Genomic DNA, 72,089 nt, shown 5'->3' with positions numbered 1-72,089 from the left:
GGGATTTTAAGCAGACATGGGTTAAGTGGTATTGTGTTTCTGTGGCGCCAATTGTAAGTGAATTTGGCCCAGACTGGGGAGTGGTCTGAGGTGCCCAGCGGGAGACAGCGCGGCTCCTTAAAATTGCTTATGTCTGCTGGCTGGGTTACGAGATAGTCTATGTGGGAGATGCTAATGTGGGTGCTCGAAAAATAAGTCAATTGAGACATGTCTGGATGGAAGTGGCGCCATATGTCCGTACTGCCCATAGCATTAAGAAAACCTGACAAGGACGTAGTGGGTCTTGTCTGGAACTGTACTGGCTGTCTGTCTATCTGATCATTCAGTGTCATATTAAAATCTCCCCCTCGAATTAATGTTCCAATTGGCAGGTCTGTAATGATCTTTCCCAGGTCTGTTAGCACGTCTTTACCAAGCACAGGCGGGGCATAGACCGAAATGATGTTGATTGGCCTTTCCTCCTATTTCGCCTCCAGAACCGCGAATTTGCCCTCGGGTCACCCCACATGCGGTGTGAAATTAGTGCTAGATTTCTTTGAATTAGAATGCCTGTTCCCCTGGAGCCAGAGGTGAATCCGGAGTGTACCATTAGCTAATATCCCCACCTAGTCAGAGCTTTGCAGTTATTCCCATGCAAGTGTGTTTCCAGTAGTAGGTCTATATCAGGGGCCTGTTGTTCAAGGTACTGTAGTACTATCCCCCTTTTTCATTTATCTCCCAGCCCATTGACAGTACAAGTTAAGATGGTCAATGACAATTCGATGGGATTTGCAGACATTAAGCAGCCGAGTGCAATATTTGTGAGCACAGGAACATATTATGGATGTCAAATATTTAAGAACGGTCCCACCGGTGGCCCCCTGGACAATTAAGTGATGTATTCTGGATCTAACCCTTGTTAACAGTGTGAATATGTGTATTCTGTAAGTTTTAGTGGGAGAGTTTAATGATTCCCACAGATGTTGTGCACTGACCTGGGCATATAAAAACAAAAGCAACCCCCCTCTCTCAACTGACTATCACTCCCTGCCGCCAACCAGTGGATTTCAAACTACCCAGTACCCCAACAGAGCAGAGTGCCTGTTACCCCCTCCAGACTTAGAAAGGTGTCCGTGGTGTAGTATCTCCCTCCCCCTCCATCCCTGAATGATTCAAAACTGTAAATATGATGGGGCGTGGACCACAGCCCAGATCAACTAGATTCATCATTCATGTGCTAAATTATAATCACCCCCACTTGTTGCAAAAATGAAGCCAAAGTGTTTGTCAGGGTCATATAGAGTGTCTTATCCAGTACGGTAAATCATGGTGCCCCCATTTTTCGGCTTAGCTCGACTTATCTGTGCATTGCTCCACCAATGGCGGGCAAACCTCAGTGTCTGTTTAGCTCCCAGAACTCGGGACTGCAATTCCACCACTTGGTCCGCAGCTCACCTCGCTGGAGGGTTCCGTCCTGTTCCCTCTTGTCCCAGAGTGTCTTTCTTTTCCCTCCAACCAGACACATGCCTCCTCTGGCGAGAGGAAGAACCAGTTTTTGCAGTTGGCTTTGATGCGCAATTTGGCAGGGAAAATCATAGCATATTTGATTTCTCTGTCTCTGAGTGCCCTTTTGACCTCCAGGAAGCTGTGCCTGTATTTCTGAACTTTTATAGTGAAATCTGAGAAAAATTAGACCACACTAATTTCTAGTTTAACTGGTAGAGCTCGAGGCGCTGTCTGTAGTCTGGCATCCCTGTCTCGAAAGTTGAAGACTTTGGCCACTATTGGTCGAGGAGGAGCCCCCGGTTTAGGCCGCCGTCCAGGAACACAGTGAGCCTGCTCATTGAAAAATAGTTTGAGAGGCCCTTTAGCTGCAAATGTTTTGTGGATAACTCCTCAATGAAGAGGTCTGTTACTGGGCCCTCCGCTCACTCTGGCACCCCCAGGATACGCACATTGTTCCGATCTGCTCTGCCTTCGTAATCGTTTAGTTGTGCCTCCATTTTATCCTGCCTTTCAAGTAGCTGTTGCTCTTGTCACTTAAGTTGAGAAGAATTGGTGGAGATCGTGAATGGTGGGGTTTTGAGGCGAAGTTTCAATCTGGAGCGGAGGTTCCTTTGTTGAATGGATTTGGCGTTTTTCGTCCTGATTAATTTTGCCAAGAGGTTCTATATTTATTCTTTATGTTTGCAAGCATGCTTTTTCTCTCCTTTGAAAGAGCTAGGAACCAAGGTTTTAAGCGGTTTGTGTGAAAGGTGATGGTGTGACCATGTATTATGTGTGATAAAGTACCCCCTGGCGTACATGATAAGGATATTCCAAGTCACCTCGGAGTTTCACAACCTTATAAAGGTACTCAGTCTTTGGCCTCATTCCTCTACGTGGTTATGGAACTCTTCAGTGACTTGCAATATCCTTTTAATGTATGGCAGGGGGTGCTTTATCCCTTATATTGCTGCATGCAATAGATCGGGCCGCTTAAGATTGCTCTTTATATGCAGTGAAGAGTGTGTGCGGTGCATTCTAAAGAAGAGGACAAACTCACCAGTGAATTATCAGTTCAAAACATGTAAAGCTATTCAGAATGACTCTAAATTATTTTCACTGTTTATGTTAAATGCAATCTTGTTGTGTGTAAAAAGTAGTGGCCTTTTTAATTATTATAAGGAAAATAAAAAGACAATGGGAGAGTGTTTTGACCATAACACAAAGATGGAACAGTATAGATATAATGGCTTTTTGGGTGTATAACACATCAACAAAATTTGTAGCACGCTCTTGGGTTGTGTATGACATGTAGTGGCATTCCTGATTCACAAGAATTTCTAGAAGACATAATGTTGTGTGCTAATTAATTCTACCCTATAATATTGCAGAAAAGTGTTGCTGACATTTCAGTGTCCTCAATTATTTGAATTAGTATTTGTAAGAAATTGGGTAATTAATTGATGGTGATAAACACCCACCTAAAGTAAGAATCACAATCCTTGTCAGGGTGAACCCTTAATGTAAATAAATTAACTTGAGCTCAACCTCCTGGTAGCTTCGGCACAGAGCAGACAGGCTTAATTTAGAGGCTATGTGTAAAGTATTTATGCAGGACTAAAACAGTAATGAAGTAGAAATGTAAAACAATAAAAATCCAAAATCAAATTAGAAAAATTAAGTACAATTTCATAAACAAACAAAATGTCACCCAAATAAAAAATCTTTTGACCGCGATGGAATGCTGGTCAGATGAACCAACCATGTGTGTTCTGGTCAAAGATTTTACCTTATGACTTTAGTCCTTTAAGTCCCAATCCACCACATGAGTACCCTTCTAATATCTACCAAGATTCACAGGGTAACAAGGAGTCGGCAGCTTGCAATTCTCACGGGTGGGGGGTGTCGCACTGGGGTTATCGCGCAGGGGTTATAGTGCAGGGGCTAGCATGAGGGGGGGGGTAAAATAAAATGTACCTGACCAGGTCCATGCCGCCTCTGCTCCTGGGTTGGGTCCCGCTCCGCTTATGCTCCTGAACAGGAACAGGCATGCTCCTTCCCCTCCTGTAAGTCAATCACAACGCTGCAATGGCAGCTTTGTGATTGATACAGAGTCCTGGACAGCGCCCAGCCGGTACCATTAGGGGCACCATTTCCTTTATGTAGGCTGCATGCAGCCTACATAGAGAAAATTTAGAGTGCACATGACTGCTTTGGTCGGCCCCAGGGCCAACCAAACTGTAAGGGTATTCAAAGTGGTGCAAGCCACTCCTCCCCGACTCGCCCAACCAGGCATATCCACCCGCCCCCAACCAGGAATGCCCCTGCCTTCTGATTTCTCACAGCGCAAGAAGCAGAAAATAAAATGGGATTTAAAATACCATTTTATTTTCTGATTCTCGCACTGCGAGAAAGCAGTGGGGCGGCGCTCCTCCGCCCTAATGGAGGAGCCGCCGCTGGTAACAAGCAGAAGCCAAGAGGAGAGTCCAGTCCCGGTTCAGTTGCCACTGGTCAGCTGGGCGGTTTCAATAAAAGCCCTCTTGTAGCTTTCTGTTTTCCGTGCAGCCTAAACAGAGGTCAGGTTCAGTCCTCTTCTGATCTTCCACAGGTCCAGCAGTGTTCTGAAGTAGGTGCCTAGATGGGTTACCTTTATTCCGGCAGATACTAGTGGGTGGAAATGACCCCTGGGGATACCCTAACCGATGGGATCAAGGTTTCGGGGGCTAACCTTACCCACTTTGGCATTTTCAAAATGACTGAAGTCTTCAGCCGCACTGAACTTGGGCTCTGAGCGCTGTGTGTGTGGGGAGTGCACTTTGGTCACTTCACGCTCACTTCAAACACTAAAATCCAGTTTTATGAAGTCCCTGTACCCCCAACAAACTCATAGACAAACATCTGGTAGAATAAGTTGAGTTTTGAGCAATCAGACAGTGGATACATACAAATTGTTTTGCCATTCTGTTTCCCACTTTTAAAGTGTATCCCAAATGTGATGTGTAAACCCAGCAGACCTGGGAAACAGGCTTCGACACTGTAATGTCAAAAAGACCTGCTGTGGTTTGGGTCTGCCTGGCTGGCAAGACAAAAAAGGTCTCTGCTCAAATGTCAACTATATTTTGCGTATGACAGGGGAGGCCACTCTGAAGTGCACCCCAAATGTCATATGATAAACCCCAGCAGACCTGTCAGGCAGGTCTCGACACTGCAGCAAGATCTGACATTGTCATGCCAACAAGAGGTCCTCTGTGATGGAAGCCGGTCTAGCTTTGGGGAAAAACAGAAAGGTTCAGGCCTGGATGCTGGTTACATCTGCTTGTGATAGGGTGGGCCTCAATGAAGTTAATGAAGTCCTTAGGCCCAACCCAAAAGCAATCCTGTCAAGGGCACAACAACACTTCTTATAGCCAAGCCCTTTCCTTGTCCCGGAAGCAAGTTCAAACCTTATTAACGCTTAATGCTGATTGAAATGCTAATTACTGTCTGGAAGTGATAGAGCAAAAGGCAGATTTTGTTGTAATATCCGAGAGTGTGTAAACCTTGGTTGCACCATAAAAAGTGCGCTTACAAAGGACTGGTGTAATGAGGAGACATATCTTTATTTCTCCTCATTACTTTCACTTTGCATGTATGCTGCACTCCACATTACAGGTAGGACTATGTTTCCATAGGAAAATCAAGTTTTGGGTTGCTAATAACTTTGGAACCATTTGATGAATCTTCACCAAACTCACAGCAAACAAAAATCACCTACCTCATTTTTTCTGGAATGATTCAGGGTGATCTGTCAAGCAGGGGCCAAGAAAAAGGCCAGGGGGTCCCAAATCACACATTCCCCATGCAATTATCCATAGGCAAATTAGACACAGCTACAGGTAAAATGACTGAACGGAACTGCACCACATTTGTCGGAAAGCTAGTTTCTGTTCAGATACATGCTTTTTGTGATTTGGTGTAAATGTCTTCAGTAGTTTTTGAGAAATCAAGTCTCAACATTTATACATGTTATTGTGCTGCAGAGGATCTGCATAGCCAACAAATCTTAAGATAAGATCTTATTGGCTGACAAAAAAGATGTGGTGGCGTTCCTTTTAGGTCTCATCGACGCGGTCTTCTGACCTGAAAATAAATGTACAAACATTTGGAGGGCTTGGTCAGTGTTTTTGGGAGGTGGTTGCCAGAGGGACCCCTCCCCTGGCCAAAAACTGAGTTTTTGTTTATTGGTGCCACTGACCCATGGCTTCCCATATGTTTATATGGACCACCCCGAGTGGGCCTGGAGACACCATCCCCTGGGCCTGTATTTATATAGTGGGGAGGGGTCACCCAACCTTCCCTCCTGAGCCGTACACAGGCCCCAAGTACCCAATCCCCCAGGGCCATTAATTAATTTTAGTACAGAACGATGACCAACCCCTCTGCTGGAGCCGTTGACAGGCCCTTGGGACCCCATCGCGCAGGGATGATAATTACAATAAGGGATGGGGCTCGCGGCCCCACCACCCTGAGCCTTGATCCATCAGCAGGGGGCCCATCCCACAAGGCCCAATATTGTTAGAATCTTCCATTAAATCCATGATCCTAGGGGAACTTACAGTATTTTTAAATACTCCTAGCTGGATTTCTATGCTCTTCAGTTGGAGTGCAGGACCCACTAGTGGTTGTTTTTATGACTGAATGTTGGCTGAAAAAAGGCTAAGAGAAAGATTCAGGGACATGTTTATTTTTTACTTTTGTAAAGTCTCAATTTTTCAGGCCACAAAATGCAACCATAAAAGCTATGCTAAAATAAAGACCCATAGAAATGTTGATATTATTTTTTTAATTAAAACTTTATGAAGCATTTTTATAATAATCACTGTTATTAACCATTGCATTGTGTGAAATGTTTAAATATACATGTGATTACAAATATTGGTTATTGTTGGACAAAGATAATAGATTTTCTTTATGGATATTGATATGCTCACCACTGGATGAAATCAATAGTGTATTATTTTGGTGTTCTGACTCTTTGACAAACCAGCGAGTCTGCCTGAGTGAGGCCAGGACCTGCAAGACCAGCCGCCAGAAAGCTGTGTGCTGAGTGAGGTAGCACGCCTGTAGGGGGGTTGGGTGCAGGGTCAGACCGCAGTCCTGCGCTGTACGTGTATGAAGGCTACGCGCAGTGAGGTAGGGCTCCCATAGGGTGTTGGGCACAAGGCCTGGCCATAGGACGTTAACAGAATAGGATTGCATGCCTGCAAGGGATTGGGTGCAGGGCCTTGCCTCAGATCAGTTGTTCTCAGCATATACGGCAAATTGAAAAGTAGAGGCGGCACTGCAATCTGTGTTGTCCATGATTATTTGATTAAATATTGCATTTACATAAACAAGAAAATATGCAAAAGAATGGCCGATGCGTTTTGGCTATCTGCCTTTTCCTGGGCCATAGAGTCCACTGGGTCAAACAGCCCCTTTAGCAAAAAAAAGCTGGCATTATACAAGCTTCACTCATCAAGTCCATCATTTTCACAGCAGATTTTCAGTAGACTCAAACAATAAAAAATTACTCATGAAATTTCTTGCAGGATTCAGGAAAATACTTTTCACATTCAACTTTCCAACAATAATGTACAATCGTTTTTACATTCACCTTGTGGTCTGAGCCTATCCATTCCTCTTAAAAAGAAAAACAGGCGGCACAACCAATCACAGATCCCTGTTGTTAGGTAAAGTGTAGCTTTGATAGATTGCTTCAAGAAAGTTACTCATATATGACTCTTATCGACTCGTCTAAATAAAACTATTCAGTTGGTCAAAAAACCTGTTTACTCATTACGCAAAATTCAAAATAATTAATAAAGAACCCAATTTAGTCCATCTATATGGTCCCACAATTTTAATTTTGTAATAAATTCTTCCAAAATTAGGAATTTGAACCAATGTGTTTCATTCATCTAAACTGATCTCTAACATCATATTCAAGATAAGATTAATGGACTAAAGAAATACCACTTAAAAGCTGAGTTAAGTGCCTAATCATTTTAACCCTAGTCCATACAGGGTGTCGGATCCATGAATAACATTGTAAACAATCCCCAGAATTAGGAATGGGTTTATAAGAGCAAAAAGGACACAGAGATACCCCAGTAAAGGGCTATTATCAGTGCAGGATGAATGAACAAGTACTAAGGCGGAAGTGCACATTATTGAGTATTTCTAAATGCTGTCAATACAGACTGTCAGGCCAGTAGCTGCGTGGATTGACAGGCAAGGGATTTTAGTAGATTTCCACAACCTTAATACTGAAATGTATACATTTTCTTACAAGTATATATTTTACCACCTGAGTGTGTATAGATCACTGAGACCTGTCAGGCGTTCAGGCACCAGTGGCGTAAATAACAAGGACCCCCTGTTAGAGCAACAGAATATGTTTGACAGGGAAAAAGGACAATGTGAAAAAAGAAAACCATCAAATATAATGTCACCAGGGAGAGAACGATAAGTATAAAGCACACAATAAATTAAAAAGTACAATATGTCTTATTTATTAGGTATATATACTCAAGCTAAAAACATTAAAATTCTAACACATAATACAAATAAAAATGCGACATATGACCAATTCTAAACAATCAATGTAATACAAAAAATGACACCATTAATTCATAAAACAGTGGCGGACAATCTTAGTCCTCTTCACACCATTAATTCATAAAACAGTGGCGGACAATCTTAGTCGTCTTCGACGCGCGTTTCGGCGTTTTCACAAGAACGCCTTCTTCAGGAGCCACACACAAAATCTGAAAGATATACACAGCAAATTAAAACTCATCCTTGTTTAGTCGAGATGTGTTCACCTATCATAAAAAACTTCAATACAGTTACAAATATCAAAAAGGACTGCTTTACATATCGAAAACTCCCTACTCAGGTAGCTTACTGATCAAGCTACACGAGGTACAGACTATCGGATGTTATATTTGAGCAGTGTTTTAGTTACAGAATATATGGGCCTCATGAGGTAAATGGACCCTACATCCAATACTGATTCTGGATCCGGGGGCTTAGAAAGCTAGAGTGATATTAATAGGAGTGGAAAATGAGAAATTTATTAGCAGTTTCTACTAATAGTTATCCTAACTGGGCAGGAATTTGGAATATGCATATCCTGACTGTGGACACAGGTCTCTCTGGGCATAACGTGTAAACATGATGAAATAAAGCACACATGTGTAATATGTTCCAGCAATAGCTCAATAATTGCACATAATGATGTAATAGTCACTGAACTAGCTACTATTAGATATTTACAGTGATAAAATACTCTAATTAGGTAGTCTAGTAATCTAGCTGGATGGTAAAATACGTATGCATTCTCCTTACCGAGTATCTGGATAATCTGTATAATTCCAACCGATAAATGGAACGTGCAAGGGAGATCTGTCCTCAGTCGGGATAGCTGAGTAGGCTCGAATTCTTATAATTGAGCTCAACCGTCAAGTCAGAATACTAAACAAAAATAAGGTTTTTAGTTATTTGGTTACTATACTCAAGTTTCCTAAAGGTGTTCTATTAGGCTGTTGTTACAAAGATTCCTACCTAATGTATTATTCGGTGGTACATCTGGCTTACTATTTGTAGGAACCGTCACTCATTTTCCAGTTTACTATAGATGATAAGAAACATAGGTCAAAACTGGTTCATTTATGTAACTAGAGCTCAGCGGCATGAGCCGCCAGAACATTAATTTCAGAGTCTCTTACCTAGTATGGTTAACAAGGCGGTTGTTGGTACCAAATCGGAATGGCTGCTTTAAAGTCTAGCGCTCGCTACTCTTGATATTTAATTACGCACTGTGGGTATCAACAATAGAAGAAGGTATTAATAACCAGGATATACACTGGACTCAAGAATGGTAGCGGTTATGAATAAAAAACCAACCAGCGACCTATAGAGTGAGACTCAAGTGTCTCTAAAATGTATCTACGCTAGCATTCGTTTAAAGATTTTAAAATGTACGTGGCGGACTTACATGAATAGCGTTCTGTGGAATCGTTAATATTCAAGTCGATGTGTCTGATTCCCTTCGCATGTCTCTAATATTGGTGGACAAATGAAAAAATACAAAGGACCATTAATGGATTGAGCTAAGGTGGATCATAGACTATAGTAACAAAGTAACGTCAAAGACGGATGTTGTTTGCTTACTGATGATTAAAATAGAATTTTCTTAAACCAGCTTCAGTGGAGTCAATAAAGTTCAAGCGGCAAAGGGGCCACGAACGGTGTATATGCTCCCTTCGCTCTGTCTCTGTTACTGGAGAGCAAGAAAAGGGGAGAAATGGGCCATTACTAAAAAGAGCCGAAGTCAGTAAATAAACACAGCAATTTAATTTAAAATCACGGGGCGGGAGGGCGAGAGAAAAGGTAATGATAGAGCTGTTCACTTACCGGTATAGAAGAAAGCATCCGCATGAACTTCAACCTGCGGGCGTCACGACCGATGTGTCTAATGGCGTCCCGCAGCCGTTGGAAAGGATCGTCAACTCGCAAAAGGTAACTCCCTTCTTTTAAAGGGGCATCACCTGGATGTCAATGTGAGGTCATTGATAGGCCGAATTGACTACATGACGTACGGGAGTCTCTAATTCAAGGATATAAAAAACGGACTCCTGTTTGGCCTGATTCCTAGTGATGAATATAGCAGACAGACTGCGTATTACTAGCAACAATGTTGCATTGGTAATTGCGCGCATGATAACGCCGCGTGCGAGAATGAAGGGGAACGAAAGTACAATTGGCATATATTAAAAAGCGTACATAACGCTTAGGTGAAACAATATAGCCCAGATAACACAACCCGTTGCTTCCACTAATTCATACGTACATAGTGTGCGTCACACGCAACAATGTTACAAGCAGAAGTGCGGACCTTAATGAAACATATAATAAGTTTGGACCATTTTATAAATCTGGATGCAATCTGTTCAGAAGGCCAACCGGACACCGAATAAAGTATGAATTTAGAGAACAAATTTGACCTAATAGTATAAATTCCTTACAGTTTTTATAAAAGATTTTTAGGAACAGATGGCAATTAGGGACAGATGGCATTTTCCCAAGGGATTTCATTGTTTAATCCCTTTCTGTGTGTGTCCAAAATAAAAATCCAGTAAACTTCTCGCTTTTTACGGATCGCGCATCCTCCTTTGCTATCTGGAGTCTTGATCTTTTCTAGGATGCGCCAGTGTATGTCCTCTGGTTTGTGATTCGAATCCAGAAAATGCTTTACTAACGGCGCATTCAATTTATGGGTTTTAATGGCTGATCTATGTTCAGTGAGACGCGTTTGGATGGACCTACTTGTCTCACCGACATAGCCCATACCACATGGACAACTGATAAAATAAACCACATTGGAGGTTTTACAATTCCACAGATCGTGTGCCTTATATTTAGCTCCGTTGTGGGTGAAGGTCTCACCACCCAGGATAGTTTTACAGGATTTACAGGAGGAGCATGGAACTGTACCCCGTACTGGTAGATTCGTTACTAATGATCTTTGTGACTGATCGCTATTCTTCTGTTTTGAGTTAAATTTTGAATGAACTATTTTGTCCTTCAGGTTCCTATTTCTCCTGTGTGCAAACAGGGGTTTAGTCAGAATGGAAGTCGAAGAAGGGTTACAATTCAAAATATGCCAATTGGCATTAATAACTTGCCTGATTCGTTCATTCATGGTCGAATGGGTGGTGACACACACAATTCGATCATTCTCTTTATTGTTTTTGGAGGTGAGCAGTGCGTCACGGTCAAAAAATCTAGCACGTTTATAGGAATTCCTTATTAATCTATGCGGGTATCCGCGTTCACAAAATTTCGTGCGCATGATAGCAGCTTGCCTGTCGTAATCCTGCAAATTAGTACAATTCCTACGAACTCTGAGGAATTGTGAGAAAGGGATGCTCTCTCTTTGGCATTTTGGATGGAAGCTACTAAAATGTAATAAGGTATTACGAGCTGTCTTTTTCACGAATAAGTCCACTTCTAATTTATCAACATTGACTCTAATAAGAAGGTCCAAAAATTCAACTTGTTTCTCATCATAGTGAGCAGTGAATTTTAAATTGCTATCTGTTAAATTAATCCACTCTAAAAATTCTACAAGAGTGTCTTTCCCATTGGTCCAGATAAAAAAGATGTCGTCGATGTACCTGGACCAATGGGAAATGGACTCAAAAAAAGGCGCTACGTCATTATCTATAAAACGTTCTTCAAACCTCGACATATATATGTTAGCTATCGATGGGGCAACAGAGGCGCCCATACTTACGCCTCGCAGTTGGCGGTAAATATTCTCACCAAACTCGAAAAAGTTGTCTGTTAGTACAATAAAGAGACAATCTATCAGGAATTTCTTGGGGCATGCGATATTGTGTTTCTCAATAAACCAATCTGTGGCCCTAATAGCTTCATCAATGGGGATATTACTGTAAAGGGATTCTATGTCGAGGGTTACAAGAATATCCCTCCCTGGGGTGATGCTCAGATTTTCCACAGTATTAATCATATGACAGGTATCCTTAACATAGGATCTGATCTTTGGAATGTGGAGAGAGGTTCTGTAGGGGTACCTATGGTAGACACTATGGGTCTATACGGGGGATTTGTTAAGTTCTTATGAATCTTGGGTAGACCATAAATACAGGCAGTTTTAAATTTATTCGTATTTAAGAATTCATGGTCTTGAACACTAATTTCACCATCACAAAATAGTTCATTCAAAATTTAACTCAAAACAGAAGAATAGCGATCAGTCACAAAGATCATTATTAACGAATCTACCATTATGGGGTACAGTTCCATGCTCCTCCTGTAAATCCTGTAAAACTTTCCTGGGTGGTGAGACCTTCACCCACAACGGAGCTACATATAAGGCACTCGATCTGTGGAATTGTAAAACCTCCAATGTGGTTTATTTTATCAGTTGTCCGTGTGGTATGGGCTATGTCGGTGAGACGTGTAGGTCCATCCAAACGCGTCTCACTGAACATAGATCAGCCATTAAAACCATAAATTGAATGCGCCGTTAGTAAAGCATTTTCTGGATTCGAATCACAAACCAGAGGACATACACTGGCGCATCCTAGAAAAGATCAAGACTCCAGATAGCAAAGGAGGATGGGCGATCCGTAAAAAGCGAGAAGTTTACTGGATTTTTATTTTGGACACACACAGAAAGGGATTAAACAATGAAATCCCTTGGGAAATGCCATCTGTCCCTAATTGCCATCTGTTCCTAAAAATCTTTTATAAAAACTGTAAGGAATTTATACTATTAGGTCAAATTTGTTCTCTAAATTCATACTTTATTCGGTGTCCAGATTTATAAAATGGTCCAAACTTATTATATGTTTCATTAAGGTCCGCACTTCTGCTTGTAACATTGTTGCGTGTGACGCACACTATGTACGTATGAATTAGTGGAAGCAACGGGTTGTGTTATCTGGGCTATATTGTTTCACCTAAGCGTTATGTACGCTTTTTAATATATGCCAATTGTACTTTCGTTCCCCTTCATTCTCGCACGCGTTATCATACGCGCAATTACCAATGCAACATTGTTGCTAGTAATACGCAGTCTGTCTGCTATATTCATCACTAGGAATCACGCCAAACAGGAGTCCGTTTTTTATATCCTTGAATTAGAGACTCCCGTACGTCATGTAGTCAATTCGGCCTATCAATGACCTCACATTGACATCCAGGTGATGCCCCTTTAAAAGAAGGGAGTTACCTTTTGCGAGTTGACGATCCTTTCCAACGGCTGCGGGACGCCATTAGACACATCGGTCGTGACGCCCGCAGGTTGAAGTTCATGCGGATGCTTTCTTCTATACCGGTAAGCGAACGGCTCTATCATTACCTTTTCTCTCGCCCTCCCGCCCCGTGATTTTAAATTAAATTGCTGTGTTTATTTACTGACTTCGGCTCTTTTTAGTAATGGCCCATTTCTCTCCTTTTCTTGCTCTCCAGTAACAGAGACAGAGCGAAGGGAGCATATACACCGTTCGTGGCCCCTTTGCCGCTTGAACTTTATTGACTCCACCGAAGCTGGTTTAAGAAAATTCTATTTTAATCATCAGTAAGCAAACGACATCCGTCTTTGACGTTACTTTGTTACTATAGTCTATGATCCACCTTAGCTCAATCCATTAATGGTCCTTTGTATTTTTTCATTTGTCCACCAATATTAGAGACATGCGAAGGGAATGGTACACAGACAAAATATCGATTTTTAAATATCGATATGCAAAAATATCGAAGTTTAAATATCGAAATACAAAAATATCGAAGGTAAGTAATATCGACAGTCTAAATATCGATATTGGTATGATATCAGTAATATCGAAGTTGTAAATATCGATGTTAATAATATCGAAATTAATAACTTTGATGTTACTAATATCAATTTTTAAATAAATTTAGTGTATATTATATTGTATTTATTATGTTTTATTATTTGTTTTTAATGTTATTTTATTAAATATTGTCTTTTACTACTGTAGCGGGTTGTGGGTTTATAGGGGAATAGGGTGGGAAGTAATTTAATTATGTTAAATTAATTATTAATTAGTAGGAATTATTAATTAATTAATTGAGAATTAATTTTTAATTAATTTATTAATTGATAAATATGTTCTGTAGCGGGTTATGGGTTTATAGGGGAATAGGGTGGGAAGTAATTTAATAATAATTAATTAATTGATATATGTTTGTACATATTTTAATTAATAATTATTTGGTAATTAATTTCTGTTAATTAATTATTAATTTTTTACATATTTATAATTATTAATTAGGTGGTAATTAATTATTATTAATTATTTAATTACATTAATTATAGTAATTTTTTTATATATATAATTTATTGTTATTCTTAATTAATTAATTGTGCAAAATAATATTAATTATTAAATTAAATTAATTACAGCAAATGTGCTAATATATTTACTTTATTGTTATTGTTAATTAATAATTAATTGGTAATTAAATAATATTAATTAATTTTGGGTACAGGGGTATTTTTAGGGTTCAGGGTCAGTTTTCAGTTCATGGGTACAGGGGTATTTTTAGGGTTCAGGGTCAGTTTTCAGTTTTTGGGTAAAGGGGTATTTTTAGGGTTCAGGGTCAGTTTTCAGTTCATGGGTACAGGGGTATTTTTAGGGTTCAGGGTCAGTTTTCAGTTTTTGGGTAAAGGGATATTTTTAGGGTTCAGGGTCAGTTTTCAGTTCATGGGTACAGGGGTATTTTTAGGGTTCAGGGTCAGTTTTCAGTTCATGGGTAAAGGGGTATTTTTAGGGTTCAGGGTCAGTTTTCAGTTTTTGGGTAAAGGGGTATTTTTAGGGTTCAGGGTCAGTTTTCAGTTCATGGGTAAAGGGGTATTTTTAGGGTTCAGGGTCAGTTTTCAGTTTTTGGGTAAAGGGGTATTTTTAGGGTTCAGGGTCAGTTTTCAGTTTTTGGGTAAAGGGGTATTTTTAGGGTTTAGGGTCAGTTTTGGGTTTTTGGGGTACAGGGATATTTTTAGGGTTCAGGGTCAGTTTTGGGTTTTTGGGTAAAGGGGTATTTTTAGGGTTCAGGGTCAGTTTTGGGTTTTTGGGGTACAGTCGTACAGGGTAAAAATAAAATTAATTTAAATTAAATCAATTAAATGAAATAAAAAAATATAAAATTACATTAAATTATTAAGTTTTTAATTTATTTTAAATGTATATGTATTAGTTTTAATTTTTTAATTATGTTTTAATATTTTTATGTAATATTTGTAACATTATATGTATTTTATGATTATTTTTACATTATTATTAATACATTTAAAAAAACGATATTTTTAATTTCGATATTTTTGTACTACGATATTATTTTTTCGATATTTTTGTACTTACCTTGTTAGGGATAGGATTCCTATATTTTTGACTTCGATATTTTTGTTCCGATATTTTTGTATTTCGATATTTTTGATTTCGATATTTTGTCAGACATTCGAAGGGAATCAGACACATCGACTTGAATATTAACGATTCCACAGAACGCTATTCATGTAAGTCCGCCACGTACATTTTAAAATCTTTAAACGAATGCTAGCGTAGATACATTTTAGAGACACTTGAGTCTCACTCTATAGGTCGCTGGTTGTTTTTTTATTCATAACCGCTACCATTCTTTAGTCCAGTGTATATCCTGGTTATTAATACCTTCTTCTATTATTGATACCCACAGTGCGTAATTAAATATCAAGAGTAGCGAGCGCTAGACTTTAAAGCAGCCATTCCGATTTGGTACCAACAACCGCCTTGTTAACCATACTAGGTAAGAGACTCTGAAATTAATGTTCTGGCGGCTCATGCCGCTGAGCTCTAGTTACATAAATGAACCAGTTTTGACCTATGTTTCTTATCATCTATAGTAAACTGGAAAATGAGTGACGGTTCCTACAAATAGTAAGCCAGATGTACCACCGAATAATACATTAGGTAGGAATCTTTGTAACCACAGCCTAATAGAACACCTTTAGGAAACTTGAGTATAGTAACCAAATAACTAAAAACCTTATTTTTGTTTAGTATTCTGACTTGACGGTTGAGCTCAATTATAAGAATTCGAGCCTACTCAGCTATCCCGACTGAGGACAGATCTCCCTTGCACGTTCCATTTATCGGTTGGAATTATACAGATTATCCAGATACTCGGTAAGGAGAATGCATACGTATTTTACCATCCAGCTAGATTACTAGACTACCTAATTAGAGTATTTTATCACTGTAAATATCTAATAGTAGCTAGTTCAGTGACTATTACATCATTATGTGCAATTATTGAGCTATTGCTGGATTATATTACACATGTGTGCTTTATTTCATCATGTTTACACGTTATGCCCAGAGAGACCTGTGTCCACAGTCAGGATATGCATATTCCAAATTCCTGCCCAGTTAGGATAACTATTAGTAGAAACTGCTAATAAATTTCCCATTTTCCACTCCTATTAATATCACTCTAGCTTTCTAAGCCCCCGGATCCAGAATCAGTATTGGATGTAGGGTCCATTTACCTCATGAGGCCCATATATTCTGTAACTAAAACACTGCTCAAATATAACATCCGATAGTCTGTACCTCGTGTAGCTTGATCAGTAAGCTACCTGAGTAGGGAGTTTTCGATATGTAAAGCAGTCCTTTTTGATATTTGTAACTGTATTGAAGTTTTTTATGATAGGTGAACACATCTCGACTAAACAAGGATGAGTTTTAATTTGCTGTGTATATCTTTCAGATTTTGTGTGTGGCTCCTGAAGAAGGCGTTCTTGTGAAAACGCCGAAACGCGTGTCGAAGAGGACTAAGATTGTCCGCCACTGTTTTATGAATTAATGGTGTGAAGAGGACTAAGATTGTCCGCCACTGTTTTATGAATTAATGGTGTCATTTTTTGTATTACATTGATTGTTTAGAATTGGTCATATGTCGCATTTTTATTTGTATTATGTGTTAGAATTTTAATGTTTTTAGCTTGAGTATATATACCTAATAAATAAGACATATTGTACTTTTTAATTTATTGTGTGCTTTATACTTATCGTTCTCTCCCTGGTGACATTATATTTGATGGCTTTCTTTTTTCACATTGTTCAGGCACCAGTGCACATTAACTAGTTAAATACATGTAGAAATATACACATTTCAGCTTCATTTTTTCACAAAATATAAAATAAATATGGATAAATACAGGTAAAGTTGTTAAAAAATAAATATGGATAAATACAAACGGAAATGACAGAAATATAAATACCATAAAACCGGGAGCCCTATTTACAATCTAAACTGAATTTAAAAAAAGCAAACTAAATAGAGTGCAAACATTCAACATTAACTACCTCGTTATTTTAGTAATCGTAATTTTGAAATTTGATGTCATTTTGAAAAAAATATATTTACTTAATGTTACCTTCCTGGATATTTCTGTAGCCATGATATTTTGACTTCAATATTATGGTCAAATAATATTATGGAGTCGATATTGGGGCTTTGTGGGGGAGCGGCCGACCATCGGGAGGCCTGCGGCCCCCGGGGGATTTTGGGGCCCCAGGAGGTGGGGGGGGGCGGAGTGGTGCCAGCACCGTACTTTGGCTGGTGGGCTTTTGGGCTGGCGGTCGGTTTGGGCTCTGTTTGGGCTGTCATTGGACTGGCTTGGGCTGTGGGGTAGTTATAAGCGGCCATTTTTTGTCACCGGTCACCATTTGGTGATGGTGACACAGCAGCCGGCAAGGTTCTGTGACCGAGCGTTTTTTTTTCGCCCACCCGAGCGTTTTTTTTTCCTGGTTCAAGTTTTTGCAAGAGAGGGGGGGGAGAGGGGAGTGTCTTTTGGTGCAAGGTTAGGCCAGGTTTTTTTCTGGTGTGTGGTTTTGACAGGTTTGTTGTTGGGAGCCGGTGCATCGGGATGGTTTTATTGTAGGGGTTTCTCGTGTCGCTGGAACAGGTGCTGGTGTGAGTGTACGATGTGGCGTTTTCTTCCTAGTATATGAGGTACAGGGTAGGAGGCCTATGGTGTATCTGGAAAGGGGGTGTGATTATATATGACAAGTCATTCTAGTTAGGTAGTGAGGCATTGTACAGTTGGAAAATGGTGTTTCTGTTGTTCTTTGGGGGAACCATGTTAGGGGTGGGGGATTGTTAGGCAGTTCATATTTAGTGAGGTTTAGTTTTGTACGGCGCAGGCCAAGGATTTTGTTTTGTAGGGTGCACCTGCTTCCATTAAAGCGGCCTTTGTGACACCAAATTTTATGCCTGTGGTGGGTGCTGTCTCCCCCGCTCTCCCGATGGGCCCCAATCAGCGTTACTGTGGAAGATTTTAGGTCCCTGCTGAGCAGTCGGTGGCTTCTTGCTTCTACGACTCTAAATTAACATTCTGTACCTCTAAGTAAACCTTCCTCCAAGGCCATGACTTGCTTCCAGCACCTCCATGTAAAATAGGCAATGACTTGCTTCCAGCACCTATAAGTAAATCTACCTTTCTGGCATTCAGTCACTTCCAGTTCCCTGCTGGATGGTCAATCCTTTCTTGCATCTCTAAGGAAACTTCCTTGCCAGTCAATCAGTTGCTTCCAATGTGTGTGTATCTGTCTGTCTGTCTGTCTGTCTGTGTGTATGTGTGCGTGTGTGCACAGGCACCTTGCATACACCGAAGTCCTCTTCCTGAATCCTGGTTCAAGCAAACAATGTTGCGCCTTCTTCCTCTGTGTAACTGACGCCTTCCTTCCCCCACATTCCTGCCCCCTGGTTCAAGCAAACAATGTTGCGCCTTCTTCCTCTGTGTAACTGACGCCTTCCTTCCCCCACATTCCTGCCCCCTGGTTCAAGCAAACAATGTTGCATCTTCTTCCTCTGTGTAACTGACGCCTTCCTTCCCCCACATTCCTGCCCCCTGGTTCAAGCAAACAATGTTGCATCTTCTTCCTCTGTGTAACTGACACCTTCCTTCCCCCACATTCCTGCCCCCTGGTTCAAGCAAACAATGTTGCGCCTTCTTCCTCTGTGTAACTGACACCTTCCTTCCCCCACATTCCTGCCCCCTGGTTCAAGCAAACAATGTTGCATCTTCTTCCTCTGTGTAACTGACGCCTTCCTTCCCCCACATTCCTGCCCCCTGGTTCAAGCAAACAATGTTGCGCCTTCTTCCTCTGTGTAACTGACGCCTTCCTTCCCCCACATTCCTGCCCCCTGGTTCAAGCAAACAATGTTGCATCTTCTTCCTCTGTGTAACTGACGCCTTCCTTCCCCCACATTCCTGCCCCCTGGTTCAAGCAAACAATGTTGCATCTTCTTCCTCTGTGTAACTGACACCTTCCTTCCCCCACATTCCTGCCCCCTGGTTCAAGCAAACAATGTTGCATCTTCTTCCTCTGTGTAACTGACACCTTCCTTCCCCCACATTCCTGCCCCCTGGTTCAAGCAAACAATGTTGCATCTTCTTCCTCTGTGTAACTGACGCCTTCCTTCCCCCACATTCCTGCCCCCTGGTTCAAGCAAACAATGTTGCGCCTTCTTCCTCTGTGTAACTGACGCCTTCCTTCCCCCACATTCCTGCCCCCTGGTTCAAGCAAACAATGTTGCATCTTCTTCCTCTGTGTAACTGACGCCTTCCTTCCCCCACATTCCTGCCCCCTGGTTCAAGCAAACAATGTTGCATCTTCTTCCTCTGTGTAACTGACACCTTCCTTCCCCCACATTCCTGCCCCCTGGTTCAAGCAAACAATGTTGCATCTTCTTCCTCTGTGTAACTGACACCTTCCTTCCCCCACATTCCTGCCCCCTGGTTCAAGCAAACAATGTTGCATCTTCTTCCTCTGTGTAACTGACACCTTCCTTCCCCCACATTCCTGCCCCCTGGTTCAAGCAAACAATGTTGCGCCTTCTTCCTCTGTGTAACTGACACCTTCCTTCCCCCACATTCCTGCCTCTGGTTCAAGCAAACAATGTTGCGCCTTCTTCCTCTGTGTAACTGACGCCTTCCTTCCCCCACACAGGGCTCTCCTCCTTCCTTCTGGTCCAAGCAGATGATGCTTGGCGGAACCACCTCCTCATGAGACAGATGGGCTTCTACATCAGCTCTCTTTCCAGAGCGCCGTGCACCAAGGGCCAGGTCCGGCACTACCAGGTCGCCCCGAGTTACAACTACAAGTGGACCGACATCCACTATGAAGCCAGTCGCGGCAACGTAGAGAAGCTCAGTGTCCTGCTAGCCACATCAGGTGAGTGCTTCTACCACCCTCGCAACAACATGGCGGGTGACCTTCCAAGAGATAACCCCACTCAAACATTGCCTGTGCAAATGCTCTGTTTTTTTAAAAGTTTGAGTTTATTGAAAACCAGAAGAAAAAAGAACAGTATTATAATAAGCAAAATAAATCTTACTTAACACAGAGATTATAAAAGAATAAAGAAATACAACGGTTATAGTAAACATGATGTATGCAAAGGGGATTAAATTCAAAACAGAAAGGAAGAAGGAGGTAGAAGCGGAAAAGGGGAACAGTATATTATGACTCTGTTTTAATATTGAGCAATGTGTGCTTTATGTGGTGTGTGGTTTGGCCTTAGAAGTTGACATTTTATGTTTTTGTTTGTTTGTTTCTAAAGCATACACTGCAAACTGAATTGCTTTTGGGAGATTTTAGAGAGATGCACATGGGAAGTAACAGGGTGCTCTATGTTTCTGTATTAGCCTTCATATAGTGCTTGTTCCCCTATGTTGGTGCAGCTAGCACTTACCCTGAGAGGGGGCATGCTACACCATGTGGGGTGATCTTGGAAGAGTGTTGTCTTTGTTCTGAGCTTATGCCGGAAGTGTTTTTGCGTTGTGCATGATGGAGGCGCTCTTCTGTTGTCTTGGGGCACAGAGTTTAATGGTATGATGGAAGATGAGTGTAAGAGACAGACATGCACGTTACAATTTTTACAGCTAGTGGCACCAATTATTCCCGCCTATCCCTAAAAGTTGTGACTTTACATCTGATCAGTTTCTATGTTGGTTGCATCAGAAGGGTGCACACTGGAGTCATGGGAGAGCAGCAGGTAAGCAAGGTGTAGGACGGAGATAGGTTGGCAGTCCACTTGGGAGACTCAAATTATGGATGCATGAGCGTGTCTGTGTATGATTATGCATAGGGAAAGAGGTTCAGAAAGGGTCCCGATCTGCAGGAATGGAGTCTCCCATTTCAACAGTCGGGAAGAGGATCTCAGATGCTATTAGAAACCCCCACCTAGATCTTGAGGGCCATATTTGTCAACGAGTTGCGTCACCCTTGTGCCCCGCAACTGGTGCAAGACCAACACAACTCATAATTTAGATTCATCAAACCGCACAATGCCCCCGTGCATGGTCCTGAGTGGCTGATAAAACTAAAGTAACGAAACACCGTGCAAGACGCTGTGTCGCGTTTCTCTGCCCCAGGGAGCCTTTCCGTGCGTGGCGCGTGGGCGTTCCCACACAACGCCCATGGATTTTGGCCATTCACAGATTTAAAATTACTGGTAGACCTGGGAAGGAGTCGAAACTGCTATGTATCCAAAGGTGGAGGCATAACGAGGAGAAATATCTTTATTTTCCATGTTTCTTCCTCTTTCTATGTGCGCTGCATTCTGCAGCACAAATAGAAAGAAGTAAATGCCTCAGGGGATTGTTCTTGTGCAGGAAGCTCCCCCTTTCTGCACAAAAACAATCCTGCTTACACCACAGGCACCCGTGCACCATTGTGGGAGGGCGCCTACTTTGGCACAGGCAGCACATTGTGAGCCAGTGCTGGGAAAAGACAAGAATGCGTTGTATTATGTTAAATATGGTGCACTCCTGCCCTTTCCCTGTCGCGCAGCACAGCAAATAGGCTTGCTGTGCTGCATGACGTTTTGATCAATATGCCCCCGAGTGTTTACTAACATGGACTCTTAGTAGGAGAAAATAATGGAGAAGTGGGAATCTCAGAGAAGTTGGTGTTGAGTGATTACGAGGAGCGGTAATCCCATTGAAGCTGGTGGTACCACCTAGAAGAGGTAAAACCTGGAAGTGCAGGATGGCTGTTACCCAGTGGAGCTGGTAATGAGCTCACCCCAGAGTAAGAGAACCAAGAAGCTGCTACTGGGTATGTTATCCCTGATGAGGCAGGTAATGGCTTCGGGGCAGGTAGCGTGCTATTTCGTAGAAGCCAAGAGTTAATGGTGTAGTCAAATATAAAGTTTATCAAACGTCTTGCTGTTTCTATTCGTAAACATCCAGCTCTGATAATATGCTCATACCTTTTATTGCAACATTTTAATGATTTCTCATGTTATGTTACTTTTGTGGGCTCGAGTTCATGGGATTACATCGCTGCAGGGTTTGCTTTTCATTCGAACTGTATTTGGTGCTCTTCAGTGGCTACTGATATTAGTGGAAAGGGTCATATTTCCACAGCTGTTGTATTTGATATGCATGGTTTAAGTTAAATGTCAGAGTCTAGCCTTGAAACTTGGGTTACTTTGGTCTCTTTGTTGGTGGCGGTCTAGAACGCTTCTTTTGTTCTTGACATTGTATTGTCTTTTGTTGATGGTAGTCAAGAGGGCTTTCTTCATTCTCACTATCAGATATCTTTTGTTGTTGGTTTTCATAGAGAGTCACTTTGTTCTCAACATTGAAGGTCTTTTGTTGATGGTGGTCAAGAGGGCTTTCTTTGTTCTCAACATTGGAGGCCCATTTGCGATGATGGGTAAAGGGCTGCAGACTTTCCTTAATATCAGAGGTGGTGTTCGAGGGGGCCTTCCTATGATCTCAACCTTGGAGGTCTTTTGTTATTGTGTTGAAGAAGGCTTTCTGCATTCTGGACAGGGGATGTCTTTTGTTGATAGTCGTCAAGAGGGTTTTCTTCATTCTCACTATCAGATATATGTTGATGGTTTTCATAGAGGCTCACTTGGTCTCAACATTGAAGGTGGTCCCATGGACTTCTTCATTCTCAGTAAGCATGGGTGAAATTTGTGAATTTGTGATCCACGAATTTGCGGATTTGCGAATTTGCGATCCGCAAAATTCACGAATTTGCGGTTTTTAAAATTTTTGCGTGTTTGCGGGGCGATTTGCGTGTTCGCGGGGCGCTTTGCGCGTTCGCTGGGTTTTTTTTGTGCGAGACCGCGATGCGCCCTCTGGTTCATCACTGCCACCCTCTCGTTTTTTGTGCCCTTCTGCCATCTGTACCTCTCTTTTTTGTGCCTTTCTGCCCTCTGCCCCACTCGTGTTTGTGCCCTTTTGCCTTCTGCCCCACTCGTTTTTGTGCTCTTCTGCCCTCTGCCCAACTCGTTTTTGTGGTCTTCTTCCCTCTGCCCCACTCGTTTTTGTGCCATTCTGCCCTCTGCCCCACTCGTTTTTGTGCCATTCTGCCCTCTGCCCCACTCGTTGCTGTGCCCTTCTGCCCTCTGCCCCACTCATTTTTGTGCCATTCTGCCCTCTGCCCCACTCGTTGTTGTGCCCTTTCTGCCCTTTGCCCCACTCGTTTTTGTGCCATTCGGCCCTCTGCCCCACTCTTTTTTGTGCCCTTCTGCCCTCTGCCCCACTCGTTTTTGTGCCATTCTGCCCTCTGCCCCACTCTTTTTTGAGCCATTCTGCCATCTGCCCCACTCGTTGTTGTGCCCTTCTGCCCTCTGCCCCACTCGTTGTTGTGCCATTCTGCCCTCTGCCCCACTCGTTGTTGTACCCTTCTGCCCTCTGCCCCACTCGTTGTTGTGCCATTCTGCCCTCTGCCCCACTCTTTTTTGTGCCATTCTGCCATCTGCCCCACTTGTTGTTGTGCCATTCTGCCCTCTGCCCCACTCGTTGTTGTACCCTTCTGCCCTCTGCCCCACTCGTTGTTGTGCCCTTCTGCCCTCTGCCCCACTCGTTGTTGTGCCATTCTGCCCTCTGCCCCACTCTTTTTTGTGCCATTCTGCCATCTGCCCCACTTGTTGTTGTGCCATTCTGCCCTCTGCCCCACTCGTTGTTGTACCCTTCTGCCCTCTGCCCCACTCGTTGTTGTGCCCTTCTGCCCTCTGCCCCACTCGTTGTTGTGCCATTCTGCCCTCTGCCCCACTCTTTTTTGTGCCATTCTGCCCTCTGCCCCACTCTTTTTTGTGCCATTCTGCCATCTGCCCCACTCGTTGTTGTGCCCTTCTGCCCTCTGCCACACTCGTTGTTGTGCCCTTCTGCCCTCTGCCCTACTCATTGTCTTTTATTTTAGAATGGTGCCGGCAAGCTGCCAGCGCCATTCTAAAATAGTTACTAAATTAGCTTCATCAGGAAGCACTAATATGTTGAAGCTAACTTAGTAACTATTTTAGAATGGCGCTGGCAGCTTGCCGGCGCCATTCTAAAATAGTTACAAACATTGAGCTTGAACTTTTGCCCTCCGGATCCGTTCCGCTCTCGGATTTGCGAATTTTCTGCAAATTCGCGGGAATTCGTGGATCGCGAATTTGCCGAAAATCCGCAAAATCCACAAGCGGAACGGATTTAGCGCCCGCCCATGCTTAATTCTCAGCATAAGAGTTGTTTTGTTGGTGGTGGCCTAGGGGGTTCCTTTTCTTACCATTGGAGGTGTTTTGTAGTTGGTGGTCTACAGGGCTTCCATTTTACTCAACATTGGAGGTCTTTTGTTGATGGTATTCAAGGAGACTTCCTTTGTTCTCTATATTGGAGGTCTTTTGTTAATGTGTTCAAGAGGGCTTTCTTTATTCTCAACATCAGAGGTCCTTTGTTGATAGCGGTCAAGAGGGCTTCCTTCATTCTCCACTTTACAGATTTTTTTATGGTGGTCATGAGGGCTTTCTTTTGTTCTCAATATCAGGGATCCTTTGTTGATGGTGGTCATAGACTCTCCCTTTGTTCTCAACACGAAAGGTACTTTGTTGATGGTGGTCAAAGAAGTATCCTTTGCTCTTGACACAGAAGGTCTTTTGTTGATGGTGGTCAAGGGGGCTTCCATTGTGCTCCACGTTGAAGGTCCTTTGCTGATGGTGGTCTAAAGAGCTGCAGATTTTCCTCAATATCAGAGGTGGTGTTGAAGGGGGCTTCCTTTCTTCTTAACATCGGAGGTCCGGTGTTCTTGAGTTCAAGAAGGCTTTCTGCATTCTGGGCAGGGGATGGCTTTTGTTGATAGTAGTCAAGAGGGCTTCCTTCATTCTCAGAATTAGAGTATTTTTCCTGATGGTCTAGAGGTCTTTCTTTATTCTCTATATCAGTTATCTTTTGTTGATGGTAGTGATAGAGGGTCACTATTTTCTCAGCATTGAAGGTCTTTTGTTGATGGTGGTCAGGAGGGCTTCTTTTGTTCTCAGTAATGGAGGTTTTTTGCCTGGGGTTTGGTTGCTTGTCTGCTGAGGATAGCTGTGTTGTGTTGCATGCACTTGGGTTTTCTCTAGTTTTCCAGTTTTCTTTATTAGTAGAAAATGCAGGAAGGTAGATGTGCCTGCTGTCCTTCTTTGTGGGTAATGGCTCAGTCCAACATTTCATATCACAGCAGGATTTCTAAACTTGCATTTTTAATTTACACAGCTAATACAAAGACCATTTGGGTTGTGTATACAATTTTGAGTCACTAAAGAAAGTTTCAGGGGGGTCTCGGGCCAACTTCTCAGTTCTGGATCTACTCATTTATTCAACTTTTGTCTCTGGTGAGAGGCGTCAGTGCGCTTTACTACAAACGGTTGAGATTACTGTGTGGAACATGAAAGGCCAAGCACATATAGGGAACTGTTGTTAAACAACATTGAAATGGGAAATGTGAACACAATTGGAACAATAAATAGACATGGGTATGCTTCGTAGCCAATTAGTTCTGATGCATGTAGAAGCCATGTGTTTCTAGCATTTTTTCATAGTAATACAGGTATGATTACCTTTTTCGCACATCAGGGAGTGGGATCCAAAGACCGTTCGCAGTACCAGTGAAGAATTGTTTCATTGCATGGGACTTGTTTAAATTTTGGAGTTTCTAGATGTAAAGTGCTTTGCTGCTCGGACCGTGCTACCCAGCAGAGATGGGCAATAGTTGGGGAAGATCATGAAAGGCCTTGTTTATAAGAAGTCAGACTTTATATGTAATTGCGCCTCATTTGGCAGCCATTGTTGATGTTTCAATACTAGACAGATGCAGTCTCTTAGCAGATACGAGGCGGGCATTGGTTTGGTGTATCACTTTTATTGGGGTCAGTGAAGACTGAGGAACATCAGCTACAATGATATATCCGCCGTCAAGCTAAATAATGATCAGGTTTTAAATGGTTAGGAAATACTTGATTTTCTTTGATGGGTGAAAAACAATTTGCACAGTGTGCTCGTTTAGATGATAATATTTAATGTGTTGTCAATGGTGAAGTTTTGAAATTTTACAATGGGATCTGTAGAGGGGCCGAAAATGTCCAGCTTGAGTTCAGCCAGAAGCACAGCATCCAAGTGGCTTCTAGAGCTGGTTGTTATGAGCATGATCTAGCATGGTCAAGTTCCTGTGGTGGTGGTGGTTGTCCTGTGGAGGAGGTTGAGGTCGTTTTTTTAAAGATTTAACATCAGAAAATTACTGGACATCTACTGCTGAAATTTCAGGATACAGGATCTGAAAATAAGGATGTCTTGGATGGGTGATGTATTTAAGTAAAGTTACACTTAGTCTTCATATCAATGGATGGTGATACCAGAATTCACCCGTGAAGCATTTAGAAGTATGTGATGTATATTAATCAGTATCATACCCAATGCAGAGCCTTAGGAGACCCTGCTCATCATTGGAAAGATGCTCGGGATGGGACTTCCATTCTTCACCAGCTGGTCCTGATGGGAATGGAAGGATGAGATCCATTTTAGTGCCTGATTGCACATGCCCATTCTTTGTTATAGCATGGCAAGTGTCCTGTGAAGCCCATTCTTTGTAATAGCATGGCAAGTGTCCCATGAAGCCCATTCTTTGTAATAGCATGGCAAGTGTCCTGTGAAACCCAATATTTGATTTAGCAAGATGAGTGTCCTATGAAGCTCATTCTTTGTTATAGCATGGCAAGTGTCCTATGAAGCTCATTCTTTGTTTTAGCATGGCAAGTGTCCTGTGAAGCTCATTCTTTGTTTTAGCATGGCAAGTGCCCTATGAAACTCATTCTTTGTAATAGCATGGCACGTGTCCTGTGAAGGTCATTCTTTGTTATAGCATGGCAAGTGTCCTGTGACACCCATTATATGTTGTAGCATGATGAGTGTCCTGTGAAGCTCATTCTTTGTTATAGCATGGCAAGTGTCCTGTGACACCTATTATATGTTGTAGCACGATGAGTGTCCTGTGAAGCTCATTCTTTGTTATAGCATGGCAAGTGTCCTGTGACACGCATTATATGTTGTAGCATGATGAGTGTCCTGTGTAGCTCATTCTTTGTTATAGTATGGCAAGTGTCCTATGAAGCTCATTCTTTGTTTTAGCATGGCAAGTGTCCTGTGAAGCTCATTCTTTGTTTTAGCATGGCAAGTGTCCTATGAAGCTCATTCTTTGTTTTAGCATGGCAAGTGTCCTGTGAAGCTCATTCTTTGTTTTAGCATGGCAAGTGCCCTATGAAACTCATTCTTTGTAATAGCATGGCACGTGTCCTGTGAAGGTCATTCTTTGTTATAGCATGGCAAGTGTCCTGTGACACCCATTATATGTTGTAGCATGATGAGTGTCCTGTGAAGCTCATTCTTTGTTATAGCATGGCAAGTGTCCTGTGACACCTATTATATGTTGTAGCACGATGAGTGTCCTGTGAAGCTCATTCTTTGTTATAGCATGGCAAGTGTCCTGTGACACCCATTATATGTTGTAGCATGATGAGTGTCCTGTGTAGCTCATTCTTTGTTATAGTATGGCAAGTGTCCTATGAAGCTCATTCTTTGTTTTAGCATGGCAAGTGTCCTGTGAAGCTCATTCTTTGTTTTAGCATGGCAAGTGTCCTATGAAGCTCATTCTTTGTAATAGCATGGCACGTGTCCTGGGAAGCTCATTCTTTGTTATAGCATGGCAAGTGTCCTGTGACACCCATTATATGTTGTAGCATGATGAGTGTCCTGTGTAGCTCATTCTTTGTTATAGTATGGCAAGTGTCCTATGAAGCTCATTCTTTGTTTTAGCATGGCAAGTGTCCTGTGAAACCCAATATTTGTTTTAGCAAGATGAGTGTCCTATGAAGCTCATTCTTTGTTATAGCATGGCACGTGTCCTGTGAAGCTCATTCTTTGTTATAGCATGGCAAGTGTCCTATGAAGCTCATTCTTTGTTTTAGCGTGGCAAGTGTCCTGTGAAGCTCATTCTTTGTTTTAGCATGGCAAGTGTCCTATGAAGCTCATTCTTTGTAATAGCATGGCACGTGTCCTGTGAAGCTCATTCTTTGTTATAGCATGGCAAGTGTCCTGTGACACCCATTATATGTTGTAGCATGATGAGTGTCCTGTGAAGCTCATTCTTTGTTATAGCATGGCAAGTGTCCTGTGACACCCATTATATGTTGTAGCATGATGAGTGTCCTGTGAAGCTCATTCTTTGTTATGGCATGGCAAGTGTCCTGTGACACCCATTATATGTTGTAGCATGATGAGTGTCCTGTGTAGCTCATTCTTTGTTATAGCATGGCAAGTATCCTATGAAGCTCATTCTTTGTTATAGCATGGGGAGTGCCCTGTGGTGGTTGAAAGTGTCACACACTGCAGAAGGGTGAAGGAAAGCACGTACATATTGGTTACCAGTTGGTTTTGAGCTGTTTGAAATGTTCAGTTGGTGTTAAGCTGTTTGGTCCATCCAACTTTCAATTTTGTAGAGGTGGTTCTATATACTGTTGAATAAGAGTCTGTTTCCTGGGACCTCTAGGTAGATCTGCGTGTTGTCCGTGTATCTGTGGAATCACAGGGAGTAGGCCCTGAGAAGGCTCATCGGTTGCTTCTTCTAGATAATGAACAGAATAGGGAAGAGAGAGGAGATTGGGATGCAGAATGGTACTGCGTAGACTGGGAGAGAAAAAGTGTCAAATCTGAGGTTTTTGCTGCGTTCTTCCAAGGAGTAAATGAACCCCTTGAATCTTTGGTAGGACATGTGTGCAGCAGATTGGACATGACATAGTAGATAGTTGTGAATCACCATGTAGAAGGTAGTGGCAGTGGAGGACTCAGGAGAATCAGTTTGCTGAGTGATCCCTTCTCTGCTGAGCTAAGCAGCTCATTCAACACATTCATCAGGGCTCTCTCGGCTCTGCGCGTTGGACACACTCCGGACTGGCTTATATCAAATAGTAATGTATGGTTGGAGTCTAGTTTCAGGGCTGATGTTGGTGAAGGTGAAGCTGTACGTTTGTGCCTTGTTCTCCACGCACAGGACACTAAAGACGCTTCTTTATATATCACAGACAAGGAGTTGGTGGACCGGAAGGACTACTATGGGAAAACCCCTCTCTACTGGGCTGCCTACAAGGGACAGAAGCTGGCCATGGAGTTGCTACTACAACACGGCGCCAGTGTAAACAGCTGTTGTAAGCACGGCGGGACCCCGCTGCATGCGGCAATCGGCCTGTTTCCAGACTGTGTCCTACTGCTGATACAGGTAAGATGCCTCTTCGCATCTGAATGGAACTGAGTGGGTGCCAAGGAGACCCCAAGCCATGTTTGACCCTTTCAACCAGTCCTTGTGGTGTAGCCAACAGCACTTTGTATCATGTGAATTTTAAATACATTCTGAAAGCAAAGCTGCTTGAAGGGCAGGCCCTCCCCCACAACCCTGTGTTGTTATTGTCCAGCATGACAGCCAAGATGCCTTCACCCCAGCTCCCTTGAAGTGCTGTTGTGCTTCAGTGCCGACAGAGCAGAATAGGAATGAATTTTGAGGCACGGGCACTTTTTGACAGATGTCCTGCATCCGCCAAGCTCGAAGTAAGCCACAAAATCTAGAGTAAAATGTACTTATTCTTGTTTACAATTAAATGTATTTCTTGTGGTTAACCATCGCCTATATGAACATTTGAGTTAAGGAATGTTGTATATTTTTTCTTACAAAGAGAATCAAATACTAAAGTAATACAGAAAGGGAACTGCGTTAATCGTAGTTACCACCAGTACTCAAATACAAACTTAAAGTGACCAACGTCATATTTTTCATTAGTAAATAGCAAGGATATATAAAGTATTTGGTTTCTTAAATTTTGTATACAAGACTAAATTGGAGATGGGCTCCCAACAAAATGCAGATATAATGGATACATTTGCCTTTCTTTGGGTATCCCAGACCAGAAGCAATCACCGCAAAGACGGGAATCATCTAAATTGTAATAAGATGTAGCACCGCTGCGTTACCAGAGCCAGGCATATGCAGACTCATATCAATTGCAATAAAATCTCTATTGGATATTGTTTAATGTCTATTCAGATTTCGAACAGAACAACAGGAACTCCTTACAGGGGAGGTCTGAGTTTCCAAAGGCAGGCATAAAAGAAGGTGTAGGACAATATTATGCACCTGTTTATCCAAGATTGGTTTAATACCCACGATCAACGGGCAATTGAGAGCGGTCCACAGGGACTCGTCTGAAGATGTCAACACAGCTCTAGTCTTTAACAGATTCAGTTTTCAAAGGTTTGCTGACATCCACCAATTCACTTCTGACAAATGATGTGTGAGTAATGCAGTTTGGAAAGTTCTTCTAGACAATTCTGTCTCTACATCTGCTGAACATAAATATCTATAGTCTGATTACATATAGTAAGGAATTCCAGTGTTCGCAGCATAAGGACAGTGATTATGGAGGGTGTAGACACCCGAGGAGTGCCACATTTAAGTTCCTGAGCTGTGGATGCAAAAAGGGAAAGATTCATCCTCTAAGATTGCTTTGTGAGAAACAACCTCAATAAATTCGACCCTCATCCTCAGGAGCCCAATACTCCTGAGTCGCTCAAGTATTGGTTAACGGTCGATGATGTTGAGAGCTGCCAACAAATCTAAAAGAATTATAGTCCCAACAGAATAGCCCTGCGCTTTTCACCATAGGTCGTCCAGGGTTCAGAGGACCACAACTCTGTGCTTCAGAAAGTTCTGGATTCATCTTGTGAGGGATATGTGAGCCCATCCTTACCTTCATCAAGTCCCTGCAGTTGAAACATCACCGTCCTTTCCAGCAGACGGTCTAAGGAAGGAGAGAAGTGGAGTGGAGGCTGTAATTGACCTTGTGGTCTTAGTTCAGTGTGTTGAAGGGAGTGACTGTAGCTATTCCTCAAAGAACTAGCACAAGACATGCTCAAGAAAGCTGTAAACCTGTTAAAGGGCACCGCCGCGACGCCTCCCATGCAAGCACCAACCTGTTTGAGGAGCCCTGCTTTTGAGCAAGAGGCATGGGGGCCTCCTGGCAGAAAGGAGCCAAAAGGCCATATTTGATGACACTGGTGTGAATTCATCAAAGCTGGAAATGGGTCCTGCAACCTCTGCATAGGAGCCAACTGTTGTGGGTAGGAGACAACAAGTAGAAAACCCTTGAATCCTTTAATATAACAAATAGCACACACCTAATCCTGCAGTCCGCACCAGCTCTCGACAACTTCAGAGCTCGAACACACCCCTGGATTGGTGAAGATAACGTTCTATATAGAGGTTCTACGTCAGAACCCAACCAAAGCATAACACCAACTCACGTGGCACAGAATCCCTTCCTCTTCATCTGAGGGTCTGATGTTTACTACCTTGTGTCAGAAAAATGGCAAAATGGCGACTGTTCATCATATGTACTTGGGAGAGCTGGAGGGGTGGCAACCGGGTTGTTGACTCCGTCTGCAGACTTCTATATCTCTTTGGCCATGATTCTACTCGATAGGATACGGTCCCTCAATTACTTGTTTTTTCTTCTTTAATTGCTTTTCAGCCCTACTTAGCAATCGCTTCTGCAGAACCTCCCTATTTTAACCATCTCTAGTTTCAGAGTTATAAGACGTCGTTTCTCGATGTAGTTGTCAGCCATTTTTCCCTTCTTGTTGGAGGATCAAGGAATCTAAAGTTTGTGGGATGGCTGCATCAATCTTCTGCAGCCTCACTGATTGTTCTAAAATCATCACCTCCTTGTTGAAAGAGAAGTGCGCTGAGAAGTGGCAAGTTCAGTTTGAAGCGCCTCACATCAAGATGGTTCCAGTTTGTGCTCTTGGATAACACCGCAATATTACAATTACAGACCTAGTGAAGAAAATTATGTTGGACTTGATGGACGAGAGAAAAAGGATTTGACGGTCAACGAGACGACTGTTCTTTTTGAGGTAAGAAATAGATTCAGTCTCAAAAGCAAAATTCTGGTGCCCAAGCGGTGATGTTCAGTGATGGTGCAATGCTCAGGGATACTACAGTCAACGTGAGGGATCTTGACAAACAGTGAAAGCAAGAGGAAAAAGCAGTGGAAAATCCGGCTGCATAATGAGTGCCACGAAAAAGCATTGGTCAGGAGAAAGCGATCTGAGCCAATGGCAGGAAGTCATTTCATCAGCCAGTCCAGTCTACTGTTACGTTTCAACCATTAGTCTTCAATACAAGGATCTTCATCAGGACAGGCTATGCCAAGGGACAGTTGCAGGACACTGTGAAATTAATCAGAATGAAAGAGCGCTATTAAAACTGTGTCTGTGCTCTCCTCTCACAAGCAAAGGCACATCCCATCGGTGATTCTTACCATAGTTGTAAATAGTCAGGGTTCAAAGGGTCTGAAAAAGATCACAGAGAGACCGCACTTAATGTTACTCATTAGGCTGAAAGGGATGAGCAAAAACTGGAAGATAACAGGTTATGCATAAGTGTACGAAAGTACAGAAAACCCCTTTGTGAGCCGTCAGGTGGGAGGTGGCATAGTGTGTGGACGTCACACTCACCATATTACAGCTGCATTACAGCCTGCGTTGCTTGCAATACAGCGGACAGGATAGCTACCACGGAGCCGATTCACAGAAGGAATCTGAGATAAAAAATTAATTTACTACTTTTGGTATTCACAGAAGGCAATTAGTAGTTGTAAACTTAGGACTCCTAACTTTACTGCTCCTAAACTGACACAAAATCCTAACTTTACCACTTTTGGTACTCACAAAAGGCATTTAGTAGTAGTAAAGTTAGGCGTTGTAACTTTAGTACTACTAAATGCCTTCTGTGAATACCAAAAGTAGTAAGTTTAGGATTTTATCTCAGATTAGTTCTGTGAATCGGCTCACTCGTGTTGACTGAGTATCCATCCGCCACAGAGTAAATAGTACCAAGTGTACGTCACCATTTGTAGAGCACTTAGAAAAGCACAAAAAGGCCAGCATCAAAGAGAATGGAATCACTCTAAATTGCGAATGAATGTATTGTGTATTTTGCGGCTTATATTACAGGTCAGCTTAACCTGCTTTGGTGCTGTCATCGTCTTTGTTGAACAATAATTTGGCAAAGTTCTTTTTGTAGCACTATATCACAGCATAGGTTTTACCATGTTTACTGCATGTTCGTCGTCCAATGAATTATGCCCAGGGCCAGTAGAAGGATGCGATTGTGCGGCTGCTGCGATTTTCGCATGGTTATATATTTGTCACATTTGACACATTAAATAAAACATTTTTTTTTACTAAAAATGCAACGGCACTGTTGCTCACAGTGGAAAGTCCTTTCCAAAGGTGAACGTTCTGGTCACTTCTGTGTTGCCTATTGCTGTATTTGGGTGTTGAACTGGTACAGGTGAGGTACAACTATTACCCAGACGTGGTTAACAAGTGTAAAAAGTAGAAGATAATGAAGTAATACTATTAAAATATGTGCAGCAATATGCCGCAAAATGTGTCTTTACTCGCTGCATAATTTCCTCAACCCTGCCGCATAATTTGGCACTCTCTTTGCTGCATAATTTCACTGGCCCGGTTTATGCCCGTGCCAGGCCTCACTCAAGATGTAAAAACATATTTAATTTGTAACTAATTGTAAGTAATAAAATACTGAAACTACAAAACCAGCTTTAAGCACACAAATGTGCCCACTATGCTGCTTACCCTATAGTTAACAAATAATGTTGAGAAACTAACCGTGATGCAGGGACAACCTATGATATTTTGTAATTTTCTATTCTTTTGTTACCCAGATGAGCTCGACCTTCCTGCCCCAGGCAAAGCCCCTCTCAGCCTGTGTATCATTTTACAATGTGGCATAGTGTGCCAGCTGCAGCTGGTTCTTGTGATAAACGGTTGATAATGCAATGACCTATTAATGTAACCTTTGTGGGCTTGTTATGTTTCTTATTAACCTGTTGGCTGCTGCCGTCGGCCAACGGTCATCGCGAGCATTACCTCGGTAGTGCTGCGCACATCCGTTGGCCGATGCGGCCCCACCCGTTTCTTCGAACATTCTGCACTGGCGCGGAACGTACGAAGCAGCCAACGAGTTAAAGAAGAAATATCACTTATACTTTACCAGTGTCCCCTCAACTAAGGGGAATCCAGTGGCCCATGTACCTCAGCGTGGCCATAACATGAATGGTCACAAGAGGGTGCAGTGGAGTTACAATGCCCCATGGCCAACAAGTAATGCCACTGCTAGTAGGAAGAAGTAGCCTCCTACGTGTACGTCTACGTCCGCATAGAAAGAAGTGGCCTCCTACGTCTACCTCCGCATAGAAAGAAGTCGCCTCCCACGTCTACCTCCGCATAGGAAGAAGTGGCCTCCCACTTCTACCTCTGCATAGGAAGAAGTGGCCTCCTACGTCTACCTCCGCATGGAAAGAAGTGGCCTCCTACGTCTACCTCTGCATAGAAAGAAGTGGCCTCCTACGTCTACCTCCGCATGGAAAGAATTGTCCTCCTACATTTACCTCCGCATGGAAAGAAGTGGCCTCCTACGTCTTCCTCCGCATGGAAAGAAGTGGCCTCCTACATCTACCTCCGCATGGAAAGAAGTGGCCTCCTACGTCTACCTCTGCATGGAAAGAAGTGGCCTCCTACGTCTATCTCTGCATAGAAAGAAGTGGCCTCCTACGTCTACCTCTGCATAGAAAGAAGTGGCCTCCTACGTCTACCTCCGCATAGAAAGAAGTCGCCTCCCACATCTACCTCAGCATAGGAAGAAGTGGCCTCCCACTTCTACCTCTGCATAGGAAGAAGTGGCCTCCTACTTCTACCTCCGCATGGAAAGAAGTGGCCTCCTACGTCTGCCTCTGCATACAAAGAAGTGGCCGCCTACGTCTGCCTCTGCATAGGAAGAAGTGGCCTCCTACGTCTACCTCCGCATGGAAAGAAGTGGCCTCCTACGTCTACCTCTGAATAGGAAGAAGTGGCCTTCTACGTCTGCCTCTGCATACAAAGAAGTGGCCTCCTACGTCTACCTCCGCATGGATAGAAGTGGCCTCCTACGTCTACCTCCGCATGGATAGAAGTGGCCTCCTACGTCTACCTCCGCATGGATGGAAGTGGCCTCCCATGTCTACCTCTGCACCGGTGGACCAGCGCCTTTCAGGTCCAACCCGGGAACCATTCAACGTCTTGTCTTTGAGGTGCTGATGCAACTGAAGATGAACAAAAAGTCTTCCCTTGGATCCAGTGTCCTAGAGAAACTAAACACATGGACCCCTCAGCACACTTACATGAGATTAATGTTTTTAAACAGACTCACATGTATGCAGCTGGCTAGAAGTAAGTGGTGCTGTTCCTAACAGATGCGCCTCGCAGACACTAGCTTGGCGATTATTTAAAACGTGCAACGTCCTCCTGAATCCGTCATTGAGATGCCAACTCTGTTGATGCTGAGACCATGACTAGAGGTTATGGTTGTCTCGGGCATTTGTTTGCATAACTTCATATTTACTGTCACTCCAGAAGCCATTAGATGCTGCTGTATTATTTCTTGCATACCTCATTTCCATACATGAATGTCTTTGCACCTCTAGTCATAGGGATTCTGGGTTTCTCACTGGCACCAGCATGGCAGCTGTCTTCAAGTTGACTTGACTGGTCTTGAAGTACTTGGAGAAGCAGAGAGAATGTTCCAGCAAAGACCTCTAAAAGCTGAGATAGTACTCAAGGTGCCAGACTTTTCTCCTGGATTTAAGAGCAGAAGAACATAGAATGTTCCACAGACATCTATCCAAATTGTAACTAGAGCTCCAAACGTGGCATCAAGAGCTGGATATATTATTCCAGATGTGGCCCCCAAACGTGGAAACTACTCTCCAGATAATGCTAAAAAACTCAGGCTTCATGTGTGAAATCTAGAATTATACTCACTATTCAGATGTGGCCTCCAGAACTAGATATACCTCACGTGATGTAGCCTAAAGACTTTACAAGGCACTGTAGATGTGTCCACAAACATTGGGCTTCATACTTGTGGCCCTCAGAACAGGACACAAACACTTGAGACATGGTCTCCAGAACTGGGTGCACTGCTCTCGGTGCAGCTTCAAGTATTTAATACACCCCTCCTGAAGCGTATGAAGTACTAAAGCGTATAAAGTACTCTAGAGAACTGGACACAGCACTCCACACTTGACACCCAGGACTGCATATGTTACTACAGAACTGGACACCACACCCAACACTTGCCGCCCAGACTGCATATATCACTCCAGAACTGCTCTCCAGAACTTGGCTACCAAGACAGGTGCAGGATCTGTCACGACCACGCTTCCTCAGGATCAGGTGATGCTTAAAAGGGGTCCAACTCCAGATTGCCCTATACTCTGACTGTATAAATTACACAGAGCATAAAGGAAATCAGGCGAGGGAAAAGGTACGGAAGGGTCTGGAATGGGAAGAACACATAGAAAGGTAAGTACAAGAAATCACTGACTACGCTCATTCAATTCTCGCTAGAACACCACCTACCACTTTTATCTAACTGTGGACGGCTCTCCTCCTCTTTCGTGGCAGGTATCAGATAAACGCCTCTATACCCTAGCATCCAATTCTGTAATACATAAACCAAAGAAACGATTAAACCTGAAGTTCTCACAACAAGCCACAGCATTCACCTCTCTACAGAACCATGCATACCTTCCAGCCTTCCCTTTTTTAACGAAAAAGAATTCCCTTGTTCACCCAAAAATATATTAAGTGGGAAAAAATAGTTCTGGTCAAATCCAAAGTCTAACAACAGTCTAGTCCGACTAATCCAATCCAGTGAAGAACAAATAAGTCTTTATCCTCCTTAAATCGAATCAAGTTCCGCATTCAAAGTTCCAATCACTACAATAGCCAGGTTCTTTATCGTGAGATAGTTTATCCGGATAAATGTAACTGAAGTTAACCACACGTCTCAATCCGAGAACGCTAGTACTCACGAAGTGAAGAAATCCCATCAATCATTCCACAGAATTGACAAACCGCTGGGACTCCGTTTTCTTCAACGAAAAAGGTCTCAGCCGAGAACCTTTCGCTATTTCCTCTTTTGCCCGAAGAAATGAAACAGTTCCGAGATATGCATTCGGCAGCCGCCTGAACGCGTGTCTCCGTAACAAGGAAATTCAAACAGTCTCTCTCGTGTCTGGAGGAAAACACGGGCGTGTTCTGAAAACGCTCGGCAGCCGCCCCACGCCAGCAAACAATCCAAAAGGCAACAGCTCCTTTCGTGTCCCAGCCGAGACACGACGCTTCCTCAGGAAACACGAGCGTTCAGCAGCCGCTGAACGGAAAGAACAGGAATGCACGAACAAGATCAAAAACCAGTCTCAGGTTCGGGTAGCAAAATCACGTACAACTTGCAGCCCAGAAATGGCCACCTAAAATAACTGCCCAACTCCTCCCAGTCGCTAGGCATTATGGAACATGTAGTCATGTACGTGCTATGGCAATGTTGCCCACTTCAGAACGAGTTAGTTATGTAGGCGCTTCATGTGGATCAAGGCAGATCATGACTGGATCTCCTTAGTTTTAGGAGAAATCTATAAATCAGTTTTTTCCAACTTCAGTATAGATCTTTCCTGTCAGTTTTGTGTTCTGTTTCTAGGTCCTTCTTAGCACCGGGACACTCTTTGGAGTAGCTGTGCGCTTTACCAATGCCAAGTAACATAACATATATATTACTGCATAACTGGACACAGCACCCAACACTTGCTCACCAGACTGCATACATAACTCCAGAACTGGACACAGCACCCAACACGTGCTCACCAGACTGCATACATAACTCCCGGACTGCTCTCCAGAACTGGACACGAGTCTTCAATTCTTTTTCGAATTTACTACAGAAATATGACATTTTTGTTTCAGTTTACAGGAACGATGGTGTGTATGACTAATAATTATTTAACACAGATCAATCACTGTTGCAACTCGTGGACAGGGATATTTTTCTACCCACAAAAAACAGTAAGAAGGTCTCACAGGTGTAACTTTTGGACTGGGCTGTTTAGTAGCAATCTGGCCTCCCTTACACACAATTGGCAGTACTGTCGTTCAGGAAATGTGAACTAGTCCCGCCTCATTCCAGGGGCGTGGCTATAATGATACCATGCCTGAGTGGCTCCTTTTTCAAGAGTCGTCCTGGCTGCCAGCTTTCAGTGTCCCCTGCCCTACTCAATGCTCCCAAGGGGTGTTTGCAATGGAGCAGAATTCTGAAGCCGTTGAGATAGTAAATGTGTGAACATTTTCAATGGACCTAACACCAGGGTTTGAATTCCATGCCGAGGCCCGCACATCAATGTGTTGCTGGTGACGCACTCCTCTCCATGGAAGCCACACGTCCTTCTGAGATTAACACATCATGGAAAGCACTTCAAACAGTGGGCCAAGCGTCAGGGCCTGTGAGTGGCTGTCTCAGGAGGGGCTCAGCCACACCCAGCAGGGTTCTGCAGCTAGACATAGCCCATATCATATCCGTTCAAGTGGATTCTTGAGACACAAGCACTGGGTCCAGTCGGAGTGAATACAGACGCCGATAAGAGCAGAGAGCCAGAAATGGTCAAATGTTGTGCAGCTGAGGGAAGGAAGTGACCTTTCTGCACAGGATTGCTACCTGTTGAAAAATCTACACAGGGATGCCCGGACATAAAAATGCATATGATACAAAGGAAAAGAGGTGAAACCACCCTGACAAGTGGAAGGAAAATAAAATAAACCAAGTACCAAAATCTGTGAAAATATAACACAATATTTAAATGTGTGAAAATTTGAAACCCAAATATCAAGAAACAGTGGTTCTAAATCAGGAATATGGAAGTGGAGGATTGAGCAGCTACAAGGCTTGATGTTTATTTTTGAAAGAGAGAGGCAGGACACATGAATGAAAACATGCAAATGAATTGGTTATTCGGGTTACTGTGTGTCAATATGTGAAAATGGACCAACATTAGAAATAATCTCTAATGCATCGATAAAGAAAAGTTCTGAGTCGACATGTTCTCCACAAGGTCAAATCCAAAGTATTATCTAACATTAAATAAATGTGAAATGGCCTCTAGTCCATGCCACAGCGGCAGTGTGTAGGGCACACTCAGGTGCGTGGGGCATACAGACTGGGAACGTCCCTTGTGTCTCCTGTTGTGATGGACACGTAGGTTGTCCCGGTCCTCGCTCTGATGCGGTCTCCATGCCTATACAACCACTCAATGTACTTAACAGGCATCGCTCTGATCCCGCATTAAACATGTATCTATGTGGGTCTCCCCATCCATCCATGAATGCACGTCCACACGGGTCCACTTGTATCTGTGCCCGATGTATCTTAAAGTGCACTTAACACTGTATCCATACACGTTTTTCTTACCAAATACACTTTTTTACTTGCCACCTGGAGTCTGGAAGGGTTTATTGAACAGTCTGTAAATCCCAGAGTCAATCGACCAGGGATCCACCTGGAAGCTCGACAAGTGCACGCGGGACTCAAACGTACACCCACCATACACAACAGCTTCTATTTGTCACATGGTGGCTTTTCACAGGTCCGGAGCTGAGATCATGAGAGTGGGACAAGGGCTTTCATGAATAAAAATCTAAAGTGTTTTTGGCTGAGCAAACCAGTTTCTCATGTCTCATCTCATGGCCAAAACACACGGCACATCGACGTCAGCAGTGGACACTTCCTGCGCGCAGAGATAGCGGAGCAATAAAACATGGCTGAAGCAGGCTAGAGTTAGTGTGCAAGTGTGCTTAAGTTTTTCACAATTCATTCCTCGTGTGCTATTTATTTACACAAACTGAAGACGTCAGCGTTCTTTCACTGATACACTCACTCCCCTGCATTATTTTCAGAACGCTCTAAAGTGACTTGGTCAGACTTGTCTTCTTTTCAGAACGCTTTAATGTGCCTTAGTCAGACTTGTCATCTTTTCGGAACGCTCTAAAGTGCCATGGCCAGACTTGTCATCTTTTCTGAACGCTCTAAAGTGCCATGGCCAGACTTGTCTTCTTTTCAGAACGCTCTAAAGTGCCATGGCCAGACTTGTCATCTTTTCTGAACGCTCTAAAGTGCCATGGCCAGACTTGTCTTCTTTTCAGAACGCTTTAAAGTGCCATTGCCAGACTTGTCATCTTTTCGGAACGCTCTAAAGTGCCATGGCCAGACTTGTTATCTTTTCTAAACGCTCTAAAGTGCCATGGCCAGACTTGTCTTCTTTTCTGAACGCTCTAAAGTGCCATGGCCAGACTTGTCTTCTTTTCGGAATGCTCTAAAGTACCATGGCCAGACTTGTCATCTTTTCTGAACGCTTTAAAGTGCCATGGCCAGACTTGTCTTCTTTTCTGAACGCTCTAAAGTGCCATGGCCAGACTTGTCATCTTTTCTGAACGCTCTAAAGTGCCATGGCCAGACTTGTCTTCTTTTCGGAACGCTTTAAAGTGCCATGGCCAGACTTGTCATCTTTTCGGAACGCTTTAAAGTGCCATGGCCAGACTTGTCTTCTTTTCGGAACGCTCTAAAGTGCCATGGTCAGACTTGTCTTCTTTTCGGAACGATCTAAAGTGCCAAGACCAGACTTGTCATCTTTTCTGAACGCTCTAAAGTGCCATGGCCAGACTTGTCTTCTTTTCTGAACGCTCTAAAGTGCCATGGCCAGACTTGTCTTCTTTTCGGAATGCTCTAAAGTGCCATGGCCAGACTTGTCTTCTTTTCGGAATGCTCTAAAGTGCCATGGCCAGACTTGTCATCTTTTCTGAACGCTTTAAAGTGCCATGGCCAGACTTGTCTTCTTTTCTGAACGCTCTAAAGTGCCATGGCCAGACTTGTCATCTTTTCTGAACGCTCTAAAGTGCCATGGCCAGACTTGTCTTCTTTTCGGAACGCTTTAAAGTGCCATGGCCAGACTTGTCATCTTTTCGGAACGCTTTAAAGTGCCATGGTCATACTTGTCTTCTTTTCGGAATGCTCTAAAGTGCCATGGTCAGACTTGTCTTCTTTTCAGAACGCTCTAAAGTGCCATGGCCAGACTTGTCGTCTTTTCAGAATGCTCTAAAGTGCCATGGCCAGACTTGTCTTCTTTTCGGAACGCTCTAAAGTGCCATGGTCAGACTTGTCATCTTTTCAGAACGCTCTAAATTGCCATGGCCAGCCTTGTCATCATCCTCCTGGGTGGTCAGTGGGTGGGATGGGGAGCTCCCCTTTGAGGCTTGAGAGGATGCAGTTCACACTCAGACAAGGATGTGACCCAGGAGCTGAGATCTTAAGGGGCAGGATTCCTCTGGCTGCTGTCATTTACTATCTTCAAAAATACCTTTCAACTATGATCAAACGCCACCCTTCAAAACCAGCCCATCTTAGGCAGAATGCAAGTCTTGAACGCCCTAAAGCCTCCTTCAGTAGCCAGGACACAGCCAGAGCCCTTCTAGTGGCACAATCACCGTTCTGAGCCACTAATATGTGGTAATTAATGTGAGTGCGTCTGAAATTGAATCTGAGCTTCTCCTGAAGCCTTGGTGACTGGTTGTACCTCATAGACAGCCACAGGGCATGGCTTGGACATAAGCTGGCAAAGAATTGGGCAGTGCCTGAAACTTGTCTGGGCTGCCTGCTGTGCAGAGCAGGAGGTGATGGCGGCGAATGTCTGATGGCTGAGATGACATAGGTAGGGTGACAGGATGAAGGCCAGTTCTTCAGCAGCCACAGGTGAGCTGCGCAGCCACACGCGTGATTCACTGCAGTCTGACCCGCAGTGCCACCATGGGTGGCCAGTACACTGGATGGAAAGCGTATCCGTGTGGTGCCCTCTGATAAAAGGGGGTAATGGCTGTGCATTGAAGGTACAAACATTGCACTCACGGTGTTCCATAAAAATGCTGCAATTTCCAACTTTGCGGACTAATCCTTGAGCAGCAAATGCAAATTGAACAGCAGGGGGGGGGGGTGTATTGACTGGGCAGGGGCATTGCCAAGTCAGCAGGTTTGACTTGAGACTGTAGTTTTTTACACTCAGGAATAAAGCGCCAACACAGCTGTGGGTCACTGCTCCTTCCAGTCAAGGGAAGTGGGAGAATAGACAGCCACACATCAACGTTGGCATAAGAAAAGTGCAAATTGTTCTTGTACTGAAGGTAAACTTTGAGGACACTATTGTCTTTATGTCAATGGGCTCAGTGTAGATAACTTCTTTTAACCCACTACTGCTCCCCTTCTGACACAGTCTTAGCAGCTCTGTCTCTTTGCTTTGTTTGGGCTATCTCTTTTTTCTGATTTTTGCTTTGCGTCAGGACTCCCTTGCGGTATTTGGTGTGCTTTACAGATCGGGTAACACACAGCATGGCCCAGTTTCTTTGATGAGGATTCGGTGTTAAGCCCTTTCGGGTGGAAGTGTATTGGTATAAAGTGTTAATATGAATCCAGTAGTTTTTCGTTTGGGTGTTGATAACTTCTGTTTTTTAATGGTGTTCTTAAATAAAGACCTGAGCCAATTGTTGAGCACGGGGCAGTTCGGGCACATGTAGAAGGGGGAGCACTGCTCGGTGCATAGAAAAAAACAGAACTTTCGCAGACAGGAGTAAAGCACACACCACCGAATAAACGTGCACATTAGAGTGACTGACGGTTCCATGTCATGAGGCACCGCCTTTTCACTCCTCGACCTGTAATATAGCTTATGGGTCCATTGTCGACATTTGCTAAGTTAGCATGAGCTTCGCTGCCATGAGGCTGCCTTGCACGACACTGCATGCATATATTTCGCAAGATTCTGTTTGTGCCCCTTTCACATGAGAACTGTCTGCTTTTTGCGTTCTCTGCTGTGCTGAGGTTTAGTCTGTACACGATGTACAAGGTCGATCAACAATGCCCCTTGTTATTCTGTTCTGGTCAGTCCCTCGCACCTAGACATAACATACTACTCACAGCTGTACTACTGGAAATCATGTGCTTTAATATTGCAAGCTAAACGTGTTTTGACACACTTTGAGAGACACCTTTCCAGAGAGAAGAACTGCGCTTGTCCTGAGATGTGAACCTGTCATCTAGGCCTTGAGGTATGGGGTCTGCTGACAAAGCCCAGCGGTCTTCTTTTTTATAATAAACTATTTCTTACGACGGGGAGGGTGGTTAGGTCTCTTAGTCCTTTTTCCACTGTCCTTACAAAATGATATCCCCGTTTGTATTCTATGGAATTGTGGCAATGCTGACTAAATTTTGTTTATGCATTTTTCTGCTAGTAATGGCACGTGTACTGTACCATAAAGCGCAATACACATTTTAAAGTATACCTCGTCACTGATTACTTGCATTGTGGACAAGTATGAGTGAGTGAGCGAAAGAGTTGTCTGCCTCTCACGATTCCCAAGACAGAGTGATGTGTTCTGGGTTGTCTAATCATTGGTAGTTTGGCTGTAGTCGGAGAACAAATGAGACACTATAGCTGGTCGGTTTGGGATTTTGGGTACTAATGTGGTAAGATGGTGCACCCCTATTCACTGAGGTCCCGTTTTCCTGTGCATAGTTCTGAACATGTGGAGAATCCCCGCAACAGACCTTCTTTGCACAAGTCATTATTTCCAGGGTGTGATCGTCTCGATCAGTTGTTCAAACTGAAACAAAGCAGCACTACAACTCCCAGCATGCACCAGTTATTGCAATGAGTAGCTCAAACAGGAATGTGGTATCCCAGTGGTGCAAGACCATTTTGTCATTTTGTAACTCGAATATTTACACAACAGAAGAGCTGAGTATTTAATTCCAAGCCCGGTGCCTACACTCACAGCGTATTCTGCAACGTGTGCCCTTTTGCATGATAATGAATGTAAATTTCCCCCACGAACGTGACAGGAGGTTTGGATTCTTTTTATGACACAGAGGCGAAGATTATGCCTTAACTTCTTTACTTATAGCTCTAGCAGCAAAGTGAAACATAACATAACATGGAAGAAAATTATGAGCAAAAGTTGTGACCTCATATGAGATCCACCAATCAGTGAACAGTCTCTGGAATAATTGTCCCTGCTGAGCACCAAGTTCATGTGCTGTGTTGTGATGTACCTTGAACTTATCTGTCATTCAATGAGTGAAATGTGTTTTTTCCTTCTTGAATAAATATCCTTTGTGGCCCCAGGCTTCACAGGCAGTGTCTCTCTGCTTCATGCAGCCCTTCACTTCCCTGGTGTTCAGTCCTGCTGAAAGCACACATTTATCAAGCAGATAAGATACTTCTGACAGCTCTGGTGAGTGCCTGCCTCATTAGCTGGGAGACAGCGCTGACCTGCATCTGAACCCTCTGCTCCTGAGCATAGCTGCATCTCTGAACCTGGCCATTTCTAGAGGAATGTAACTGCTAGAGCTTGGCTGCTAGAGCAAGAGGTAAAGAACTTGAGTCATAATTGAGCCTCCGGTCTTGTAATCGAGGAGAGGAGAGGATGAAGCCTCACGGCTAGAGCGGTCGACCTCGAAGCTGGGGAAGCGGGTTCGAGTCTCGGCAGGGGCGCTCAACATCCTGTGATTCTGGGCAAATCACTTCATCTCCCCGTGCCCAACAAAAATGAATGTGTCCATCTGTAACAAAACTGGTGCTATGTAAAACGCTCTGATACCCGTTGTCTCGGGTGTAGTTTGCGCTGTATAAAACTAAAAAAAAATAGAATCTCAGCGCGCACAGAGTGCGTGCTCCTGACCTGGGATCCGAAGCAGTAGACCGACTCGCCCCCTACTGATGGTAGGGTTTGGCAGGTGTGCGCTGTGCCTACACAATGCTGGTTTCAGTGGTATACGTGATCACCGTTAGTCTGTTGACCTGGCACAGCATCAGAATAAACTGATTGCTTCCGGCTGCCCTCTAAGTGACGGTAAAGGCAGCGTCACATTAAGAATTTGGGGGCACCCTGTGCAAGACGTGTTCTCGGGGTCCCTGTAAGGCACAAAAACAGATGGAATGTTTTACTCGGGACCCTAAAAATCCTTAAGATGACAGAGGTAAAGAGACAGAGTCAAAGGTAGAGTTAGGCAGATAGGGGGAGAGGTTTAGACAGATGAATTGAATAGACAGAGATCAAAGAGAGAGAGATCCCTCACCCAGTGGGCCCTTGGAGGGTGGGGGCCCTGGCCAATTGCCCATTTTGCCCGCACCTTTAAACATCTCTGGGTAAAGGCAATGTAATACAAAGCACACGCGGCCTCCTAAACTCCAAGCTGGCCTCCTTGTTTACAACATACAATATCTATGTATCCTTCCAGCCAGACATCAGATTCACACTGACTGTCAATTTGACATAAAGACAATGCAGAACTCCCATCAAACCTGTATTCCAGTATTTACACCCAGTATCAAGTTGCTCATTTCATCTGCTCATTCATTTATCGCTACCCACCATGGAGACCCACCTAAACTCCTTGCCGGCACCATTTTGAAAATCTGGCCAGTTTTCCACCTAAGTTTTCTGTTTAGTCCCAGTGCCTGTTGTCACTACACCAGTCACATTCCACATGTTTATTTTTCACCTGCCTTAGCAACTCTAGCCTCTACCCCTGTTTCTTCATGTTTCTCCTCATGAATTTTCCCAACCTCACCACAAACCTGAGAACTGGTTCTGTCTCCACCTAACTTCTTTCCAGTTCATTCATACAAACAGTTGAGAGTTTTGACTCTTTGCTAGTGATGCACCGATGTGGTGTAGAATTATGCATGCACTACGCCAATGGAGTCAAGCTATCCTGGCTGATAGCCAGAAGCCGGTCCTAGGATGCTTGATTCCGGTCCAGGGAAGGCATGGCTTGGGAGCTCGGGCTAGACAGTTCCCATGAGGCACAGGGTCAAGACTGATTTGCATGTGGCCATGTCTGAACTGGGATGGCTTGGTGAGCAAAATAGCGATGGATTAAACCCAGATCTGTGACTGGGGGTGAGTGTTTTGCCAATGTGCAACATTCCGTCCATCATCTTGTGTGTTTTGCATTTCTAACTAGGGCAGTGAAGGGTTCTCTGATCACCTTTCATTTACTCCTCACATCACTGAGACGGATGTCCCTAGTGACTTATAGAAGCCAGAGGCTTAGGGGTGTATTTATCAAATAGTCATGGAGGCTGCAAGTTACAACCCTGCGATGCATGACGGGGCAAGGGCAGTAGTGTGCCGTATTTAATATAGTCCGGAGCATCCCTGACCTTTCCCGGCGCTAGCGTACAAGGGCTGACTGGCACCAATGCCGGCCCCCCTGCACCATGGTGCAAGGCAGGGTCAGATTGGGAAGGACGGTAGTCGGGCATTGGGGATGGGCCGGTGCCTAAGGGTGACATGTAGGTCGGTTTTTAAGGGCCTCTGCTTCATTCCTGTCAGGCCATCTCACTTCAAGCTGTGGTGGGTGGGCAACAGTGGTAAGTTTGACAATCGGCCTTACGGGGGGCCAGGTATACCTCTATTTGTTGGGCTATTGTTGCCTACCCCCCTCCGTGGGGCCAGTGGGGCCCCAAAGCAGTGTCTTGCTCCTGACCCCTCCCCTACCAGGTCATCATATTAAGGCAATGGTGGATAAGAGTATGCAGGTCCTCGCTGTGGGGCTGGGATTTTCTGGAAGGGGCCATCTACACATCAGCATTTGAGCAAATCAAACACTCACCCCCAGTCAACTGATCTGGGTTTAATCCACCACCGTTCTTTAGCTCACTCCACACCACCCCAGTTCAGACATAGCCATATGCAAATCAGTCTGACCCTGTGCCTCATGGGAACAGTCCAGCCCGAACTGCCAGGCCATGTCTTCCCTGGACCGGAAACAAGCTTCCTGGGACCGGTTTCGGGTTCATAACCCTCATCAGCCAGGATAGCTTGACTCCAGTGGCCAAGTGAGCACGGGACCCGCGTCTGGGCACACCCGGCCACTGGAGCAGCAGCAGTTGTGTCAATTTTCTCGACCCCTTCACTGCAAGGCCCTCGCCCTGAGACTGGAGAGGGAGTGACCTAAGAGAAGTCTTCCTGGAGGGTGTGCGTGTATCTGCATAGGCCTTGCTGTGAGGCAACCTTTACGAAGCTTTTATTAAACTACAGACGAGGAGGCGTTTCAGCCAAACCTGCAGAATTTGGAAGTAGGAAACCAGTTTTTAGTCCCAGCATAGGGTCAACATTTGTGATTCTGGGTAAATCACTTAATCTCCCAATGCCTGTAGCAAAAATGGATTTGGTCTTGAGTAGTGTAACTGGTGCTCATATAAATTGCTCCAATGCCCTCGGGCCGAGTTCGCCCTGTGCAAAACTAGAAAAAAGCAGCTAGAAAAGACGGCAATTTATTCATGTTAGAAGATTCTGCAAAGCCCAGCGCATGATAATTATAGAGCACTCTTTATGTAAAAATATCCATATGTTTTTAACACGGTTTTTCTGTCTTTATTTAGTTTAGCTGTTAGTCACGGATGAGTAAATCAGCTTTGAAACACATTTTTAAGTGCTTTCGCCTTACGTTGACTGTTTAAAATACATACTGACCAGAAGAAAAAAGGCAGACTGCCTGTGATTTTCTTCATTTTCACACTGACTAGGATATTAGAATACAGGTCATGTCGGTGAAAGAAACGGCCCTTTGGGCAACCCTGGCCAGATCAGGTATTTTGGCCCTCGTGACATTTTATTCCACCTCGCCCCCTGACCCCCTGGCCAGAATGCATTGCTTCTCGTTTTCACCCATCTTACTGATTCTATAGGCTATAAAATTCTTAGGTTACCAAACATTTCTCTAAAAATGAGTCCAAAAGTTGTTTCATGAAAGGGCTCGATCCGTGAGTGTTCTGGCCTAATTGCAATCCTTCTCCAAGCTTGGTGCGAGGGGGCCTGGGTTGCCAGCAGGACTGTTTTTGGGCCAAAAGAGGCGCCTTCCTGCACAAAAACAAACCCAAGACGCATTTTTCTCTAGAAAGAGGAAACAACGTGGAGAAAGAAAACAAATTCTCCTCATTACGGCTCACTGTGGGAGGCGAAGCAGTCATGACACATTCCTGGTACATCTGGGAATGCCCACAATTCATGGATAGATGCTTGGGACACCTTTAGTAGTTGCATCGTGCTTGCAACCTGTTGCGTGTGCAGGTGTGATGCAACTACTTGATAAATATGGCCCTTAGTATACAACGCTCGTTGCTACATCACAGATGCTTTCTGCCTCTTTGGGACTTGTCAGTGTGACGTAACGTAGAGGACTTCAGGGGCCTGCCCCTCTCATGCGCTAATACTGTGTCATATAGTTTTGAACCAATGCGCATACTTTACCTGTGAAAGAAGTCCTAGTCAGGGCACTCGATCACTGCCTCCCCTCGCTCACGGCTCACCCCTTAGATGCGCTTGCATCAGAAAAGCCAGCGCCTGAGCAGCGTTCAGAATGGGCTCCGATCTCGCCCTAGAGAGGCCAAAGAGTGAATGTGTGGCTCCATTCGCTCCAGTTATCGAGCTACCAGTAAAATGAGTGGGTGGACGCCGTCCACCCACGTGGTACCCCGACTCGAGCCCTGGTCATAGTTGATTACTCTTGTGCGTGTGCAACACAGTTATTTGTGCAGTGACCTGCAATCCTGCACATTCTACAGGCTGCCCTTGTGTGATGCTGTGTACGCCGTGCTGGTGCTGCTGTGTTACTGTTTTCTGAACCCCCTCTTTGCATCTCTCCCCAGCACGGCGCAGACGTGAACCTGCAGGATAACTGGGGGGTGACCCCCATGTATTTGGCAGCCTGCAGTGGACAGACGGAGTGCATCCGGCTGCTCGTGCTGGCTGGTGCTGACGTCACATACAAAAATAAGGTAGGTCGTTCGTGCCAACCAGCGGGCTCTGGATTCGAGCCGGGGCAGTCGCGTGAGGGTAACGCTTTGTGAGCAGCACTTCCGGCCAGGCCGGAAGCAGACGTCACCGCTACCACAGGACCCTGCAGCAGATGTGGGAGCTCATCCATCATGGTCAGGGCTGCTTTTTAAGGAATGTTCACCCAAACCGACCAACGCAGCACAGAGGTTATTGCAGGACAGCAGGTTTCAGAGTTTTCAGGGTGCGGCCACTGCCAGGCTGCCTCAGGACCAGCGAGGAAGGATAATTTGGAAGATATATGGTGTTCCCATATGATCTAGTGGGCCTCTGGTGTTTCCATAGGACCTGGGGGGGGGGGGGGGGGCTTCGGGTGTTTCTATAGGATCTGTGAGGCGGCTGGTGTTTCCATAGGATCTGTGAGATGTCTGATGTGTCTGTAGCACCTGGGAGGCTTCTGGTGTTTCCATAGGTTCTAGTAGGCCTCTGGTGTTTCCATAGGTTCTAGTAGGCCTCTGGTGTTTTGTTTGGATTTAGTAGGCCTCTGGTGTTTCCATAGCATCTGGGAGGCTTCTGGTGTTTCTATAGGATTCCGTAGGCATCTGCTGTTTCCATAGGACGTGGGGTCTTCTGGTGTTTCTGTAGGACCTGGGAGGCTTGTGGTGTTTCCATAGGATGTAGTAGACATCTGGTGTTTCCATCGGATCTAGTAGGCATCTGGGTTTTCCATAGGGACAGGTGGGTGTGGTGTTTCCACAAGCTCTAGCAGGCATTTGGTATTTGCACTTGTTCAGGCAGGCTTCTTGTGTTTCCATAGATCCCGCAGGCTTCTCTTATTTCCAAGGGATCTGGGAGGCTTCTTGTGTTTCCACAGTCTCTGGTAGGCTTCTGGGTTTTCCACAGGATACAGGGTAACTTCTGGTGTTTCCATATGATCTAGAAGACTTCAGGTGTATCCATAGGATCTGTGAAGCTTCTTGTGTTTGCAAAGGCTTTTGGGCATGTCGGGTATTTCCATAGGATCTGGCAGGTATCTGGTTTTTTCATGGCTCAAACAGGTATCTGGTGTTTTCATTCAAATAAAGCAGTCTTTTGGTGTTCTCATAGGACCTACCAAGCTTCTTGTGTTTTCATAGGCTCTAGCAGGTTTCTGGTGTTTTCAGAGGATCTGGCAGGTATATGGTGTTTACATTGGATATAGCATGCTTCTGATGCTGTTATAGTTTCTAGCAGGTTTCTGGTGTTTCCATAGGTTGTAGCAGGTTTCCGGTTTTTCGGCATCTGGTGTTTTCATGGGATCCAGCAGTTTCTGGTGTTTTAATAGGATGTAGCATTCGTTTGGTGTTTTCATAGGTTCTAGCAGGTTTGTGGTTTTTTATTAGGATCTATCAGGCTTTTGGTGTTTCCATAGGATCCAGTAGTCCTCTGGGGTTTCCATAGGATCGAGTAGTCCTCTGGGGTTTCCATAGGATCGAGTAGTCCTCTGGGGTTTCCACAGGATAGAGTAGTCCTCTGGGGTTTCCATAGGATCGAGTAGTCCTCTGGGGTTTCCATAGGATCGAGTAGTCCTCTGGGGTTTCCATAGGATCGAGTAGTCCTCTGGGGTTTCCATAGGATCCAGTAGGCCTCTGGGGTTTCCATAGGATCGAGTAGGCTTCTGGTGTTTTGTTTGGATTTAGTAGGCACCTGGTGTTTCCATAGGATCTAGTAGCCTCTGGTGTTCCCATAGGATCTAGTGGCCTCTGGTGTTCCCATTGGATCTACCATGCTTCTTGTGTTTTCATAGGCTCTAGCAGATTTCTGGTGTTTTCAGAGGATATAGCATGCTTCTGGTGCTGTTGTCATAGTTTCTAGTAGACATCTGGTGTTCCCAAAGGAACTGGTAGGTATATGGTGTTTCCCTAGGGTGTAGCAGGTTTCGGGTGTTTCGGCATCTGGTGTTTCCATAGGTTCTAATAGCCTCTGGTCTTCCCATTGGATCTAGTAGCCTCTGGTGTTTCCATAGGCTCTAGTGGCCTCTGGTGTTTCCATAGGATCTAGAAGCCTCTGGTGTTTACATAGGATCTAGTAGCCTCTGGTGTTTACATAGGATCTAGTGGCCTCTGGTGTTTCCATAGGATCTAGAAGCCTCTGGTGTTTCCATAGGATCTAGTGGCCTCTGGTGTTTACATAGGATCTAGTGGCCTCTGGTGTTTACATAGGATCTAGTGGCCTCTGGTGTTTCCATAGGATCTAGAAGCCTCTGGTGTTTCCATAGGATCTAGTGGCCTCTGGTGTTTACATAGGATCTAGTAGCCTCTGGTGTTTACATAGGATCTAGTGGCCTCTGGTGTTTCCATAGGATCTAGAAGCCTATGGTGTTTCCATAGGATCTAGTGGCCTCTGGTGTTTACATAGGATCTAGTAGCCTCTGGTGTTTACATAGGATCTAGTGGCCTCTGGTGTTTCCATAGGATCTAGAAGCCTCTGGTGTTTCCATAGGATCTAGTAGCCTCTGGTGTTTACATAGGATCTAGTGGCCTCTGGTGTTTCCATAGGATCTAGAAGCCTCTGGTGTTTCCATAGGATCTAGTGGCCTCTGGTGTTTCCATAAGATCTAGCAGATTTCTGGTGTTTTTATTAGGACGAAGCAGGTTTCTGATGTTTCCATAGGATGTAGCATGCTTCTGGTGCTGTTGTCATAGTTTCTAGTAGACATTTGGTGTTCCCATAGGAACTAGTAGGTATATGGTGTTTCCCTAGGGTGTAGCAGGTTTCGGGTGTTTCGGGTTTTTCGGCATCTGGTGTTTCCATAGGTTCTAGCAGGCTTCTGGTGTGTCCATAGGTTCTAGCAGGCTTCTGGTGTTTCCATAGGTTCTAATAGGTGTCTGGTGTTTCCATAGGAGCTGCCAGTCACCTGGTGTTTTCTTTGGTGCTGACCAGCTTCTAGTGTTTGCTTAAAGAAGAAATCCAGCCGCATTTCTGTTTTACTGGTAGTTTTCCACTCTCGCAGATTTCACCTAGGAGCACAAGTTAACATTTTGAAAAAATCAAATCTTTGAGAAAGATGTCAGACTCAACTTTATTCTGTCGATTCCCCTGTCGGGTTTATTAAAAAAAAACATTGGTGCTACTTATTAGATCACTGAGGTGTCTAAGTAGCTAGTGGAATAAAATGCAGGTTGACATGTTTCGTGCCTCTATGGCCTAAAAAAGATCCATGGTGCTTCTTCAGGACCAAGAACAGGGATAAATTACCTACGCCACTTTAATTTAAGATGTTTGGTCACACATAAGCGGGTTGTACCAGTGATTGTCCAACCGGGTGGGCAGTCAGCTATGCCCTATCAGTCAGGGCAGAGGACCGCACTGTTGGTGGGGTATAGCCAGTGTTTCCTCTTCGGTAAACGTACCCAGTCTCTGCTTGCCTAGGAAATTCAGACCTTTGGTCAAGCTGGCCAGTTTTTCTTTAGTTGCATTAGGCCTTGACATGACCCCCTTGCCACAGGACTGCTCTACACTGCAGGGAAATGACACCTTCTAACTAGAGGAGACGAAGCCCGATCCAAGCAGGGCTACGTGCGCACAGTGCTATTTACAGATAAAATGTTTAGAAGCTGTGGGATAAGCATGTGCCATGAGATTCAAAAACAGGATAATTAAAGGACTAGCCTTTATCAAAGCTCAAAGATGGCACAGGCAGTGTGTGTGTTTCCGAGCTAGTGTGTCTTTGACACACAGGGGGCCTTGCTCTCTCAGAATCTGAGGGGCAGATTTACAAGAAACTAATACATCTCTGCATCACAGCAGCGATGCATCGGTTTACTTGCATCACGCAAAAAAAGCCTTGAGCCACCATTGATGCGTTGCATTTACAATACGGTTCACCATGGTGCAAGGATTGACAGATGCGTCACGCTTCTGTTGGTGCAAAGGTCATGCATTGCTGGAGTCGTCTCGCAAGCACGACGTAACTCCAGCAATGCTCAGAAAGGCCTATACCTATTATGCTGTGCCACTCCTTACGTCTGCTTCAAGTAGGCATAAGGTTTTGTCGCATTAGCATCATAGAAGTTGCGCAGTGAAATCTTGTAGATTTCACTGTGTCACTTTTACGAGACTTTCCTGCGTGGGAATGCCCACCCTGCATACATTATACCTGGCGCAGGTATAATGTGGCGCAGGGCTATACAACGTGATGCATCTCCCTAGATGCTTCACATTGTAAATGTGTCGCAACGTGGCGCATTGTTTACACCGCCGATGTGTCACAAAAGTGATACAACGGTGGTGCAAAAGTGTTGCAAGGGGCTTGTAAATCTGCCCCTTAATACCTGAGATCACCCTTAAGGCCTACCACGTCCCTCCTGAACCTGATGAATAGCACGAGGTCCCACGGTAATGTGCCAAGTTGCTAAACATTCATCCGCCTGCTAGCACGGGGTCATAAATGAAATCAGGAAGCCTCTTCGACAGGGCATGGTCTTGGAGTCAGTAGCAGAGCGGTCACTTTCATCTGAGGCAAGCTGACCGGAATGGAAATCCAGAGTTTTTTCACAACTTGCCGGTATCTCTGAAAAGCCATTAGAGTTGGAGTCAAGTTAATCAACCCTAGTGGATTCTTCCTACATATAACTTATTCTGCCCCAGCCTTACCAACATTTTAGCGCCACCAAATCTGCCAGTGTCCACAAAACCTACTAGAGAGTCACCGCTAGTGTTACAGGACAGTGAGGCATACAAGTGCAAAAAGCATACATGCCTTCAAGCTTTGAGATGTGCCATGCCTTCTCCATCAAGGAAGCTTGTATGCTTCACACCTGTTCTTCAGTAACTTTAGGAAAGTGCCCACAAGTCCTGCTAACACTTTCACCATCGCCACCCCAGGTCCACAGGCAGCTGGGAACGGTCAACTCTTAAATCCGCCTTCATCAGCGGCTGACACTATAGCGGCATCATCCGAAAGAGTATAGGTAATGACTTTAGAATCCTGAGAGATAGGTGAGAGTAGGCAGGATGAATGGGTGAATACCCATAGAGTCGGTATCTTGAAGATCTTCAAACGTTGCTTGTCGTGCCACCACGACCCACATAAGTACATTTCAGCAGGACAGCCGTGCACCGCCCGTGATATTTACTCTAAACGTGATTGTTTACCCTCCTTTCCCGATTTAAATAAATAAATAAATAGTGAAGTAAAATCAGAACAATAAACATGCAATTGTTTGAAATGATGTGGTGTCATTCTTGGTCCTGAAATCACAGTTACAAGTGCCTGGTCTGTTTGTCCTGCCTCCTCTCTCTAAGGGGAGGGGCTTGGCAGCTCTAGTTCTGTCATAAACAATGACTTCTCTTTACCCCCCTTTCCCACTCAGTATGGAATGGGTTTGCCATCAATGTTGGCTGAGCCCACCCCAGACAGTGACTACAATAGACACCCACTTGCTCCTGAAATCCAAATAAATGTGGCCTCCACAAAGGGAGTTGTTTCCCCATAAGTGGCAGCCATTGTTGATTTTTCCTGCCTGGCATGGCAGACCTTGACAGAGGTCTACATCAATAAACCCACCTAAAATAGGGCAGTCCTCTCTGACGTACTGGCGGCGGGGACCTTGTGGTGGATAGACCATCACCTAGAAAAAGCTGCCGACAGACTTGTGCTCAACTTTAAGCAACTATTAACCTCTTGGATGCTTATGACGAGCTGAGCTCGTCATGAGGCACGGCGCTCCGGTGCTCATGACGAGCTCAGCTCGTCATGAGCACGTATTAGTAACGCTCGTATTAGTATCTACGGGATGAGGAATCCCCAGTATTACCAGGTGCTACACGGAGCACTCAGAATGAGGCCTTAAAAGGAAGGGTGAACTGCCAGTGTAGTGTCAAAGAATGGGGGCTCCATGAATTTCAGTGGCGGCTCCTCATGGGAGTGCTGTGGGGCGGTGTGACGGGGCAGGGGAGGGGCAGGGTGAGGGGGAGTAAAGACTGGCATACGGCCGAACTGAGTTAAGTAAATAAATTAATAAAACGAATTACATTGGTTTCTGGTGCTTTCATTAGGATCCTGCAGGTTTCTGGTTTTTTATAGGATCCAGCAGGCTTCCAGAGCTTCCACAGGCTCTATTTGGTTTCTGTGGTTCAGTAGGATAAAGCAGGCTTCTTGTGTTTTTATAGGATCTAGCAGGTTTCTGGTGTTTTAATAGGTTCCAGCAGGCTTCCGGTGCTTCCATAGGCTCTATTAGGTTTCTGTGGTTCAGTAGGATAAAGCAGGCTTCTTGTGTTTTTATAGGATCTAGCAGGTTTCTGGTGTTTTCATTAGGATCTAGCAGGCTTCCAGTGTTTTTATAGGTTCTTGCAGGTTTCTGGTGCTCAGTAGGATAAATCAGGCTTCTTGTGTTTTCATAGGTTTCTAATAGGTTTCTGTGCATTGCTGGAATTAAGAGCTTTGTGTGTGGGAGGGCTGGAGTGAAGGCTAGCCTGGGCCGTGTGCACTAGTTACGCATGGAGGTGACGGACACCAGGCACATTCTGTTCCATGCTAGCCTTGCTAGCACAGGTGTGGGGGGGGGGGGGGGGGGGGGGAGGGATGCATTAGCCATCTCAAGGCACTCATATTCTAATTTTCTTATGTCCTGATTGAGCCTACCCAAAATACAAACTGGCTTCTTCTCTTTCCTTTCCAGAAAACTGGATTGCCTCCCAAGCGCCTGGCTTCGCAGACGGCCTTCATTTCCTGGATCGAGACGTTCTCCCGCCAGCCTCGCTCCCTGAAGCATCTCTGCCGCCTCGCCATCCGGGACGCTATGGGCCACCAAAGGCTACGGACCATCGAGAGGTTCCACCTCCCGCTCTCCCTTAAGGGCTACTTGATGTTCGAAGACCTGGTCCTGCAGGACACGCCTTAGCAGACCAGGGCTTGGCTTAACCAGGAATTGGCCTGCGGCTTCACGCAACATGATGGGGCGAGCTGCATCTGCTGGTCCACCTCAGCAGCCACGAGCCTTGGTTTACAAAGAGGCAGGAGGGTGGACTTCACTCGTCTTTTGTGAAAAGCCATAGATAATGCGAGCTTAAAAGCCTCATTTCAATGTCAGAGCAGCTCCAGGCAGAGCCTGGTGCACCGGAAGGCTGCCTGGCTGGGAGTAAGCTGGGAGTTACCCAAATGAATGGATGACGTACAGAAGTCGGCCAAGACAGTTTCTTTCCTCCTTGGAAGAATGACACTGCTCCAAAATGGCGGCCAATGGTCACGTGGTCCAATCACCAGGGAAGCTTTTTATGGGGCAGCTCCGATGACACATGCGCACTCAAAGGGCGGGAGGTCTCCTGGAAACCTCAGCATCTGATGGCCAGATATGTAGCAGTCACTTGTTTCATCTGCAGGTTGAACCTGAGGTGACGCGGGCACTCGTCCACACCGGCTCTGGGAAGAGTCAAATGTTGGCTGAGTAAAGCCCTGCATTGAACTAACCCTGCCCCCCCCTCATGGCCTCTCAGTGGCAGCGACCACCTGAGAGGCCACGTATCTCTCCATCCATCCTTTCACCTCTGGATTTTAAAAAGAGCTCTCTTCATTAAAATATCACGCGCTTGTTCCGTCACGGTCTGTGGGTGAGGCCCATGGGGCCCGATTCACAGAACTAACTTAAGACAAAATCCTAAACTTACTACTTTTGGTATTCACAGAAGTTAGGATTTTGTCTTAAGACAGACTTAAGACAGACTTAAGTTAGGATTCTGTCTTAAGTCTGTTTTAAGACAAAATCCTAACTTCTGTGAATACCAAAAGTAGTAAGTTTAGGATTTTCTCTTAAGTTAGTTCTGTGAATCAGCCCAAACACGTTTAATTGTAGCTTAAAATGCCCCCTTGGACAGGGAGGCCTCCCCAGCACCATCACAAACAACGCATTCTGATTGTGTGTCTGCCTAGGCGTGAATGTACATTGCAGTGTGAACTTGGAGCTGCCTCGTTTTCCTTTGCAACAAGGAACTTTTTTATTATTATTTTTTAAAATAAAACTAAATGTTGGATATTAAGGGCCTGTTTAGGTGTGGTGATTGCTTTAAAGTCTTTAAAATGCTTTAAAATCTTTAGAGGGATTAATCCTCCCGAGTTTTAAATCATGTTATGAGTTTATTTCCTCACTGCTTATTTTATTGAATTTACTTTACCAGAACACAGCTCTTACAGGGACGCCTGCAACACTGTGGGGGTTGCTGCAACCTGGTTTTAAGTCCCTTTTGCTTTGCCCACCTGTTTTCCTCAAACCTTGATGACGCCATGACCACCCCCCTCCAAGGGAGGGCTACTTAACGCAGCAGAGAGCGCGTCCACGCTGCTGGTGGGCCAAAGGCAAGCCCATCTGCGCCCGTCCGAGCCTGGATCGCGCCTAGCGCCAGAGACGCTGGCCGTTATCCTAGCCAGGCGCAGATGCTCTTGGCATACACTGTAAAAAATTTTGTAATTTTAATACTACATGTATAACTATGTTAAGCAAATGCTTATGTTTAATTTATGTTTAAATCCAAAGAAGCGTGCCGTTTGTCAAAATTGTGGCTTCTATCTCTACGCCCTGACGACGCCCCAGCTCCAACATCTCCTTCCTTAATATACATTCTCCTTTAATTGCGCGTGGTGCACTCATTAACACCCGCTCTCTCCACAAGCATAGACTAGAAATCTCTGAGATGATAGATTTCCAAAGATTAGACCTGGGCACACCCGGCAGCTAGCCCTGATTTCCGTATTGCTGTCCCTCCTGGCTTCTCAGTAGGCCTGGGCAGTCAACAACTTTGCTCCGTTCGCGGAGTTTGCAGAGTTTTCTGCACTCCGCGGGGCTTGCAGAGTGAAGAAAACTCTGCTTCGCGATGTGTAGCGGAGGTTTTTACCCGCTTGCGATCATGAACGGTAAGTTCTCGCTCGCAAATGGTAAGTTCGCGAGAGCGATCTGCTGCACGGGTAGAATTTCTACCCGAGCGGCAGGAATACCAGCACAAGCTGCAGTTCACGCTGCACTCCGCCACTCGCCGAACTTTGCTGAGTTTTTTTGTTACTTTGCCGAGTACCGCGTAGCAAAACTCCATGAACTATGCCCAGGCCTACTTCTCAGTGCATAGACAGGACACACTGCACAAAAGGGGAGAGGGGACTTCTTTGATTTATCGCTATACCTACAAGACTACCTTTGAATCCAATCCTCAGGTTTGTCTAGCTTTCCTTTTTAACTTAAAAATAACCAACCATTTCTCTTTCAATGGGACGCACTTTACCACCCGCCAGGCGCCAAAAATGCCTTTCTTACTAACTTCAGCTCCTTATTAGAGTCTTGCGTTCACGAAAATACCTTTCACATTTTAGGTGATTTCAAATCTCATTTGGAGGTTGTAGCAGATAACAACACCACCTCATTGTTTGATATCATGAGTGCGGCAGGCCTTACTCTAAGGGTCAAGGAGCCTACGCAGTTGGCTGGACGTACTCTAGATGGAATATTTACCAACAGTACTTTAACCAACATAAAGGAGATCCTACCCTTAGCCTGGCCTGACCACTATGATATAATTTTCGAGCTTACGGCATCCCTTCTTGATCATGCTAACTTTCAAAGTAGCTCTTCCTCGCCCTATCGAAACTGGAAGTATGTTGATCATAACACGCTCAGCCACCATTTGTTGCTTTCCCAAACTAACCTCCTGGACGATGCGGAACTTGCTTCCTCCCAGTTTTAAAGCTGGTTAAACACGGTAGCTGACAGATTAGCACCTTACAAAACATGCTCTAGTAATAGGAAAATCCCATTGGCTCCTTTGTTCTCAGAAGCTCTCAGGATTGAAAAACAAAACTGTACGAGACAGGAAAGATGCTGGAAAGCTCATTACAACGAGAAGGAGCTTTCCCTTTACAAGATGTTGCTATCTACATACAAAGACCTTATTTTTAAAGAAAAATGCACCTACTATTCTAAGTTAATTGATGATGCAGAGAATTCCACTAAAGACATTTTTTCAGGTGGTAGCTCAACTCCCCACCCTTTCAGACAAAGCTGTAAAGGAGCAGTCCTAAGCTTTCTGCAATACCTTAGGTTCGAATTTTCAAAAGAAAGTTGAGCGACTTACTCCATCTTTGAAATCACTCCTAGGCCCGCTGCACGGGAGTCTAATGACCTGCTAAATTCTAGCTCCCCAGCTTTCGCAGAATTCGCCCCAGTTTCTAGTGATCAGAAAGCAGCTCTGATCAAGCAGGCTAAATCTGGATCCCCTCAAAACCGTCCCACCCCACCAATAGTCTTCAAACAGGTCTCTGAAACTAGCCAGTCTGTCCACCATTTTAACTCTATGTTCAAGGAAGGAGTTTTTCCATTCATGTGGAAAAGGGCCTCAATTCTGCCTCTTCTGAAGAAACCTAACCTTGACTCAGCTGAACCCAACAATTATAGACCTATCTCGCGTCTCCCACTTCCAGCCAAGTTGGTGGGAAAAGGCTTGAATACTCAGCTAGCTAACTTCCTGCATAAAAAGAATCTCTTGGACGAGACCCAATTTGGCTTTAGGCTGGGCCACACCACAGAAACGGCCTTGATTAAAGCCACCGACGAAATCAGGGCTGTACTAGATGACGGGGCGCAGCAGCTCTCATCCTGCTCGATCTGTCAACAGCATTCGACACGGTCGACCACAAGCTGCTAATCTATTGCCTGACTTCTTTGGGAATCAAGAATAAAGCATTATTTTTGATCCCCTCCTTCCTATCATGCAGACTGCAGTCTGTAGCCCTTGGCACATATGAGTCCCCCTCCTTTTCACTTCCTTGTGGGGTATCGCAGGGCTCATCAATTACCCCCAATCTCTTTAATATTTATGTATCAGAACTGGCATCTTTGATCAGATCCTCTGGTTTGTCGTTGACGTCCTATGTGGACGACACCCAAATCGTCCTGTCTGTTCATAAAAGCAGTGTGTCTCTTGTTAGTCGATTCCGGGATTGCATGTTGGCCGTCAGCTCTTGGATGAGTTCACACTGCCTCAAAGTGAACTCAGGAAAGACCGAGATTATTTTGTTCGGTAATCGCTTCCCTGGTCGTCGGCCTGGTGGCCGGAGGAACTAAGGGGCATATTACCAAGGAGGGCGATAGGCGAATATTGCTGCGTTAGCAGCCGTTTTCGGCCGCTAAGCGGCGATAATTCTATCGCCCTATTAACATGCTGTCGCTAACAGCATGTTAGCGACAGCTTGTAGGCGATAGCGAGCGGTTTGTGGCCCGCTTTGCATGCCAGCGATATTTATCGCTAATGACATGCAAAGTCGGCGTACCCAACCCGTTAGCGACGGACAGCAGTCGCTAACGTCGCTATCACCTATTAGCAAGGCAGGCGCAGCGATGGAAATATTCGTGCTAAGCACGAATATCTCCAAATACTAACACCTGCCCAGACCAGTTCTTAGCCATGTTATCCAATGGGAGATGGATAACATGGCTAAGAGCATTTCGTCGCTAATGCGTGAATATCGCTGTATTCTCATCGATATTCACGCATTTCGCTGCTATCGCCTGGATTTTTATCACTTTTGAGATAAACCTTGCTAATAGCAAGTTATCTCAGCGATAAAAACCGGTGATGCGCGGCGATAAAAATATTGCCGCTAACCCTACTTAGCGATAAATATCACTATTTGTTGGTAAAATGCCCCCAGGTTTAGGACCCACCCTAGTAACAAAGGTGAACAATCTTGGAGTGATAATTGACGATAAACTTATCTTCGAGCCTCAAGTCAGCGATGTCACTACCTCCAGTTTTTTATTACTCAAACTGATAAAAAAAATCCTGCCCTATATTCCTGAGAATAGTAGGAAGATCGTAATCACCTCCCTGGTTCTATCTAAGTTGAATTATTGTAATGGACTTTATCTCAACGTGCCCGAGAAACAGTTACAAAAGCTGCAGATGATTCAGAACGCTGCAGCAAGGATGCTCCTGGGTGTCCCTAAGTTTCACTCGGTGGAAAAACACATCGAAAATCTTCATTGGCTTCGGTTAGAAGCTGCATCGAATCTAAAGTCTTGTGCGTCACATATAAAGCGCTGCAGGGCACTGGCCCTCAGTTTCTGAGGCGGTCACTGAAATGGCAACAGAGGCCTCCACTCGGAAGGGGCGAAACTGATGCTCCGTCCCAGGACCCGGAAAGACAATTGGGGCGGCAGAAGCTTCACAGTAGGGGTCGCAAAACTCCGGAATAGCCTCCCAAGCTCTATTCGACCTCTGCCAACCTTTAAGAAAGGACGCAAAACCTAGGGGCATATCCACAAGGACGGCATCAATAAAGGCAAAGCACGCTTTATTATTTATTGCCGTCTATCTCTGGGATTTCTCGCCCTGGTAGCGTATTATTAACAATGCGTTACTCCAGAGCGATAAAAATTCAAGAGATAGCGGGGAAATCGCCGTTTTACAGGGAACATCGCTGGTTTTCCAGTGATGTTCCCTGCAAATCAGTGATAACTTTACTGATACGACCCACAGGGTCGTATGAGCATAATCCACCCCAATGTTGGGGATAGGTAAGTCAGGATTTTAGCAGACGTTAGTTTTTGGAGAAAACAGCAGTTTTCACCACAATCTAACGTGTGCTAAAATGCTGGGGCAGCCTTGTAAATAATGCAATGTGAACATCAGTGATATTTGGAAGGTTGTCCAACTGGGGTACGCCCAGTGACACCCACTTTGAGTCTCATTAGAGATGCAAAGGGAGGCGTTGGGGAAAAAGGGTGCTAACATGCGATTATAAATGTTAACACCCTCTTGTAAATAGGGCGATAGTTTTGTCTCCAATTTTGGCTTTTCTAACCAAAAAAGCATAGATAAAGCCCTTGTAAATATGCCCTCTAGTTTTTTGCAAACATTGCATGTTTCGTCCACTCAGGGCTGCTAGCGCCAAGACACCGGTTGGTATTCGTGCGCTCCATAAAACGCGATAACATAAAGCAGCTCGCTGCCGGGACGGCCCTCCTCTGTGGGTGTGCAGTTCACGGGCTTCTGCAGGCTTGTTTACCTGTGTTTTGACACACTGCGGCTCGCGCAGCCCTGGTGCTTATACACAGGAGAGGGACAGGTGTGCTGGTTTCATCCCCCAGAGACCTATCCTAGGTAACACGTCCCCACCCTAGCTCCTAGGAGCAGCAGCAAGCTCTGGGGACCGCCCCCTGGCAGCTGCTGTGCACCAGCAGCTGAGGACAAGGGCCCCTCCCACGCCCTCAGGAGCCCTCACGGGAACAGTCCACAGTGAACTTTCACGGTTGTACTGGTTTTATTACATATTATCGGCGCAATTCAAGACGAGGCAGAGATGAGCCGTGAAACATCAAGAAACCAAGGTGAAATATAAGAAAGGGTTGATGCATCTGCTGCAGAGAGCTAGCCATAACTGCCAGGTGCAGCTTTGAAGCCTAGTGGGGCCGACCCTGCCATTCATCCTTGCGAGGTCCACAAAGAGAGCGGCATTGAGTTGTGTAATAACAGGCTGTGTTATCTTATTGTCTTTTTCCCACAGTTGTATTTCCTCCACCTCTCTCTTGACTATGACAGGCTGAGCAGGGTGCGGCAGGTGTAGTTCGCACACACACCTGTTACTCCAGTTTATCCGTAGTTTACTTTTATTTACAGTCCAGTCACTTTGCAATGCAGGGTACTTGCATTTCATTTTTCTTTATTATTGATTAAAGACCAAACATTGGGCCATCAGAAATTAATATATGCGGGAATTTCATAAATAAGATATACATTTCTTATACATTTCATATACACCAGCAGGCAACACAGTAAAATAGATGGATAAGGTACCATACAACATCACATGAGCAAAACAAAACTGTAAATAATGAGTATGACTGTTACCCTAGATCTTATTCACAGGGCTCCTACCAGAACTTCAAGATCAGCCAGCCCTCTCTCAAAGAACGGAATCGAACCCACCCCAGCCACCCCTGACACCTCTGCACCTTCTGAGCCACTTGCTCATTGGAGCCCAGATCTTACGGCCTCTCTTGCCGGTGCAGCTACCCTTACAATGATTCTGGGCCCGATTTACAGAACTAACTTAAGACAAACTCCCAAACGTACTACTTTTGGTATTCACAGAAGTTAGGATTTTGTCTTAAGTTTATCTTAAAACAGACTTAAGACAGACTTAAGTTAGGATTTTGTCATAAGTCTGTCTTAAGTCTGTCTTAAGATAAACTTAAGACAAAATCCTAACTTCTGTGAATACCAAAAGTAGTAAGTTTAGGATTTTGTCTTAAGTTAATTCTGTGAATCGGGCCCTATATAGTGTTCTTTCAAGAGTATAAATGGCGAGTAAGCGACCTAGCCAAGCCTGGTAGGTAGGTACGGGGCTCGACATCTTTCCACTTCGTGGCGAGCAGCAACAGCGACCACAATCAAAGTAAAGTTTAGCGGGGGGTTATCAAGTTGCACACTACTATCATAACCCAAAAGCATCAGTAATGGGGTTATACCGACCCTCCTGCCCAATGCTTCATACAGAAACCCCTTAATCCTTTCTATTAGAAGTGACAATTTCCCACACAAAAAAACATATGCATCAGATGGGCTGACCCATGAGCACATCTAGGACATTTATCGTCCGCCCTCTCACCCCAACTAAAAAGATTAGCCAGCGTGAAATAAAGGTTGAGCATAGGGGCATATTACCAACGAGTAGCGATATGTATCGCTAACTAGGCTTTGCAACGATTTTTATATCGCTAAGCATCGCTGGAAATTATCGCTGAGATAACTTGCTATTAGCAACGTTTATGTAAATGTAAATGTGTGTATACTTGTAAAGCGCACTATCACCTAGAAGGTATCTTGGCGCTGTATACCGCTGTGGAACCCTTCCTGGCTTTCCCTGTGAGATGCCCCTTACTGGGCACCTCCAAGGTGAGGCCAGTCATCCTAGCACTTTCGGGGCCGTTGTGGAGATTAAGCAAGCTATTGCCCAGAGTTGCAGAGTGGGACCCATGATTAGATTAGACACCTAGGCGAGAATTATGTAAATGTAAATGTATTGTGACTTATATAGCGCACGTATCACCCGAAGGCATCAAGGCGCTTGCCTTGGGAACCCATCCTGGCTTTTCCCTGTGAGATAACCCCTACTGGGCATCCCCAAGGTGAAAGCCAAGCATCCCGCAGCGGGTGGGCCGCCGTAGTGGAGATTAAGCAGCTATTGCCCAGAGTTGCAGCGTGGGACCCCATGATTAGAATAGGCACCGAGGCGAGAATTATCGAGTCCGTGGACATTTTTGGTTTCAGGACCCTGCCGCGTCGGGAATTGAACCCTGGTCCCGGGCCAGACCTCTGCATCAGGGTCTGCCGCTCTAATCAGTGAGCCACACTTCTCCACTGCGATAATTTTTCCGGCAATAGCATGAATATCGCTGAGAATACAGCGATATTCACGCATTAGCGACAAAATGCTCTCAGCCATGTTATCCACCGCCCATTGGATAACATGGCTAAGAACTGGTCTGAGCAGGCGTTAATTTTTGGCGATAGCAGGATTATTTCCATCGCTACGCCTGCCTTGCTAATGGGCGATAGCGAGGTTAGCGACTGATTTCAGTCGCTAACAGGTTGGGTATGCCCACTTTGCATGTCATTAGCGATAAATATCGCTGACATGCAAAGCGGGCCCCAAACCGCTCGCTATCGCCTAAAAGCTGTTGCTAACTGCTGTTAGCGACAGCTTGGTAATAAAGCGATAGAATTATCGCCCCTTAGCGGCCGAAAACGGCAGCTAAACCGGCGATAATTGCCTATCGCCCCCCTTGGTAATATGCCCCATAGTTTGATAGTGCTGGGCTTTTCGGTTAGCAGCAAGAAAAGTTTCAGAGGCTAGTACAATTGATCTATATAGACCGACATCCCCATGTCCCAGCTTCGAGTCCAGTTAGCCTCAACCTTCTCTAAATCAGGGGGGTACTTGCATTTCAATTCTTTTAGCAGTCAAATACTTGCTGAGTCAGCTCTGGGAATCTCCTGACAAATGCTTCGTGTGTTTGCCATTGATCAGAGGAGAGTGTTTCTTCTGCATGGGGGCTGAGGGCGGCTCGCCAGCTCGGCCCACGAGTGACTCCCTCCCGCAGAGAAGGACTCTTTAATAAGACCCCCAGGTGTGTTTTGCACTCCCGAAAAGCCGTCCAATGCATTAAGGTAGATGCAGCTGAATTTGCTCACAGTTTAGCAATTTTGTGGTTCAGTTTGCTCACATTTCAGTTGCAAACAAATATTTTTTATTTTTGTTGCAGTTTTATTTCGTGTGAGCACATCCCAAAGGTTTTGGAGCGCTTTACATGAGCACCAGGTACATTCCACAAGGACGCATTCATTTTAGGTCGAAGCGTGCCAGGGAGCGCAGCTGTCTGGTTCCAAAGACTATGGGGCAGATGTACAAGCCCCCTGCGCCGCCGGTGCATCACGTTGCGTGACGCAACGGTGGCGCAGCCTGCTGAGTGATATTTACAAGCATAGGTAAAGTCACCCTGCATGACTTAAACTGTGCTTGTACATATCGCCCCTGTTCACGCAGCACTTTGCGTGTTAGGGGCGTGACATGGGTGTTACTGTGGGTGTTCCCACGCAACACCCATGTCCACAGATGCATTTCCAGATTTTCTAGGAATCGTGAAGCTGGAAATGCATCTGAATGCTACACCACCCTTGGGGTGGCATAGCGAGGTACAATGAGGAGAAATGTTTTCATTTCGCCTCGTTTTTTCCTCTTTCAATGCTTGCTGCATTCTGAAGCATACATTGAAAGAGGAAAATGCCTGTAGTGATTGTTTTTGTGCAGGAAGGGGCCCCTTCCTGCACAAAAACAATCTCGGAAGAACACAGGCATCCTTGCACCATGGTGCAAGGGTGCCTGCTATTCTTGTAAATATGTCGCATCTCTGTGCTTCAGAACTAACCCAGTGTGGCGTTGCAAAATGACTTGCTGCACTGCATTAGTTTCTTTTCGATCTGCCCCAAACTGTGGACACGTCAGTGCCGGACCTGGAAAGCAACTCCGGCGATTGCTTTTCATTACCTTTTTGTTTTGTCACTATTATTTTCTCGCTTTCTATTTGCTAATTTTCTTTGTTTCAGCCCGTCTTCCACTTCTCCCTCCTGTGGAGCACAGCCTGGATACCACCACACTGACTGGCTCCTCCCACAATTGTTTGCTTTTTGAGAACAACACACCATCACTCTTCTAGGGTCCTTTAACACACCGCTCCCTCTACAATCCCTGCTCTCTCCCTTCTCCCCTCTCCCCTCTCCCTCCCCCCTGTCGCTCTACAAGTGGTCATACGCTGCCTACACTGCTGTACACTATCATGCATTTTGCACTAGAGGCCATCACCCACTGCCTATCCCGCCGCGCACTATCATGTACTTTGCACTAGAGGCCATCACACGCTGCCTACCCGCTGCGTACTATCATGCACTGTGCACTAGAGGTCATCCCACGCTGCCTACTCGCTGCGCACTAATAATGCACTTTGCACTAGAGGTCACCCCACGCTGCCTACCCCGCTGCGCACTATCATGCACTTTGCACTAGAGTCCATCACACGCTGCCTACCTGCTGCGCACTATCTTGCACTTTGCACTAGAGGCCATCACACACTGCCTACCCCGCTGCGCACTATCATGCACTTTGCACTAGAGGTCACCCGACGCTGCCTACCCCGCTTTGACTATCATGCACTTTGCACTAGAGGTCATCACACGCTGCCTACCTGCTGCGCACTATCTTGCACTTTGCACTAGAAGCCATCACACACTGCCTACCCCGCTGCGCACTATCATGCACTTTGCACTAGAGGTCACCCGACGCTGCCTACCCCGCTTTGACTATCATGCACTTTGCACTAGAGGTCATCACACGCTGCCTACCTGCTGCGCACTATCTTGCACTTTGCACTAGAGGCCATCACACACGTCCTACCCCGCTGCGCACTATCATGCACTTTGCACTAGAGGTCACCCGACGCTGCCTACCCCGCTTTGACTATCATGCACTTTGCACTAGAGGTCATCACACGCTGCCTACCTGCTGCGCACTATCTTGCACTTTGCACTAGAGGCCATTACACACGTCCTACCCCGCTGCGCACTATCATGCACTTTGCACTAGAGGTCACCCGACGCTGCCTACCCCGCTTTGACTATCATGCACTTTGCACTAGAGGTCATCACACGCTGCCTACCTGCTGCGCACTATCTTGCACTTTGCACTAGAAGCCATCACACACGTGCTACCCCGCTGCGCACTATCATGCACTTTGACCTAGAGGTCACCCGACGCTGCCTACCCCGCTTTGACTATCATGCACTTTGTACTAGAGGTCATCACACGCTGCCTACCTGCTGCGCACTATCTTGCACTTTGCACTAGAGGCCATCACACACGTCCTACCCCGCTGCGCACTATCATGCACTTTGCACTAGAGGTCACCCGACGCTGCCTACCCCGCTTTGACTATCATGCACTTTGCACTAGAGGTCATCACACGCTGCCTACCTGCTGCGCACTATCTTGCACTTTGCACTAGAAGCCATCACACACTGCCTACCCCGCTGCGCACTATCATGCACTTTGCGCTAGAGGTCACCCGATGCTGCCTACCCCGCTTTGACTATCATGCACTTTGCACTAGAGGTCATCACACGCTGCCTACCTTCTGCGCACTATCTTGCACTTTGCACTAGAGGCCATCACACACGTCCTACCCCGCTGCGCACTATCATGCACTTTGCACTAGAGGTCACCCGACGCTGCCTACCCCACTTTGACTATCATGCACTTTGCACTAGAGGTCATCACACGCTGCTTACCTGCTGCGCACTATCTTGCACTTTGCACTAGAAGCCATCACACACTGCCTACCCCGCTGCGCACTATCATGCACTTTGCACTAGAGGTCACCCGACGCTGCCTACCCCGCTTTGACTATCATGCACTTTGCACTAGAGGTCATCACACGCTGCCTACCTGCTGCGCACTATCTTGCACTTTGCACTAGAGGCCATCACACACGTCCTACCCCGCTGCGCACTATCATGCACTTTGCACTAGAGGTCACCCAACGCTGCCTACCCCGCTTTGACTATCATGCACTTTGCACTAGAGGTCATCACACGCTGCCTACCTGCTGCGCACTATCTTGCACTTTGCACTAGAAGCCATCACACACTGCCTACCCCGCTGCGCACTATCATGCACTTTGCACTAGAGGTCACCCGACGCTGCCTACCCCGCTTTGACTATCATGCACTTTGCACTAGAGGTCATCACACGCTGCCGACCTGCTGCGCACTATCTTGCACTTTGCACTAGAAGCCATCACACACTGCCTACCCCGCTGCGCACTATCATGCACTTTGCACTAGAGGTCATCCCACGCTGCCTACCCCGCTGCGCACTATCATGCACTTTGCACCAGGCTCGGTGGTGTACTACAAAATGTGCTTCATGTCTGTGCTGTTGTAACACCTCCACCTATCACCTCCTTCGCAAGGCAACATCCATGAACCCACCTCTCTCTCTCCCCCTGTAGGCTATGAAACTACACTAACTCAACCATGCTTTCCTTATATGCACCGGGCCCCACACAAACCCACTCAGCCAAGATCACTGCTGTATTTCACCCAAGTACTTAGGCCTCTCTCACCCAAGTCTTTGTCAAACATTTCCAAGGGCGCAGGTACCATTGGTGCGAGAGGTGTGACGGCTCCGCAACACTCTTCCCTCTGCGCATTTGACCCCCAACCGGCATATGAGCTGCTATTTACCCCATTAATACTTATTAACAACCACAAAACATCTCTGTCTTCCTCTTAAACTTCCAAGCTTTATAATTTCCCTTCATGTTCTACTAATGGCTGAAATACTTTTCAATGTTTCTTTATCCATGTTGCGCAGCAGCACAACTGCTGTGCAATATGACTGAAAGTTAAACAAAAAAGTGCTGCGACTCCGAGCACTGTGTTGTGAAAAATCCGGACTACACAAATGTGTAAACTACAAGTTTATTAAATAACTCGACCAGTCAATGAACAACCGAGCCTCCGGGCTCCAACAGCTAGTGCTTAATTTGAGCAGGAGCTATCCGGTGCTGAGCACTGGCACTTAATTGGTTTCCGGTGCTCGGCACCGGTACCTTATTGTCACACCACACTTAGGACAGTCTGCCACAGGGGGCGCTGCTCAAGCAATTTAGAGATGAGCAGTGTAACAGTTGTTTAGGAAAACAATATACATTAAAGAAAACGAATACATGCCTCCCCAGCCATTCCTTTAGCTTTGGGGACCTGGAATAATCTGAACTGTTGCATTTACATGCGATAGAGATGGGTAGTAGTTGTTTTGGCAGTGTTGGCAGGGGTGATGGATGGTGCAAGCTGCAGTAGCCTCCTGGTCAGAGCCCTGGCACTGAATATTTTACAAAGTAAGCTCTGCTAACAGCTACAATCCACTGACTCCGCTGTGCCGTTATAAACATTCAAAGGTAAGCCCTATTACACCCCTACAGTTCCACACTTTCCTCGTGGAGTCCCTCACGCACGAGAGCCTCCACGAGGGAAGAGAAGAACACTACACACTGCCGCGTCATAATGCTTTTTAAACAACCTTTCAGCTATGTTTCACAGCAGCCGAGATGCTGTGCAGCGTGACTAACAAAAATTGACTAAGGCATTAGCTTTTATAGACACGGCCTCTTGGCTTTGCCAATGCTTGTTTTTTTAGGCATGGGGAGATTACTGATTGGTCCAGAATCACAGGATGTTGAGCCATCACCAAGGCTTGAGCCTGGTTCTCCAGTTCCAATGTCTGCTGCTCTGGCAGTGATGTCGCTTCCTCTCCCCTGGTATCCACTTCCTGGTTTTTGCCATCGGCGCGGAAGAGTATTCCTTCCCGTAGGGGTACAGGCATGACATCACGTAGCGAACAAAATGGCATATTCGTGCAGCTGTCATCAGTGCAGCAAGCCTCCTTGCTGTGTTACCTAAAAGAGATAGGGCAGGAATGTGCCGTATTTAACATATTATGTCATATTCATGCCCTTTCCTTGCACTCGCGCCTTATGGGTGCCGACCACCCACGCAGGCACCCTTGCACCAACGCAGGCACCCTTGCACCATCGCAGGCACCCTTGCACCAACGCAGGCACCCTACCACCAATGCAGGCACCCTACCACCAACGCAGACACCCTTGCACCAACGCAGGCACCCTACCACCAACGCAGGCACCATTGCACCAACGCAGGCACCCTACCACCACCGCAGGCACCCTACCACCAACGCAGGCATCCTTGCACCAACGCAGGCACCCATGCACCAACGCAGGCACCCGTGCACCAACGCAGGCACCCTCTCACCAACGCAGGCACCCTACCACCAACGTAGGCACCATTGCACCAACGCAGGCACCCTACCACCAACGCAGGCACCCTACCACCAACGCAGGCATCCTTGCACCAACGCAGGCACCCTACCACCAACGCAGGCACCCGTGCACCAACGCAGGCACCCTCTCACCAACGCAGGCACCCTACCACCAACGCAGGCACCCTACCACCAACGCAGGCACCCTACCACCAACGCAGGCACCCTTGCACCAACGCAGGCACCCTACCACCAACGCAGGCACCCTACCACCAACGCAGGCACCCTTGCACCAACGCAGGCACCCTACCACCAACGCAGGCACCCTTGCACCAACGCAGGCACCCTACCACCAACGCAGGCACCCTACCACCAACGCAGGCACCCTACCACCAACGCAGGCACCCTTGCACCAACGCAGGCACCCTACCACCAATGCAGGCACCCTACCACCAACGCAGGCACCCTTGCACCAACGCAGGCACACTACCACCAACGCAGGCACCCTTGCACCAACGCAGGCACCCTACCACCAACGCAGGCACCCTCCCACCAACGCAGGCACCCTTGTACCAACGCAGGCACCCTACCACCAACGCAGGCACCCTTGCACCAACGCAGGCACCCTACCACCAACGCAGGCACCCTACCACCAACGCAGGCATCCTTGCACCAACGCAGGCACCCATGCACCAACGCAGGCACCCGTGCACCAACGCAGGCACCCTCTCACCAACGCAGGCACCCTACCACCAACGCAGGCACCCTACCACCAACGCAGGCACCCTACCACCAACGCAGGCACCCTTGCACCAACGCAGGCACCCTACCACCAACACAGGCACCCTACCACCAACGCAGGCACCCTACCACCAACGCAGGCACCCTACCACCAACGCAGGCACCCTTGCACCAACGCAGGCACCCTACCACCAACGCAGGCACCCTACCACCAACGCAGGCACCCTTGCACCAACGCAGGCACCCTACCACCAACGCAGGCACCCTTGCACCAACGCAGGCACCCTACCACCAACGCAGGCACCCTACCACCAACGCAGGCACCCTTGCACCAACGCAGGCACCCTACCACCAACGCAGGCACCCTTGCACCAACGCAGGCACCCTACCACCAACGCAGGCACCCTACCACCAACGCAGGCACCCTACCACCAACGCAGGCACCCTACCACCAACGCAGGCACCCTACCACCAACGCAGGCACCCTACCACCAACGCAGGCACCCTACCACCAACGCAGGCACCCTACCACCAACGCAGGCACCCTACCACCAACGCAGGCACCCTACCACCAACGCAGGCACCCTCTCACCAACGCAGGCACCCTACCACCAACGCAGGCACCCTACCACCAACGCAGGCACCCTTGCACCAACGCAGGCACCCTACCACCAACGCAGGCACCCTTGCACCAACGCAGGCACCCTACCACCAACGCAGGCACCCTACCACCAACGCAGGCACCCTTGCACCAACGCAGGCACCCTACCA

The 72,089-nt window shown here is 45.5% G+C and overlaps 1 protein-coding gene across 1 annotated transcript; it reads left to right on the top strand.

Annotated features, from left to right (window-relative positions):
• The first annotated feature begins 20,032 nt into the window (after positions 1-20,032).
• On the top strand, positions 20,033-57,105 carry LOC147693148 (ankyrin repeat and SOCS box protein 5-like). The gene is made up of 4 exons (XM_086936895.1): positions 20,033-20,258; positions 29,419-29,612; positions 49,039-49,167; positions 55,828-57,105. The coding sequence occupies exons 1-4, from the start codon at positions 20,090-20,092 to the stop codon at positions 56,047-56,049; spliced, it is 714 nt and encodes a 237-aa protein (XP_086793021.1). The 5' UTR covers positions 20,033-20,089; the 3' UTR covers positions 56,050-57,105.
• The last annotated feature ends 14,984 nt before the right edge of the window (positions 57,106-72,089 follow it).

The sequence above is a fragment of the Lissotriton vulgaris genome, chromosome 9 (genome assembly GCF_964263255.1).
Source record: "Lissotriton vulgaris chromosome 9, aLisVul1.2, whole genome shotgun sequence".
In the NCBI taxonomy this organism is placed as follows: Eukaryota; Metazoa; Chordata; class Amphibia; order Caudata; family Salamandridae; genus Lissotriton; species Lissotriton vulgaris.
This window is presented reverse-complemented; position numbering and strand designations above follow the sequence as displayed.

Coding starts and splice junctions, on each gene's coding strand:
- LOC147693148 (XM_086936895.1), top strand. CDS start 20,090: ATGAGACAGATGGGCTTCTACATCAGCTCTCTTTCCAGAGCGCCGTGC. Junction 29,613..49,038: donor GTGTCCTACTGCTGATACAG/GTAAGATGCCTC, acceptor ATCTCTCCCCAG/CACGGCGCAGACGTGAACCT. Junction 49,168..55,827: donor ACGTCACATACAAAAATAAG/GTAGGTCGTTCG, acceptor TTTCCTTTCCAG/AAAACTGGATTGCCTCCCAA.